The following is a 65,188-nucleotide window of genomic DNA, read 5'->3' as shown; positions in this document are numbered from 1 at the left end:
TTTTACTTTTGACCCTTTAATTATAATGTGTCTTGGTGTGAGTCTTTTCGTGTTCATTTTATTTGGAACTCTGGGATTCCTGGTTCTGGATATATGTTTCCTTCCCTAGGTTAGGGAAGTTTCTAGACATTATTTCTTCCAGTAAATTGTCTGTCTCTTTTTGTTCTCCTTCTAGAACCCCTATAATGTGAACATTGGTCCACATGATGTTGTCCCATAAGTCCCTTAAGGTACCTTCACTGTTTTTCATTCTTTTTTCCTTTTGCTACTTTGATTAGGTGAGTTCTGCTGCCTTGTTTTCAAGTTCACAGTCTTTCTTCTGCTTTGTCTAGTCTGCTGTTTAACCCCTCTACAATATTTTTCCATTCACTTCTTGTATTCTTCATCTCTGTGACTTCTATTTTGTTCCTTTTTATATTTTCTGTACCTTTTTTTTGAAGTTCTCACTGTGTTCATACATTCTTCTCCCAAGTTCAGTGAGCATCTTTATGACCATTATTTTGAACTCTTTATTAGGTAAATCACTTATCTCTGTCTCATTAAGGACTTTTTTTCTGAGGTTTTATCTTGTTCTTTCATTTGGAACATATTCCTCTGTTTCTTCATTTTCATCTCTCTGTGTTGGTTTCTGTGCACTGGATAAAACAGCCACCTTTCCCAGTCCTGATGAAGTGGACTTGTGAACTAGATGAACCTTATCATTCAACCCTGCCCTAACTCTTGGTTTTCCCTAAAGCCTTCATGATTGTCCAAGTAGCCTATTTTATTTTTATTTTTTTAAGATTTTATTTATTTATTTGACAGAGAGAGGGAACACAAGCAGGGGCAGTGGGAGAGGGAGAAGCAGGCTTCCCGCTGAGCAGGGAGCCCGATGTGGGGCTCGATCCCAGGACCCTGGGATCATGACCTGAGCCGAAGGCAGACGCTTAACAACTGAGCCACGCAGGCGCCACCCAAGTAGCCTATTTTATTTTAGTGACTCCTAGTAGCTGATGGTGTGCTAAGACCTGTCAGTGTCCCAAAGAGTAGGATATCAATCAGCACTTAGGTTCAGCTCAAGCAGTATCTTCTAACTTATGCAAATATATATAGTCCTGTGGGGCCACAAGTGTAAGTCCCACTGGCCACCAAAGCTAGATGCTTAAGAAGTGTCCCCTGGGTGGCAGTCACTTATATTTAAGTGCCAGGCAAGTATACAAGTTTCCTTCTGGGAGATACCAGTGACCTGGAGTGAGGCAGAGAGAAAGTGTGAACATGGCATCCACTGGCACCCATCCCTTAGTGTATCTCAGTAAGAACCTAGTTGTGTGCCAAACCAAAAGCCTGCCCCTCAGGCTGATGTTCCAGGACAAGCAAATAGGTCTCTTTCCCAGAAAGACTGGGGGTGTGTTTCAGTCCCCTCTCTGCACAGTGCCTTAGGGTTGGTAGCCAGCCAAGAATTGTCTGTTTGTTACAGTCCCATGGGATACAGGAACACAAGCCCTGTTGGCCACCAGAGAAAGACAATCTAAGGGGTGTCCTCTGGATGGCACCCATAAAAACCAGCATACCAGAGACATGCGCAAGCATGTTTCTGGGAAATACTGTGGAGCACAGCAGAGGGAGAATGAAGATAATGACTGCCCTCTGAGGTCTCCGGAGAGAATTATAGTGTGCCCTTACTTGGATGTTTAATTAGAATCCTGCCCTTCAGGCCACAGCTGTGGAGATAAGCTAATAGGCCTCTTTCATAGAAAGACTGAGTGCCTTGGTCTGTTGTCTCTTGTTGTGCTTTGAGGGTGGTAGCCACTTAAGAACTTATTTCTCCATTGGTTACAGTCCTCTGTACCCCTGAGCATAAGCCCCATTGGCTAGCTACCAGAGCCAGGTGACTAGAGTTGTTCCCCTGGGCCACAGCTGCAAGAATTGGTGTGCCAGAGGAGGGTATAAACTCTTTTCTGGGAGATACCAGTGAGCTGAAGTGAGGCAGAGGGAGAATGGAAAGATGGTGCCAGCCATCTTCCATCCCTCTAGATGCAAGGCCCCTAGGTGTGTGTTAAATTAAGATGCCTGTGCCTCAGGCCATCACTTTAAGAAAATAAGCTTCTTTCACACGAAGTCTGAGTGCCTCTCAATTGGCTGCTCCTGTGCTGGTCCCTGGGGTGAGTCCAAGCATGAGAGCTCTTTAAGAGTTGTTTTTCAGTTCACTCTAGCCTTGTGGGTCTCATGAATGAATCCTCTTGGTTTTCAAAGCTAGTTGTTTTGGAGACTCATGTCTCAGGTCTTAAAACTTTGGAGTAGCCAATGTGGGGCTCAAACTCTTTGCTCCTCAGAAAGAAGCTCCAGGTTGTGGTTTCCCTCCTGATTGTGGGTTGGCTGCACCAGGGGTAGGATTTATGTCAATTGTCTCAGCCTCTCCTACCAGCTTCAGTATGAGTTTTTTCTTATTTGTGTTATCTGTAGGAGTCACTCAGCAAGTTTTTAGGTTTTTGTTTTTGTTTTTTTTTAGAGGAAATTGTTCCATAGGTAGCTGTAGATTAGGTGTATCTGTGTGAACCCAGGATCTTCCTACATTGTCCTCTTAAATTAGCTCTGTTTTGTTGTTACTTTAATAGAAGCAGCCAACAATCTTTAAAGAAATTTAATAATATATGTATAAAAAATAGGAAGAATAATTTTAAAGATCTTTTATATTTTCTGACCTATTTACTCTTTATTTACTCATTTCTGCAGAACCAGGTTTCTAAGATACCTATATATAGATATGTATGTATCTATCTAATCATGCAGAAACTTCACACCTTTAAAGAGCTCTTCAGACCTATTCATGGAAGTCATGTACCATCAGTTCTGTTTTTTGTGTCTGAAGCAGTCACAGCCTACCCAAATTCAAGTGGAGGCGAAACAGATCTCCGTCTTTTCATGAGATTAGTGTTAAAGAACTTGCGGGAAGTGTTTTTAAACTGCCTCATTGTTACTGAAGTATCTATCTAATAAATTTCTTACAGAGCAGGACTGCTGGAGACCAGCATTTACTTCTTCATGTAACTTGTATTTGGGTTAACTAATCTATACCTTGCCTTCTGTTTTGTCAAAAGAAATGTTTACTTTGAAATCTTAAGCTTTCTGATGAATCATGAATCATAATTTCCTGTTTTGGTTTAATCAGTAAGTAAATCTCGAGTTGTTCTCCCAGATTTTTCCTTTTCTTTTCACAGTATCTTATCCTTTTAGAAAATATATTATGTTCTATTATTGCTGTATAATAACAAATATTTAGTGATATAAAACCATAACTTTTGATTTCTCTAATGACTTCGTGTGTTAGGAATTTGGAAGGCTCTTCTTACTTGGGGGTCTCTCATACAGTTTTGGACAGATGTCACATGGGGCCCCAGTCATCTGAAGGTTGCACTTGGCTGGATATCTACAATAACTCACTCACATGGCTGGTAGTTGATGCTGGCTGGCTGTTGCTCAGCCGAAGCTGTCAACTAGAGCACTTACATACAGCTTGTCCATCATAGTGGCCTCAAGATAGACTTTTTACATTGCAGCTGATTTTCTCCAGAATAAGTGTCTCAAGATTATCATGTAGAAACTTTTCACACCTTTAAAGAGCTCTTCAGACCTATTCTTGGAAATCATATAGCATCAGTTCTGTTTTTTTGTGTGTGAAGCAGCCACAAGCCTACCCAAACTCAAGTGGAGGTGACAGACCCCCATCTCTTCATGAGATAAGTGTTAAAGAACTTGTGTGCAGTATTTTTAAACTGCCTCATTGTTACTGAAGTATACCATACAGATAAGAAAATGCATAGACTCTTAATTGTTGAGTTCAATGAATTTTGACAATTGTACAGACTCATGCATCCACCACCTGAAATAAGGTATAGAGCATGTTTTCACTCTATAAGGTTGCCTTGTGCCCTTTTTAAGTCAGTCCTTACCCAGTTCCCTCTGTTCATAGTTAGCCACTATCTGAATTCTATTAGGTCTATTCTATTAGATTAGTTTTTCCTGGTGTGCGTGTTTTCTTTCACTCAACATAAAGTTCTGAGATTCTTCATATTATTGCATGTATCAGTTGTATGTTATTTTTTATTGCTGAGTCATATGAACATACCACCATATATTACCTTACCTATTGTTGGATATTTTGGGTTTTGTCCAATTTATGACTATTTTGAATTGGGATGATATCAACATTCTTGTATATATCCTCATATGGTATCAGGGTATCTTTGGGAGCAATATTATATCACTATTCAAACCCATAGTATTTCTAAAGCATTTCTGTACCCTAAGACCTTTGATGTAATTTACCTCTAGATGATAGAGATTTGCTACCAAGCTCTTTGGGATGAATTCTTCCCTTCTTGAATCCAATACAGGATTGATTTGAATATGTAAAGAAAAGACCTTGGGATTCATGAAGGGTTGATTTAAAAAACAAAAACTAACAATGTCAACTACAGATTTAAAATCTGTATCTATTATACATAGAACAATCTCCCAAGTATGCACTAGATTAATGGAGATACTTTGGGAACTTAGGTCAAAATAAACTGACAAATTATGAAACATATGTGATAATGATAATAAACAAGACATTTATTTTTCATACTCATTTGGGGGAAAGGAGAAAAGTCAGTTTTCCCTACCCAATGATGGTCTTTCTGAAAGTCTCCATTCATTCCATAGAATTGGATAGGTTGCTTGATCTGAGGGTTTTTTTACTTTTAATTCATAAAGAGAACTTCCTTTGAAGAGGGTGGTCAAAGGGTGAGTCTTTGTGAGCAGCTTCGCTGGTGCACAGCCAGACTCCCTCTCTGAGTGAAGCTTTTCCCACACTGGCCACACAGATAGGGTGTCTCTCCTGTGTGGATTTTGCCATGCAGGATACAATTGCCCCTGGTGTGGAAACTCTTCCTGCATTGTGTGCAGGCATAGGGTTTCAGGCCTGTGTGGACTCTGATGTGAACAATTAAGCTTCCTTTCTGACTGAAGGCTTTTCCACACTGATCACATCTATAGGGCTTTTCACCACTGTGAACTCTTCTATGAACAGCAAGGTTACTTTGATTCCTGAAGCTTCTCTGACAAATAGCACACTCATAGGGTTTCTGTCCAGTATGGAGTCTTTCATGAACAGCCAGACTACCTCGTTGACTAAAGCTTTTCCCACACTCCTTGCACTGATAGGGCTTCTCTCCTGTGTGTATTCGCTGATGTGTAACAAGATTGCCTTTGGCCCTGAAGGTTTTTCCACAATGGGTACACTCAAAGGGCTTTTGACCAGTGTGGATTCTCTCATGCAAGGTTAGACTACCCTTTTGCCTGAAGGATTTTCCACATTCCTGACACTCATAGACCCTCTGTCTCACTCCAGGTGAATCTTCCTGTAGTGTCTTAGAATCTGGGGATTTTTGTTCCAGCTTCTCTCTTCTGAAAGAATTCTGGAAATCCCAGCTTGAGGATCCTGTGGCCTCAGAGTGATCATATTTGTGGTGGGCTTCTGTCATCACATCTGGTAAAATGAGAGGGAAGTCATGTAAGATGCACCAATATGCTGAGTGAGAAGAATAGGGAAAAAAGAAACAACGCTTTGAATGCTTATTATGTGCCAGACATTATACTATGAAATTTGCATAGGTAATTTAATCCTGAAAACAATCCTATGAGATTGCTACAGATAAGGAAGTGAGAGCATAGGGAGGTTGTCACAGATCTTGTAGTTAGCTAAGTGTAGAGTTGGGATGCAAATGCAGGCATGCTCCACAGTATTATACTGCCTCTAAATTTAGTTTAGTTTAGCCTCCCAAAGAATCTGGTAAGGTAGACATGATTATCTCCATTTTATAGATATGAAAACAGGCTCAGAAAAACAAAGAAAACTATGTATAGGATCAAATAGAGCCCCATACCCAAGTTTTATCTGACTCTAAAACAGGTATGGATCCAGGTTGTGTAGGGCCTAAAACTTTAAAATTTTGGAGGCACTCCATTAAGAGAAAGTATAAAAGTAGGTACAGGGCCCTGAAGAGACCAATATATGAGAAATCCATCTCTGCACCAATCTGTTTTCCTGATAGTAGAGTAAGCTCCATGACATCAGAAAATATACATCAGAATCTTTGGTACATTACATCTATTATCTCTAGTCCCAGTAACCCTGCAAGGTAGAGTTTATTGTCCCATTTTACAGATGAAGAGCCTGGAGCTCAAGGAAGTTAAATAATTTGTCTGATACCACAGATCAAGCTAGGACAATTATAGAATCTGATCCAAGGAACCTTCCCCTTTAATATCCATGCTATTTCAGTCTACTAAGCTATGGTGAAACTGAAATCAATTTTGGTTTGGAAGTTACTCGCAAACACTTTCTGTGCAGATGCTGACAGTGTTTTCCATATTGCCCTGCATCCATATTGCCCTGCATCCTACTGCACTTTAATTATGGGTCCATTCATCACTATTAACAGTTTTCTTGGAGTCATCCTAGGAAGATTTTCTCTTGCCTTACCCTTATTCAGTGATTGTGCCGAGATGTAAAGCTGCTCATTCATTTTCTCAGAGACTACCTCAAAACTATCTCCATATCAAGATCATTCTCTTGCTCTGTTTCTACTGCTATTTCTAATTCTAGCTTGCAGGCTTCCCCTGTAACCCCCAGGAATGGTGAATTCCTCCAAAGGAATGTCTCCTCTGCTTCCTCAGCCTGCTGACCAGTGCTTGAGTACAGGGACACTAGGGCATCTCAGTGATCAACCGACTCACTCACTGAAAAATGCTACATTCTGCGCATATCTTCCATGACAGTCCAGCAGGGTAGCTGTTGGAAATCCAAACATGTCCACGCCTGCTGTATGACCTTAATCACCACTTCTTCATATGATTCTTCCATGGGCTATTCTTGAACACCTGAGGAGGAAAAAACAACAAAAAACAGAACAACAAAAACAAACAGGAAAAGGCAGAATTGATAAGTGAGAAGGATAAACTCAACAGAAACTCCAATTTGGGGTATGAGTAAATGGAAGAAATCTGGATTGTGTGATGTATATCTTAGTCACCTATAATGTAACTGCAAAGTTTTAGTAATGGTACCATGACCACACATAAGTGAGTCAAGGTGGAAACATGAGGTGGGAAAGCAGAGAACACATATATCTCTTCCTGCCAATCCCAAGATAATGGTCACTCCTGTTTATACCTTAGCCTTGGCATGTGATTGGGATCTCCCACTTCCTTCCCCCACCTAACTACTTGCTCTTTTATCCTTCAAGCCTCCAAAGGAATTCAGAATTTAAAAACCCAACATTTCAGCCTTCATGATTTGTTCTATGATGAAAATGGCTTCAGCTCTCCCCCTCCAGCTCTCCGTAGGTTATAAGGACAAGAGTTCTCATATGTTTACCTTTGAACAATATTTAGGAGGCTCCAGATCCAGACCCACCCCTCTCCTATTCTTCAAGATATGAGAATACCAATTCTAAGTGTAAATACTTGTCAATTCTTGGAAAACGAAGACCTTCTTCAGAAACCAAGCCCAAGGCACTCCAACTAGGATAAGTAACCTGCCCAAATTCTCAGAGCCAATAAGGAGTCCAGGGTGGGCAAAGGATCAAATTTAAGACTTTTGAGATCCAGAGTCTGTGCCCTTAAACTAGACAATTCTCTAATTTCTTTTCACTAAAGAGCTGGTGAGAATTTTTATAAAATGGGACAGAATGTAACAGTGCTTGACCAGACTTTACTACTCTTCAAGATCCTAGGAATCCTCTTGCTCCATATTATTTTTGCCACATTTTTTTGAGTATTTTCTTCTTACTTTAGGTCCCTAATTATTAAAATTCGTACACTTTATGCAGTGGTTCAGTGCATAATCTTTATTTCCCTCAAATATGTCTCATCAAAATGCTGGCCTCCTGATTTAATGAAATAGCAGGGTGATGCTACAATTGTTTTGTTAACATAAGCACCTGGTCTTAACAATTGTACCTTCTGCCACATTTGTTTTGACTGAAGAGGCATTTTAAACTTGTATCTGGAGGTGTCACCTCCAATTTGGAGTAGAAGCTACAAAGGAATCTTCTATGAGACTGCCAGGAGGCTACAGGTCATTTGTTAGTTCAAGGTGTTACTCCTCCACAACTGCATATCCATCAAGAGTCCCTGAAAGTGCATGAAACCTGCTGCCAAGTTTGGACTCGGTCCCTGGGGAATCCAGCAAATAGTTTGGTCAGAACAAGTGGGCAGAATTTATAGCTCTGCCTCTCCACATGCTATGAGATCTTCCAACAAGTAACAACTCAGCTGTGTCTCAGGAACTGCCTTGGTTAATAAAGGGAGATTGTTTTATTTTTCTCCCTAGGTCATAAATCTGAGGAAATAATTTCCTGAAGATTTTGAAGTGGCTTTAGTAATAGAAAATTGCTTTTCCTATCAGAGAGGCTATTTATCCTTTGGAAAAACTCAGAATTAGGTCTGGAGAGACTTGGATTCTTGCCTTGAATCTCCCCTACCCCCATACAACCTTGGACAAGTAACCGACAGCCCTGGCTCTATTTCCCTACTAACTAAATAGGTTAACAACACTGTCGTTTCAGGCAGCTCTTGGGAGAATAAAAGAACCAAATGTGAAGAATCTCTGATACGACCTAGAGACTGAAGGCCTTAAAGTTGAGAGTCCTCAGGAGAGCCCTAGTAGAGGGGGTAAACTTTGCTGTCTCTGGAACCCCTTGGGCGACAGTCTCAGGTTTAGGAGATGAGGGTAGGGGTGATTATTTTCTCCACACATCTGAATCCATTTTGTCCTTTCTTCCATTCTCCACCCTGACAAGTCTGTCCTTTCTCCCATTCACCCTCCCTAGAGAGATCGCATTTTCACCCCCGACCGTGTTGTGAAATCCTCACTGCAGGCCCCTGGGCACACCTGCCTGTGGCCTCCCCCTCCCGCGTCTCTAGGGTGCGGGGCCTTCCCCCATGCTCTGTCCTGCGGAGCGGCGGTCGGAGGGGCCCCTGCTCCCCCGGGCACACTCTCCCCTCCCGCCTCAGGCTCCCCCGGGCCCGCCCTGCGTGCTGGACCTCAGCACCCCGCTCTCCGGTCCAGCTGGACCCTTCTCTGTGGGCCGCTCGCCTCTCCCCTCGCGGGTGGCATCCCTCGGGGCTCAGGCCGGCCAGGCCTGCTCAGGGCCGCAGGGGCCACGGAGCGCCCGGGGGCGGCGGCCCGCTCACGCGGCCCCGCCTAGCCGGGCTCACTGACCCGGCCGGCGGCCTCACTCACCGCAGCGGCGCGCGCCCGCAGACAGACAAAGGCCGGCGCCGAGCCCACAGCAGTGCCGGCGCGAGCGGATCGAACTACAACTCCCAAGAGGCTGCGCGCTAGCCCGCCCGCCGGGTCCCCGGCCTTGGCCGTCCGGGCTTCTCGGAGCACTGTGGGAAACGTAGTTCCGCGGCGCGCGCCGCTGCTCGGGCTCTAAGGGTCCCGACCGGGCGGGGCCCTCTGTCGAATCCCCTTCGGCTTCTGGGCGGAGGCGCCCTTGCCCGCCGACGTAGTCCGGGGAGTGAGGGAGCCACGCTGCGGCTCAGATTAGCTAGGTCTGGAATAGCAGCAGTCTGGTAAAGCAATCCGCTGGGCCAGGAAATCGGGAATCCAGGGTTCTTGAGGGTTTCGTGGAAGGAAACAAAGTCTTGGAGGAGAAAAGCCTTGGGTGCTTAGGGGTTATGTGTTGAGCCGCTGCTTGAGCAAAGACTTAGTGTTCTGTAGTTAAGGCTCTGAAGCTAGGAGCAAATCTTTCAAGCAGAGACTGTGGGGAAGAATTTGACACAGCCAGAGAATTTCGAGGGGCTGGGAGGAGGATACTTTTGTCTGGTGTAGAGCTATTCCTTTCAGATCTCTTTACTAAGATACTTGTTTTGAATTTGCACGTCGGCTCCACCTCTGACTAGCTGGCTAGTTGCGGGGCTCTGGATAGGTTTCTTACCCTGGTGGTGAGCCCAGGGTATGGGCAGGTGACAGGACAGGTGAGTTTCTTGGGAGAGCCAGGGTTCTGGCCAGGCGACCCCCATTCTATTCCTTCAGAGTAAAGGCAGATATGTGAGTGAACCCAGAAAAAGTCGTTCTTCATGTACCCTATGAATTATGGAGAGAAAACAGTATTTTCTAGGGTAACAAATTAATTTTTTCTTCTTAACTGGAGATGTGATTGAAACATGGAGAAATTGTAAGCCCTGAAAATCACTCAGCACATGGGGCAAGAGCTCTTTTTTTATGGGGCATCACTGAGGAGCCACTCAAACACAGGTGGTCAAGGCCTTAGTCCTGTTGTGCGATATTGCGAGGGGGTAAGGTTGCTTTTGAGCATCTGTGAGATAAAGATTCTTTAAAAATGCCCTCAGCCTCCTTCAAAGGCACTTTTATAGGATGCTGGCCTCTCCCCGTGAGGGAATTTGGACAGGGAAGAATGGCTTTAAAGTTCCTGATGACTGAGGCTGCTGTTGCCTGGGGCTCCCTCCTCCTTAGAATCACCATTGCTGTCCTTTTTCCTAGGGCTCTTTTGCTCACTGTACTTCTCTTCAGGCTCCCTGCTCCAGAGCTCTCACTTGGAGATTGGTTTGGCCTCTTGAATAGAGGGCTTCATAAAGCAAACTTCCTCTTGCTCTGTCCTTGTCCTCTACCCAACAGCCACTTGTTAAGCAAAACAGAACAAAAAAATTAATTTCACAGAGTATACGAAGTGTAAGTAATAAGTTAGTTCTTAAATGTTAGTCATTACTATTACTAATAACACACCATTACTTAAGTTCAATTGAATCTGTATGTGCTGAGCCCGTTTTAAATGTCAGGTACTGTGCTGGGTTTGGGGACATAAATGTGAACAAGACACACTCCCTTCTCCTAGGAAGGGAGCTGAGAGTCTAGTTGAGAAACAAACACACCACCTTTCTTAAAACCTGGGCTGGCAGCTGCCTCACAGAGAGGTCCATGAGTGTGCAGTGGAAACTGATCTGATGCCCCCCTCTCCCCCCAAAGCCCCCTCAAGCACCACTGCGGAGCTCCCTGTGGTGCCTCCTTCTGTCATTCGTTCCAGAGTCAGGGAGAGAAAGGGGTAGGACACCAGGGGGACGGGGCACAATCACTATTCTCTCTCTCCTTGCTGAACAGCCAGATACTTTTACTTTCTCAAAGCCCAGGAAGCACACAGCAAAGGCCAATCCTCGTGACTGCTGTATGAGTGTCTCTGCTGTCTTCTCTCCCAAGGCTGTGTCAGTAGGGCTGTGTGTGTCACCTCCCAAACCCCAGGAGTCATTTCTCCTGCTGGTAAACAGCACAAGGTACCTAGAAGTCATTCTGGGCATATTGGTTCTGTTGAGGTCAGGATCAGCTGTGGACATTAGGACAAGTAGATGACAAAGCTTTGGTGGGAAAAGGTAGCTGTAAAAGGGGACTTGTAGTTACTTTTCTCACACAAATATGCATAAATTCTCTTAAGGAGTCTCAGGAAAGTGGGCATATTGAATCGACATGGGGGAGAAAGCAGGACAGCAGTTGATGAGACCTAAAGCTCCCTAGACAGACATTGAGCAGCCTTCACCCAGATCCTAAATGGGGCCCAGTCTTCAACCACCACCAGCAATTTAAGGCCCACACTCAACAGGAGGTGGGGGGAGGGCAGGGTGATGGTGTCAGTAGTGTAGATTTGAAAAATTGCCCAAGAACTATTCCTCCACTTTGCATGTATTTCAAAACATTAGGCAAGGACAGATAATTCAATAAATGGTGTTATGACAAAAGGCTAACCATTTGGGAAAGAAATAAATTTAAATGTTTACCTTACTGTAGCCAAGATAGCCTCTAGATAGATTAAATGTAAAATGTAAAACCCAGATCCACAAAAGGCCCAGAAGAATGTATGGCTTAATACTTTTATAATCTTGGCATAGGAATGGCTTTCCTAACCATGATAACAAAGGTAGAAACAATAAAGAATAAGATTGCTGGATTTGACTGCATTAAAATCCAACACTTCTGTGTGTCAACACCATTTATGAAGTTAACATATGACAAGCTGGGAAAATATTATAACTGTCATATTTAAAGATAACATACAAAAACATTTCAATAGAAATTTGGCAAAGGACAGCAACTCACAAAAGAAAAAAATAGAATTAAAGAAAATACTCAGATTTGCTATTAATCTTTTTAAAATGCCAGGAGAAACAGGAAATTTTTTTCCCTAACTACTGAACGGCAAAAATTGTGGAAGGGACTAGGGTAATGGACATTTTCATCCATGTGTAAACTGAGACAGTCATTCTGATTAGACTTTTGGTAATGTGTATCAAAAAGTCCTAAAAATGTGCATATTACATCTAGAATATTTTCCCCAGGAAAAAAAAAATCAAATAACTGTATCCTAAATGTGGAATGAAAGCCGCAGCATCTAAGTTTGTAAAGTGAATTATTGACTTGGTAAGGACTTCTGGTTTCTTTGAAGGGAGTTGCTGCCCCAGAAGTTTCCATGAGACGGCATGATGCTCAAGGAAAGCTCTAGTCCTTCACTTGCTGCCATAGTTCTGGACAGTCTTTGGGTCTAGAGTGGTAGAATCTGCCCTCCTGGAAGAGTTTATCAGAACAATTTTCATTATGTTTCAAGTCTGTTTATTTTAGTCCCTGTCAGAAATGCAAGCCCATTTAGTCATTTTCAACATTTATGTCTTCCATACCACTATTCTGTACATTCACTGAACTAACCAGCCTTCCCATCCCTCTAAAACCATCCCACTATGTCCATCATGGAGGCCAGTGCTTGGCAGAAATCTGGCTGTCTCTCAGGCCTTTTTGCCCAGTGGCCAGACTTGAGGAGCTGAATCTACCAGAAAGAAAGGGATCTGTGTGTTAGTGCAATTCTTTGGAAAGGTTGAATTCTCAGCTATAGCCATCCAAGTGTCTCTTGACTTGCTAGCTAATTCTCAGGGCTGGAAGTCATCCTGGCCTCTCCTTGGACAAACCATTCCTGTTCTCTGCAGCTGCTTCTGTCCCTTTGAGCAAATATGTCTTGTGTTTGATCTCATTATTCTTACCTGATACTAATAATTTGGCATTAATAATGTCTAGTGTGTGCATCTTAGCTTTTGTAACTTTTTAACTCTTGCAGCTATTCAACTCTAAATCATTCATCTCTGTGGAAACTATTTGTGCAGGGTTCAGACAGATTTTTATTCTTGCCATTTATTTCTACCATGTAACTGGTTACACCTTTCTTCATTCAGTTTTTTGGTGGAGTTGCTTACAAAGCAGAAGATGGGAGGGGAAGTTTGGGATGGGGATTGATGCCCCACACTTAGTATATATTTGCATCTATTTCCAGCACTAGGGGCCAGGACTTCCTTTCCTGCTGAGGCTCTAATGCCCAGAGCTGATTATTCTGTTTGGTGCACTTAGTGGGGCTGCCTTTTGGGATCCCTTTAGGATATATTTATGGTGCTGCTTGGCCCAGAAAGAGGAGGTGCCCTTTGTTGTGTGGGTGAGTGTAGTCCTGTCATAATGACCCTTCTGAGGAGATGTTAAGGGGGAGCATGATGTCAGCCCATTTTGTAGGAAGGCCTCCTGGGCAGCCAGATGATGAAGGCATGAATGGGGCTGCAGGTGAGAGCTAGAAGTTGTTCCTGCTCAGCTTATCTGTTGCATGTCACTTCCTGCTATACCCAAGTCCCAGCTACAGCCCTGGGAGCCAGGGTTCTTCACTGGGGGCCCATGGATATGCACCACATGGGTCTCTGAACTTGCAAAATGGTATAAGTGAACTTTTGGAACAGATAGGACTTACTTTTCATCAAAGAGTTGGTTGAACTCCAAAAAGATTAAAATGATTATTTTAGAGAATCCTTGAGTAAACAGAGATAGATCATTTTAAACTTTTTTCTTTTAACTTTTTATTTTTTAAGTAGGCTACACACCCAGTATGGAGCCCAATGCCGGGCCTGAACTCACGACCCTGAGATCAAGACCTGAGCTGAGATCAAGTGTCGGACTTAACCGACTGAGCCACCCAGGCACCCTGAACTTCTAATTTGAAATAATTTTAGACTTACAGAAATGTTGCAAGAACAGTACAGGGGTTTTCACATTCATCTTTCACCCAGCTTTCCCTAATAGTAACAACTGAGAGAATTATAACAACAATGAAAACCAGGAAATTAACATTGGTACAATACCCAAGGGTAATACTTAATAGTAAATGACTGACCTTACTGAAATTTCACCAGTTTTACCCCTAGTGTTCATTTTCTGTTCCTGGGTCTGTCCAGGGTCCCATGTTGCATTTAGTTGTGTCTCATTAATTTCCTTCTATTTGTGACACTTCCCCATTTTAAAGAAGAAAATAAAATCTGTTGGTAGTGATGACTACCATCATCACTACTACCACTATTAAAATGCAAGATAAATGTAAGGACGTACAAATGATCTGCTTCCCTCTCTTCTTTTTTTCCTTCTTACTCATTTTTCTTTCCAAGCAAAACTTAAACATTAGCTTTATTTTTATTTGCTAACTGAAGTAACTTATTTATTTTAAAATAAGTAAAAAATGCAACTGATGGTTTTAATTAATTAACTAATTAATTAATAGTACAAGTTGGGGGAGGGTCAGAGGGAGAGGGAGAGAGAATTTCATGCTTGATAGGAGGGTCTTCATCAGCATGGAGGCTTTAGATTACACTGGGTAGTCTAAAAATGTGATTTACAGTGTGGGCTGCCACACTAGATAGTCTTAGGATAGAGCCTGGACACTCCAGGTAGTAATAGTATGACACAGGGTGGGAGCTTTGGGTCACATGGAGATTGAGATCAGCTAGGGCAGTTAATCATGTCTATGTGATGGACCCCAAATAAACACTCTTATATCTCTTGAGTTCTTCTTAAGTTTTAGTGGACAATGTTCCCATATGTGGAAGGTTCCTTACCTCAAGAATCTGAGTTCTTTGCCTGCGGACTTTCTTTGGCCATAGGAATTTGCCTGGCTCTTTGAGTGTGGTAGGCCTCAAGTGATGGGGATTTAGTGCTTTTAGGAATCACCTTTAACCAATGAGGAATAGGAGTTCATGGAGAAATATCCCAGCTTGCTCCCTTCTCAGTTGGGCAGTTCTGAGTATGTTCTATATTTTCTCAGAGGGCCCCAGCAGGCTTGTACCCCATTTGCCCACAGTGATACCCCACTCTTTCATGCACCCTTGATTGATTTTCCTTCCTTTCCTGGCTCATATTCCCACTACCTAACTGTGTTTCTCAAATTACTTGCCCCTAAGTCTTTGTCTCGGGTCTACTTTCTGTGGAATCCAGTGGGAGACACCATATGAACTAAGTAACACAACAGAACCATCAGTCTTATTGGGAGGTAAAAAGCTCTTGGTGGGCCTCAAAACTACTTGAAGTTTGGGAGGCCTGGGGGGCTCAGTCGGTTAAGCCTCTGACTCTTCATTTTGATTCAGGTCTTGATCTCAGGGTTGTGAGATCAAACCCCGTGTCCAGTGCTGCGCTGGGCTTGAAGTCTGCTTAAGATTCTGTCTCTCCCTCTCCCTCTGCCTCCACCCCCTGAACGTGTGTGCTCTCTCTCTCTCTCTAAAAAACCAAAACCAAAACCAAACAAAAAAACCCCACCAAAACCCAAACAAATAAAAAAATTACTTGAAGGAATTGGAGATTAAAGACAGTCACCAAACCCCAACAGGTAAGGGTATATTATTAACAAATCTTGTGGACCAAGAGAAATGGATGCAACAACAACAACACACACACATATTGGGAGAGAAGATAGTATTTTATTTTATTTTAAAATATTAAAAAAAATTCAATTTAAAACATTAAAAAAAATTTTCAATTTAAAAAACTTAAATTTTAAATGCCCCAGTCAACAGTGTTATATTAGTTTCAGGTGTACAGTATAGTGATTCCACACTTCCATACAACGCCTGGAGCTCATCATGACAAGTGCACTCCTTAATCCCCATCACCTATTTCACTCACCTCCTGACCCACCTCCAAGATAGTATTATTTTAAACCAGCATTTAAGATCACAGACTAAATAATGAAAGAATAGGAAGGAATGAGAAAGTGGATTGAGAGAAGCCAAAAATCGTTCAAGTCGTCTGCTTACCTAAAGGGCAAATAGAGTTTTGTGTGTTTATTGCTATTTTAAGATATTTTAAACGAGGCCGATACAGTTTGTTGTTACAGGATAACAACCGTGGGATCAAAACTGGGCTGTTTTCCTGCTTCACCTTAGTAAAGGATGGAAGCAAATGGGAATACGTTCACTCATCTAAAGAAAGACAAGAAATAGACAAGTCTAAAAATTGGGCTTGGATTGGGAATGTTCACAGTATGCAGCCTCTGATGGCAAAGAGGCTCCCGCCTCACCTCCCACATTCCATCAAACTCTGTCCTCCCCGTTTTACTCCTATTTATTGGATCTGCCACCTCCACTCTTGCTTCTCCACCACTCCACAATGTGTGACCCGGATTTTTTTCCCCCTGGATTTCCAGGATAGATTCCTAAATGTTGATTTGCCTAAAAATTACAATTCATTGTGTATGTTAGGTCCCCAATAAATCCTAAGCCATGGTGACTACACAAAAGCTATCAAGAATGGGCTTTGGAATAGCCCTGAGTCTGATGCTCTCAGAAACAGATGTGTCTCAGTAGACATTTATGTATGTTACATATAATTTGATCCTCACAACAATCCTATGTAGCAGGCAGTGGCATTCCCTCTACCTTAGAGAGGTGTCCATTACGTATCCAGGGTCTCACAACCAGTAAGTGGCCACTTTGGGATTCTGCCCAGTTCTTCTTCCAAGCACTTTGCTTCTTCCAACTCACTGGGTTGTCTTGACAGGATGTGTACTGCACAGCAGTCAGGGCACCTGAAACAAAATACCCCAGAAAGGCTTTAATCAGATATGAACACAGCACTGACATTAATATTAATATTAAAAAAGCATTGTTTAGTCAACAGAAATTGGCTATATATATGTAGCATTTAACAAAAATTCTGATTATATTAAAGACAATGTTTTAAAAAGTTTATGAACTTTGTTACTTTTTGACATAAAGATATAACATTTAGAGTTAAGGAGTATTTGACAAAATATGCTATTTAGAAACTTGATTTTACCATTATCAATTAATATTAAGTCAAGCTGGCACAATGTAGGTATATATTACAAAACAATAAAAGAGAATTAATCGATAGAATCTGAGTCTTAGAAACTTTCCAGTGTCTGAAATTTTTACAAAGTGTTATAATTCATTACAACATAAAGACATCTAATACATTACAAAATTTAAGAAAAATCTTACAGGCTATAAAGACTGCCCCAAATATAGCAAAACTAGTAACAATAAATGTTTCAATAGGAATTACAAAATTGTGCCATTTAAAATGTGCTCAATTCTCTCTCAAACAATAATCAGCTACAGTGGGAAATTAAAGAATATAGCGACATGCTGTTTTTTAAATAACAATACTACATATAAAACTGTGTAATTTTTATCAAAACAATATTCAAGAGAAAATTCAGTGTTTTTATCATCACTAAAGAAAAAAGCAAAAGAAAGCATTCAATATCGTTTCTTCGAAAGGGATTCAAAGAAGTATAAGACAGAAATAATATTAATAAAAGGATAAAACAAATTAGAAAATAAAAACTGAAAATTATGAACCTTAAAAAGACAGCTCACTAAAAAATCTGATCAAGAAAAACGATCAGTATGTACAAACGATACTATAATTTAGAAAGAATAGGGGCGCACCTGGGTGGCTCAGTCAGTTAAGCATCTGATTCTTGATCTCAGCTCAGGTCCTGATCTCAGGGTTGTGAGTTTGAGCCCTGCATTGGAGACTACTTAAAAAAAAAAAAAAAAAAGAAGAGTAGTAGATACAATTCATTATTAAATTATTAAAAAGATATAATTTATTTTGTAAAGTTTACAAAGATACAATTTATGGTAAAAGTATAATTTATCTTATAAAATTATAAGCAAATATTAATTGTAACTTAAGGACTTTTGGGAAATTTGGTATTTTGGTGTTTTTGATCTCTCTCATGACCACAAGAGGGCAGAGTAGTTTTTAATTTCTTTTTCCCTCTCTTTCCTGGGAAGTCCTGGAAGAGTTCTGGGCTGTTTATTTTGTTGACAGACCCCAGGGAGCAAGACTGCTTGAGGCTTAAATGCTAGTGTTTGGAAGGGATCAAGAAGATTCTGGTTTGCTCACCTTCCATTGGAGGGAACATCAAAATGAGAATCCTAGGGTCCTGTGGGGAAAGTAAAAAACATGGAATTTATAGCATGAATTGGTAAGTTGGTATAGTTTCCAGGAGAAAAAGCAGTAGATGGCTGAACAGGAAATAGATGCTAGGTCAGACTGTTGTTAAAGTCCAGTTGAGGAGTGCCAGAGAAGGTGGGACTTTGCCTCTCTTCTGCGTGTTGAAAGGGCTTCAGAAACCCAGAGGGGCATAATTAACTGGCTCTGATCATGTCTATGCCTCAAGAGGACAAACAATCCTTCTAGAGTAGCAGTGCTAAATTAGAAAAGAGGTTCATCAAAGTTCCTTTCCAGCTTCAGGGTTTTTATCATTAAATAACTTCCAAGGACCATCTTTGGCCCAATGGTGGGAAGTGTACAAATATAAAAATCACACACCTGGCATAGATCCGTTATTCTGCAACTTTGGGCAGACCATTTTAAGTACCTCAAATAATGACAACAACTTTGCCTGTGTCACGGAGCTGTGAAGGTTACTTCTGGTAGTTACGTTTCACTTTGTGAAAAACATAAAGCTCGTTGTGAACCTAAGGGTTTCATGTTACCCAGTGGTCCTAGAATGAGAACAAGATCTTGACCAAGTGCGTCTGTGAACCCCCTTCATTATTGAGTTGTGTTATACATGTAGTTTGTAGCCAATGAATATTTAGTTAGTGAATAAATATTTGTTCAATAATCCCAAAGATGCTTCCCATCTTTATTCTAACCCCCAGCATAGACAAAGCATACAGATTGGAAAAGAAGTAGTGAAACTGTCATTAGTCACTGACATCGTTGTATATGTAGAAAATCCTATGGAATCTAAAAATAAAGCTACTAGAATAATACTTGAATTTGGTAAGGTTACAGGACACAAAGCCAATAAACAGTTAATTGTATTCATACATAACGGCAACAAATAACTAGAAAATGAATTAAAAGTATTTTTTACAATAGCATCAAAACATCAAATACCTAGGAAGAAATCTAACAAAACACATACAAAATCTCTATACTACAAGTTACAAAATATTGCTAAGAAAAATTAAGGCAGACCTAAACAGTCAGGGGAGCCATGCTAAAGAGCTTGCCCATAGGCCTGAAGCCAGGGAGGTGGGGCGGCCAGCCCCTGCCATCCAGCCCCAGGTTCGTACCTCTGACCACGAGACTCCCTGCCCCTTCTCTGTCCCCTTTTAGCTCTCTCGGCCACTCCTCAGGCTCCACTTTCAGGTCTGCTGTCCTCTTCTCAGCCAGCAATCCTCTCCCCAGCAGACAGCATCCTGTTCTGTTTCAGAGGAAGTGAGACCCGGCAGGCCCGAGCCCCCTGTACTGCTGCTGCCAGAGCGGGCATCACGTGGGCCACCTGCCGCCACCTTGGAAGCGGATGGAGTGCTCTTTTTGCCCAAGGGCAAGGACACTAACCTGCGTGTCTTCTTGGGGAACTTATTCCAAATATTCTTTTTAAAAGTAAAGATGTTTTTAGGATTATAAGAACAATACAACTTGTAATGTAAGAATGTGGAAAAATACAGAGGAGCAATTTGTTACTAATTCTATCAAACAGAAAATCACCTTGAATATTTCTGTTTTTTTTTGGATGCATTTTAAAGGCACAATGTGGTCATACTAGTAGATAAAAATTGTCCCCTCAGTTAAATGGCTATTATTAATTATAACCATTCCCACATTGTTGGACATTTAGGAGGTTTCAAATGTGGTATTTAATGTTGGGTAGCTTTCTGAAGGTTTGTTTTTTCTGATTATGACACTTTTACACTACTCTCTCTCTGTGTGGCTTCACTGCTGCCCCTCCGCCTCAGGAGGCACTCCTGCCCAATTAGAGATTTTGGGTCCTCTTTGTAAGCTGGGCCCAGTGACTGCCTGGGCTCAGAAGCCTTTCATGTGGGGGTTCCCTTCCCTGCCATGGAAGGTGCTTCTTCAGATGTGCCAGCCGATGGCAGAGGGGACAGCTAACGGGGGACTGCAATGGCAGCAAACCGCATGTCCTGGCATGGAGACACGTGTCACCTCCGTGAGCCTTCCCATGGCCCAGGCTTGGCACCCACAGTCAGCGGGCTGGTCTGGGTTCTGTAGTCCGCAGGCCCGGCTGGGGATCCCAGGGCAGTTCGCTGGACTCAAGTCAGAGTCTGGATGCAGCGAAACCTAAGAATTCAGGACGGTGCTACTAAGAAGGCCGCCTAGGAAGTGTTTTGTGAAGATAGACGAATTATGGGGAAAGCGCAGATGCCTGGACGTCTCTGAGCGCTCACGGGGCGCCCCGACAGCCCTTGGTGTGGCGCGTTGGTGCCGGAACTTTCCAGCAGGGGGCAGTGCAGGCACGCTTAGGAACTTTTCCCGACTGCGCTGAACTTCACATTGCAAAATCGTGGAAAAGTTTGGAGCAGCTTGATCTCTGTTTTATGGTCTGAAGTTTATTGACTTTCGCTCCACACGAATCATTCCTGCCCGAAGGAATCCTTTAAAAGCAGTAGCATAGATTACAATCATGTGGATTTGATGGAACTTGCTTTCTCTCCTTTGCTTTGGACATCTGTCAGGCTGGTGTGACAACCCCACAACAGGCGGGGACAGGCCTTCAGGGAGGGCAGGGGAGGTGGATTCTGCCTGGTGCAGCCTCTCAGTGGGGACTTACTCAGGGTGCTGGTTAAGCCGACTTGCAGAGGGCTGGAAATGCCTTTGTTGTGGTCCAAAGCTCTCAGTCAGACTCGGGTATAAAAGAAATGTCACTGACATTATTTCCTGTGATTCCAGCCTAGTTTCTTTCTCTTTTATGCCTGATACAGATGAATCAACTGCTTCCTGCTTAACTCTGCTGACTTAGTGATTGCTCAACCATTTTTAGATTTAAAACACACTGGTTCCCACTCACTGTATCCTTGGACTGATTGTACCTAGGGAGCACATGGCTTGGCACAACCACCCACCTGGTACCACGGGGTGGCCAGCCTCTTCTAAGGCCTTGGGGCCTCCTGGGCCTCTTCTCTCTGGGGTTTCTGCTGATCCTTGCCTATTTCCAATTTATGTTTTATGTCCTCTTGGGCCACCCACGGAAGGGCTAGGCAGGGGTCTGGGAAAGATGTCTATGGTCCCTTGGCTCCCTGGGACAGAGAGGTCAGCTGAGATAGTAGCAGAATATCCCCTGCGCCTCAGTGGAGGCTGTCCAAGTGGGTTCTTTGATGCAATTTCCCACATTCCAGTTTCAAGACTCTGAGTAGATCCACCTGGGTTATCTAACTTCCAAGTCCCACTTGGTCCCCTGTGAACTTAGGGATGGCCTCTCATGCCTTTCAGGTGGGTCAGGTAGGGCTATTTTGGGTCCTCTGGTGCCTAGATGTACCCAGACCCACTACTCCCCTGAGGTTGGAGGACACAGGCCTCTCTAAGAGGATCGCTGCTGCTGTCCTCTGGTTTCAGTTCTTGATCAGACTCTCAGACTTCAAGTACAGTCTGCTGTGTGTCTATCACCCACCTGCCCCACGGAGGGAAGGGGAGGGAGTGTGTCTTTCTCATGAGCCTCATGCTTCCTTTCCCATCAGTTTCTTCCACTACCCAGCTTGGAGGGTGCATACACACTCACGTGTGCACACACACACACACACAGATACAGACACAAAGACACAGAGACACACATAGACACATACAGACACACACACGTACACACACTGAGAACTCTGACACACACAGACACACAGACAGTAGGTTATATATAAAGAACATATGTCCTTTGCTTCTCATGTTACATATATGGGTGCACTTAGATGAAGATGGTTGTGGTGGGAGATAACAAACCTCTGTATCTTTCTGCTTCATTGCCTTTCAAATCTTTGGTTTCATACCTGGATGGTACCTTTAAAGTAAGAAGCTAAGTTTGTATCATCTTTATTTTTTGATTCCACAGGTGACTCTCTTTCCCCAAAGCATTGGGTGAATCTGTGTCCATCTATCTGGGGAAGGAAAGGTCCTTGGGCCACAAGAGCACTTCTGTCCAAGCATTATCATCATCTGTACCTTCACTCCATCCTCTGTGCCTCAGGAGGGATTGTCAGGTCAAGGCCCCAAGGCTCAACCTTGAGTGGAGGGGGTTTCTCTTAAAGAGAATGGGCCCTTATTGTTAATCAACCTGGGAAGTGGTGGCTTCTAGGGCAGGACATGGGACTTGGGGTCTCTGAGCAGATCCAGGTATCCCCAGTGTCTGAATTTTGAACACATTGAGAAATTTCCCAGAAGAGTGGCAAGTGGAGGTCAAAGCATGGCCTTACTATTCTGGGGGGTGGTCACCTCTGGCCATACAGAGGGTCTTGAGTGAGGTAGACAGTGTCTGTTAGGGGCCAGATATGGGATTACTTCTAAGTTATTCTCTGTTATACTTTCCGTGGCTTATTCCAAGTTCTTCAAATTCCCCAAAACTTACAAGCTGGGCTCAGATTATGGTGGGGTCTTGGGAGTGGGGAGGATTTTGTGCCTGTGGTGAGCAGCACAGGACACAGTGCCCACTCCCTGTGGACAGAGTCATGGAGGCCAAGGGCAGCTGTGCCCTGTGGACGTGACTCATGGTAGCTGCTGGTGGTGAAGGGTGGTGAGAGATGGGAGCAATGAGAGATGAAGGGAGGAGGAGAGGCTGGGTCTGGCTCTTGAGTCTCTTGAGGTAATTGTAGAAGGCACTGGCTGGTGAACCCACAGGGGCTCCTGCCTTCCTAATTCAGGTCAGAGTGCAATTGGACATGGTCTATGTTCTGTGTGCCATGCGTGTTATGCTGAGTGCCCTTCTGGGCCTTAAGGAGGCAGTCTCTACAACATGCCAGGCCCAGAGAAACCCCGTGTTTCCAGACAGTAGCTTCAACATGGAAGGTTAGTCATGGTGTGTGGATGAGGAAATGGTAACTGGTTTTAAAGCTGGTCAAGGGCCTTGTCAGTTCATGGTAGACATGGGGTTTGGTAAACTGTAATACTCAACCCTTCCCATGCAGCATTCCCTTCCCGGGGTTCTGGAGAGTACTGGAGGGGCTCCCTGGCCCCCTTGCCCTGCCCCCCTGCCTTGCACCCACAAAGGACCCATTGTCCCCACACAGGCATCCTCGGTGCTGAGCTGCCCCCGTGCAGCTGTCACAACATGGGGATCCCCTGGCTCCTCCTTGGACAGTTTTGTTACCAGATCTGGGTCTGATGTTTGCACTTTATGCTCGCTCCCCACCCCAGGCCTAACATGGGGCTCTCTGCATCCCAGGCCCCCTCACGTTCCATCTGACGTACTCCTTGGGTTTCCTGAGCCTTCGCTGTGCCCACACCTGTTTTGCTGTGGGAACTTTTGACCTGGCTTCTCTCCTTGCCTGAGAGTGCTGGAAATGTCAGGAGTCTCGGGGGCAGGGTGAAACAGATCACCCCCTGTTTCTTTCTTCCCTGCTCCCCTAGAGTAAATAGCAAAGGTTTTGGTTTTAAATTAGAGATGATGGACCTTATAGTCTTTGCAAATATGCCTTGGTCTCAGTCTCTGACCCTTTTCCTTTTTCATTTGAACACCTGGGGATTTGTTGCTAGGTCCTGAAAGCCTGGAGTCATGTTATCTCCTATCTTGCAGTGTTTCCTGGTTTTTCGATTACACTTGATGTAAGTAGAACCAGACCTTTTCCATTCACTCCCTGTTCTCACTCCAGCCTTTTGGTCACAAGATTGTACATTCTAATTATAATGCCGTGCAAAGGGTGGTCATACCACTGTCACATGACCTCTGTGAGATAGCATCATTAGTAGTGTTATTCTTATTGAAAGTACCAAGAAACCGAGGCAGGAGGAGGCCAGGTGCTCACTCAAGGTCACCGAGGCAGTAGAAAAGCTCAGCCTTACTCAGGTTCTCCGGGCCCTCAGCTCAGAGTCCTTTCAAAATTAAGAGAACCTCAGTGCTGTGTGCACCGCTGCCCCTTAGGAAGGTGCTCAAATCATCAGATGCTGATGGTCTGTTCTCTTCTCAGTCTCTCCAGAGTCCGAGGCAAGTTTGTGGGACTCCCATTTACCTGAGAAAGGCTTCTGCTTGCAGAATGCCTTCAGCGTAGGGCACAGTTCCTGTCTAATTCTGCAGAGATTGGATAAGAACAGCAATGAGATCTCTTGCTTCCCTTCTCCCTTCTGCCTCCCTTCTGACAGGTTCTAGAAAGTTGTGGAAGAGAGATCTTTTTGTCACTTCCATGATATCTTCTGGAACTCCTGTGAGTTAGTTGCTTCCCCTTCTGTATTTCCTGAACTCAGGGCCACTGCTTAAATTGAGCAAAAGATTGTTGGAAAACTCTAAGGGAGGTGCTACTCAAATTCATAGTTGGTGTGGATCTGTTTATTATTATAACAGTTTTCCAGTAGATGGCAGGAAAGTATTGTGAAGAGCGGCTGCCTTGTTCTAATTTGTGTGGCATCTCTGAGTTAGCGGTGGGCCCACACGTGGCACAGCTGACTGTTAGAGCCGCCGTGACTAAGCTGGGGCCACAGCAGGAAGATGACCACAGTGAGCGTGACCTCGAAGCTCTGTACCCAGCCTGGCTGCAGCCGAGGGGACAATGCAGGCAGTTGGCGTGCTGGACAGTGAGACCTTGCCCTTGACACTGCCATGGCGGCCCATGAGGGCCCTTCCAAGACACGTGGTTTAGCCCAGGGGTCCTCAAACTATGGCTGGCAGGCCAAATCCAGCCACTGCCTGTTTATATTTGGCCAGCGAGGTAAGAATGGTTTTTACATTTTTAAATGGTTGGAAAAAATCAAAAGAAAAAATAGTTTGTGACATGTGACATGTGGCTACAAAGCTTAAAATATTTACTATCTGACCTTTTACAAAAAAATGTTGTCAACTCCTGGATTAGTCCTTTGGGACTTCCATTGGCTCCCAACTATCATGGTATTTTTGGGTATGCATACATAAGCAGAAGGTGAGCTAGGGCCAAGACGGAGTAGCCCAGGGGGCTGCTGATGAGCCATGGGTCCTTGAGAACCCTGGGAGATGGTAGTTGCGGCTCTCCTATTCCAGGTCATATCCAGAGGGTGCAGTGCCTTGGGGGAGAGCCAACTCCCCTCAGCCCCAGGCCTGGCTTCAGCCACTGCAACCCTAATTGCTAAGATGTATTTTTGCTTTAGTATCCCCTATCTGTCCATGCACCAACTATGACTCCTGGACCCAACAGAATGCTTCCAGCTTTTCAAACTCCTTTGGTAACAGTTTCCAACAATGTGTAGGGGAAATCCTTTATGAGCTTTAGGATAATAGGATAAGGTACTTAGACAAAAGGCTGCTCTACTTGAAAACCTGAACATGCAGCCCCTTGTCCGAAGTCCTGGGTTCTCTCCAACAGACCAGTTCAACAGGAGGAATGTCTACAACCTAATGGTTGACTCCTGGCCATATTTTGTTCAAAAAGCTTATGCTTATGATATCTGATCAAATATCCATCATCTGTCAGGAAGTCTGGCTGTCTCTAGGGATGTTCCAGTTTCCATTTTACAAAATGAAGAGTTATGGGATGGATGGTGGTGATGGCTATATAGCAATGTGAATATATTTAATACCATTGAACCATACACTTAAAAATGGTTAAGATGATAAATTTTATGTTACGCCATTTTTGCCACACAAAAAAGAGAAAAATGAAAAAAAAAAAGATGTCTAGAATTTAATTACTTACCTCTCCTCTGGTATCCTGCTTGTAACTAAGGATTATCATGGGAGCTTCTTAACAGAAGCTGCTTTAGTCTTACTCTGTTATAGTCTACTGTCAACAGAACCATTGGAATGATCCTTTAAAATATCAGAGAGCTCACGGTCCTCTTCTGTTTAAAATTCTGCAGTGCCTCTCAACTCACTGAGAGCAGAGGCTAAAATCCTTCCAGTTGTCCACAAGTCCCTTCACAGTCTGGCCCCCATATCTCTCTGACCTATCTTCTGAAATGACCTATCATTTCAGTCTGTTCCCCATGGCTTCCTTGCTGTTCCTTTGGGGCACTAGGCATGCATCCACTGAGAACATTCACACTGCCAAGTACCTCTGTCTGCAATATTCCTCTCCCTGATATCCTCCTTCTAGTCTTTGCTCAGACGTCGTTTTCCTCATGAGGTCTAGCTTGACTGTCTTGAATATTGCAACCTGTCTTCTCACTCTCTTTGTGCTGTTCTTACACTACAGTACTTAGTTATCCGCTCTGACAAACTATATGGTTTGCTTACTTATTATCTACTGCTTATTCTTCTAGGATGTAAACTCCATGAAGTCAGGCATGTTTTGTTCATTGATGTAGCCCAAGAGCTGAGAATAATATCTGGCACATAACAGGTGTTCAACATGTAATTTTTGAATCAATAAATAAATCTTGGAGAGGCAAGCCTTCCCAAGTACTGAAGACTGTTAGAACTATAGGTACCTTCTCCACTAACAAATTATCTCAAAAAAGTTTTGAGTGTTGTTTTAACAGGGCTTCTGGCCAGGATCCATAGGTAGCTTCTTTAAGTGAGGTAGATACTCCTACTATCATTGTTAAGCAGAGGAGGAAACCAAGGCAGTCCTAGGACTTGACTCAAGGGTTGTTGTGTCCAGAGTCCATGCTTCTAATGCTACATTATACCATCTTTTCTGTGGCACACCAGAACTTGAACTTGTCTTCTCTCCAGACAAGGTCACTTTCTGCTTCTGCCTGATTTGGCTTTTTCCTTAGTTGCCCCATTCCTGTACCTCTACTTTTCTGAGAGGGAGCAAAGATAATTGTCCTTTTACAAGCGGGAAAACTGAGGCCCAGCCACTTTCATTAACTTGACCCTATCGCAGTGTTCATAGGTAGCAGAACTGACCCTGGAACCTAGGAGTTCAGACTCCCATACTGTGCTGCCTTTTGTTTTGCTCCTCATTCCTGTTGATATGGAGTGAATGCTAATTAGATCAACAATAGTAGCAATTGGGGTGGGGGTGTTGGGTGGGTGTGGAATGGTCACCAGAAGGTGACTGGGATAGAGAAAGGATTCAGAATCATGGGGAGTTGGAAGGAGCAGTGTTTTAGCCTTGAGGGAATTCAGGGTAAGGGTAGGGGCATATGGAAACTGCTGATATTTGAATGTCTATGTGGAGGTGTTAAGAGGTGGCATGAGGTCCTAGAGAGAGCATGGGATCTGGAAAGATGCCATTCCAGGTGGGGGACAAGATCTGTGAACTTGAGTTTTCCTATCAGTGCAATGAATGTCCACTAAGATCCACTTTGCAGAATTGTGTTAGAGAAGCACGTATGAAAGGCACCCATCATGGCTCCTCATGCCCATGAATGCCATCCACCATGAATATGATCGTGAGCAAGACTGGAAAGCCACTTTGGCAACTTGATGGGGATGGTTTCAAGGACTAGGTTAGAGGAAATGTACCACCATTCCATTCTTAGCTGTTTTATTTTGTTAAAACCAATTTAGTTTAGCATGACAACCATGATACAATATTTTGGACAATTCCATTTAATTTGGTACATGAATAGAAGTAATATTGTCTTCTATTTGACAGAAGATGTGGCTAGGATGATTGGAAGTGAAACATTTATCATGCATCCATTATCATGCATGGTTATTTTTATTATAATGTACTTACACTGTGTGCATATTCTATGGCTTAATACAATCAATAAATATTCTATCACTTATTCCTCTTCAGAAACATGTGGAAAGATGAACAAAGAACAGCTCCAACATTACAGCATGACAGGGTCAGGGAGTTTCAGAAATGGAAAGGACATTAGAAATGGGTTTATAGTGAAATTCAACATCTAGAGGAAGGATTTTGAGGTCTCCCCGGGGCCCCTTCTGGCGGTCGGCAGCCGTCTCCCCTCTTACTAACGTGTCACATTTGGCACACACCCCTGGAGAACCAGCAGACTTTTCAGTCTTTTTCAGTTAAATTCCATGATGCTGTCCCTCTTGCCAACTTGATGTTAATTTGCCCTCCCGTTGCTGCACCTTCAGTGGTTTCCCATTTCCTTTAGGATAGACTCCAAAGAAGTTCACAGTCTGGCACCAATAGACCGAAGGCTGTTACTTCCCTTCACATGTCCTCCACCCCAGCCTTGCCTCAGTGTGAGCTCAGGTTTCTGAGATGGGAGCCACAGTGTTCCGGGGCTCCAGGGCCCAGGGGGCCAGATGTACCAGTGGAGGGACTACCTTGTCTCTGGTGCTCTGGGGTTCTACTCTTACCGTTGTCACACTTCAGTGCAGGGAAGGTTGTGACCACAGGGAGGGAGAGTCAGTGCTACTAAATGACCGTGAGCCTCTGGAATGCAGCCAAGATTAGAGAAGCTTTCCTGTAGCAGGCGTTCAGTAACCAGCAAGTCCCATGACTGGATCATCCTTTGTAGTGGGGGGCACCTTGTGTGGGATGGTCTATCTGATCTTCACATGAGAACCCCTCTTGTAGCTGAAACACGGCTCTCAAGTCCTACCATGTCACCTGCCTGCCAGTCTAAGCCTGCCTGCCTCCACTGTCCCTCATATGACAACACCTTCTCCCTTCCTTGAGGTTCAGGTTGGACAATGTGCTTCTAGTAGGATTCTTTTTGCCACCTTTCTTAGTGTTCTTATTTTTGTCACAAGGAGGCTATTGATTGACATCAGAGGAAAAAAACACAAAACAATTCATTTCAGAGTCAAATAGGACTAGACCAGCATTGTCCAGCAGGAATTTAATGTGAGCTACATATATAATTAAAAAATTTCTAGTGGCAGGTAAAATTAATTTAAAAGTATTTTATTTAACCCAATATATCCAAAATATTATTTCAGCACATGGTATTAAAAAATGATCAGAACTCTCTTTTTTCTCTGTTCCAAATCTGGGGTGTCTTTTATACTCAGAACACATCTCAGTGAAAACTTACTCCCTTTCAGGTGCCTGGCAGCTACTTGTAGCTAGTGGTCACCGTACCGACACAGCAGGTCTGCAGAGCCCGCAGGCTAAAGGGTGTGAGCTCTAGAGTCGCATGGAGCTGAGTTTGCATCCTGGCTTTGCCACTGATAGGCTGTCTAGATTTAGGAAAATCCCCTTATGTGAGCCTCAGTTTTCTCACCTATAAAATGGTGATATTCGTTATGACCACAGAGAGCTGTTGAGAAGATAAAATGAGATAATACATGTTCTGGTACACAGTAAACATTGAGTGAGTGTTAATTGCTGTTATTATTCTAGCTAGATTTTAAATTTGAGCATTTATGCTCAAGACCAGTGATGCTATATTTTCTTGCATCAACTTCAGTCATGAATATCTGTGGGTGATGAAGACAAGTTAGCTTGTTTTGAGGACTGTAGTTGGTGGACATTCTTAAAGCATATACCCATGAAGTTGGTTTTAAAAATTTGTTTCTTTTGAACATCTTATTATGAAAATATTCAAACAGAAAAGTGGAAAAAATTCTACAGTGGACATCTATATACACACCATCTACAGTCTACAATGAATATTTTGCTCTATTTCCTTTATTAAATACATATCCATGTTTCTGTCCTATCCTTTCATAAATCCATCTTATTTAATTTTTTTGAATTTTGTAGTTATTGGGGCCAATGTTTATATTGCAAAAGTTAAAAAAGCCCATTAAGGGGAGCCTGGGTGGCTCAGTCGGTTAAGTGACTGCCTTCAGCTCAGGTCATGATCTCAGTGTCCTGAGATCGAACCCTGTGTCAGGCTCCCTGCTCAGTGGGTAGCCTGCTTCTCCCTCTCCCTCTACCCCTCTCCCGATTGTGCTCTCTCTTTCTCTGTCTTGAATAAATAAAATCTTAAAAAAAAAAAAAGCCCATTAAGATGTGTTAATCATGTATGTTTTTGCACATCTTTCAGAAAGTTGCCAGAATAGTGACAACAAATATGTAAGAATTTAGATGATTTGAGTAATACAATTAATATAATTGATGTACTATATAATATTTAATAAGCAAGATACATGTTCTTTCCCAACACCCATGGAAATTTTATGACTATTACTATAAAAATAAGAAAACATACGTGCTGTACCTTCTGAAAGCAATAACTACAAAAAAAGTCCCTCTAAACTGATCCACTCTGCAAATGAAAACAAAATCAAAGAAACTAAATCAGTATTTTAAACAACTCTTGACTATAGAGAATATCAATTAGAAATACAGACTATTTATGAATACCACCAACAGCATGACATATTGTGTCCAAATGCAACTCAGAGGAGTGTTTCTGCTTTTAAATGTGTTTTAGGGGGGCACCAGGGTGGCTCAGTCATTGAGCGTCTGCCTTTGGCTCAAGTCATGATCCCAGGGTCCTGGGATCGAACCCTGCATCAGGCTCCCTGCTCAGCGGGAAGCCTGCTTCTCCCTCTCCCACTCCCCCTGCTTGTGTTCCCTCTCGCTATCTCTCTCTCTCTGTCAAATAAATAAATAAAATCTTTAAAAAAAATGTGTTTTAGGAAGGAGTCATTAAATAGCAAAAATCACAAATTAATGAAGATTGACAAGTGAAAAAATTGAAAGTATCATAATAGATCAACCCCCATAATAGATCAACCTTTTGAGAAAGGTTGAGTCAAGAGAAATAAAGGACAATATTAGGACTGAAGAGTGAGAAGCTCAGTGTGGTTCATGAAAAGTAAGACATTTAAAAAAGAAATCCTATTAAAATGTATTTAAATTATCTAAATGGAAAGAACAAATTCTGGGAAATTAAATTTCTACATTTGATTCAAGAAGGGTGCAAAAGATTCCAATAACTATGGAAGAAATTGAAGAGGCAGTCCAAAAAGTACTATGAAAAATAGTCACTATCCTACCAGGAACTGATACTTTATTTTACTTAAATACTGTTCCAGAACACAGGAAAAGAAGAAATAGTTCTCATCTTTTTCTAAACTATGGACATGACCATGACCCCACACTGGAAAAAAGAGCAGCTTGAGAAAGAAAATGTATAGGTTAATCTGGCTCATAAACAGAGATGCAAAATATCAGTTAAAATGTTAACAAATCAATGTTCTTAAAAAGTAGTGCATCCTGACCAAGAATGGTTTGTCCAAGCCAGGCAAGGATAGTTCAACGAAAGGAAATGTGTTGGGGCGCCTGGGTGGCTCAGATGGTTAAACGTCTGCCTTCGGCTCGGGTCATGATCTCGGGGTCCTGGGATCGAGCCCCACGTCGGGCTCCCTGCTGAGTGGGGAGCCTGCTTCTCCCTCTGCCTCTGCCTGCTGCCCCCTCCCCGCCCGCTTGTATTCTCTCTCTCTCTGTCAAATAAAAAAAAAATCTTAAAAAAAAAAAAGAAAGGAAATGTGTTAACATTATTCACCATGTTACTAAGGTGGAAACAAAGTAATTTTGTGATCCCCTGAATGCATGTCCAAAAACACATTTGAGAAGCTGTAAAACTTCCCAAGGGCCACCACTGAGTGAAGTGCTTGAAAAGGTAAACAGATGCCACTACACAGATGTGACAATGGACCTTCATTGTTCCCAAGAGAGAACATGCTTATAGGGTTAAATTAATGTTTGTAAGTCCTGATTCTCTGAGTGACTCTGCCTAAGGCCATTAAGAATTATCTCCCTCTTTCTTCAGTTCTTTGTTTATATCTTACGGATATTTGTATTGTTTCAGTGAATTTTAAACAAAAAGGAACAGGGCCCACAGCTATTATCACTCCAAGCTAGAAGGAGCTGCAGGTTTTGGAGATTCCAGGAGGTACATGCTTCTGTGCTCATGGCATAGAGCCTCCAGGTGAAGTCAGGAGAGCTCTCATTCCGAATGGAAGAATGTGAGCAGGGCCCCAAACCGTACAGCACACATGGTCATACTTTGACCTTTCTCATTATGTGGGGGTAACTGGAGGATTCATACAAATGGTGTTTTAATCATAGCATAAGTTATTAATTTAAACCAGACAAATGCCCTGGGGGATTCTTCATTCTGTGTAGGGGTTTTTATAAACTTCCATGATTTTTCACCTAATTCTCCCTTGTTTACTTTTGTTGAGACATTGCAGTATTTTAGAATTTAGACTTTTTCACCTTTGGAAATAAACCAGACTTGGAAAAAAAATCTTTTGTCAGAATTTTGGATGAATTTAGAAAGCTGTATAATTTAGCTGTGTAATCAAGACTGCTAATTTGAGGAAGTACAATAGATGGAGCATGGCCTGGGCCTGGGTCAGCATCGGGCCTCCTGACCTGGTCTCAGACTCAGGCGCAGTGAGGCTGTGGCTTTCTGGGCCACATCTCCATTTTGAGCCCAATGGAACCATCAACATGGATTTTCATGCTACCCGCGGCACAGAAACACTCGGCTGAAAGGGACCACACGAGAAGGCCTTGGATATTTAATTAGATCAGCAAATGGTTTCTGACAGAATAGCTCACTGACCACCCTTCAGGCAGAACTGGCCTGCTCGCACATGGCAAATTTGTCTCAAAGGATCAAAGGATGTGTGCAGTGGGCACAGTTAATTAACTATCCAGTGTTTGCAACCTGAAGAATTCACTCAGGGACACAGCAGACCCAGTGGTTCACTACTCAACATTTATTACTGCCCACATTATCTCTTGAATTTTCCCCCTTTTCTGCCTTTTGCCATTTGGGGTGAAGCAGAGCACTCATCCCAGTTCTTGCTGTGGATAGGTGCACCAGCTCTTACCCTGGACCCACATCCCTGGGGACAGGGGTACAGAAACTTATTTTGAAATAGTGGGACTCCTCTAGGCAAGAATGAAGAAGCGTATTGTCTGATTTTTACAGGCAACCAGATTGCAGTCACGAGAAGATGGAGCTAGCACTGTGGGAGAAAGACAGAAGCTTAGAGCTTCGTGACACTGGAGAGTCCCTGGGTCAAACAGTTCTAAAGCTGTATTAGCCTGGATCTCAAGTTGCATCTTTTAATTATTTTTAAGCCAGGCTGAATTGGGTTTTCTCTTATATGCACGTTTAAAGCTCTTGAGTAATAAGGAGTGAGAATTATTCTCTAATTTTCTGAGTGTAAGACTTCTTTTTCCTTTCCTGGATGCCCCCACACTTACAGCCTTGAAGTTATAAATCTCTCAAACTAACCATTTCTTCCTTTGCATTTCTTCTTTTTAATAGTGTTTTTTAAGTCCTGGATGATGTAGTAGAAATAATAATAGCTAATACTTATTGTGCATTTCCTATTTGTTGGGCACTCTCAGAAGCATTTTATGTGTACAGCATTTCCTACTGTAAGCTGGTGTGAATTTAGGAGGAATACATTTGCCTTTTACCTATAACATTTTTCCTGAAGGGAATAAATATTTCAATGATTCCTAGTGTGGGTAGATTTAAATTCTACGTATGTATTTAATAACACCTACTCTAACCTTCTATTCAGTTGCCTCCATAGTACTCTGAGGCCAAGATTGTCATTTCCCATTTTATTATTATTATTTTTTTTTTTTTAAGAGAGGAAGAAAGGGAGGGAAAGGGCAGAGGGAGAGGGAGAGAGAAAATCTTAAGCAAGCTCCATGCCCAGCACAGAGCCCAATGCAGGTCTCAGTCTCACAACCCTGAGATCATGACCTGAGCCGAAGTCAAGAGTTGGACGCTGGACTGACTGAGCCCCCAGGTGCCCCTCATTTCCCCATTTTAAAGAAGAAGACTACGGTATAGAGAGGTGCCCGAGGTCACACTGTGAGTGACAGGGCTGGACCCAGGTACAGTCAGTTTGATCCCAGGGACTATGCACGTCACTGCCTCTCTGTAGATTTTATCGGACATGACTGGGCTGTTGGTCTTTCTCCAGGAGCTGTCACGGGCAGGCTGAGCAGAGAAGTGAGTTTTATAGTAAAGATCTGAATTAACATTTCATTTTCTCTTTGTAATTGAAAACATGATTAATTGTTACAAGTCCCCCTAGGGCACTTTTCTGAAATAAACAGCAAAAAGTAATATGTATGCTTCTGAACCGAGGACTGATAGTTTATAGTTTCATTTTTATGTACTTGAACTGTTAAAAATGTGTATTAAAATAGATAAGTTAAAGCCTCCCTAGGACACTGGTTTATTCTATTTTGTCCTTATAATTCTGTAGGAGTTATTATATGTGTTGACCTATGTTACTTGGACCTGAAACCACAGTGAGGATTGATGTTCTTTTTGATTGTGCTTCCCAACATCATCATGTGACCTTCTTTGAGCCTTTGCATATCTTTTCTCCCACTAGAATTCTACGTTGTGTGTGTTGGGTAAACATTAAAAAAAAACAAAAAAAACTACTGAAGATTCTTAATTACATCTTTAGTAACAGACTGAAAACAAAAAGCGCGACTTGGTTTCTTTAAGAGATGGTTTCTTCCTCATTCTTTATTTGCCAGCAGCAAACAAGCAAATAAACAAAAAAAAAATGAAGACCTAGAAAGCCAAAGAGAAGGCAGAACCTGAAATATCTCATGGATGCAACGGTAATGTGAGTGCTTTGGGGACACTCAGAAAGGGAGGAGGAGAAAGCAGGGGTGGCCCTCGGGAAACTCCAGTACATTCTTGGTGGCTGGCATGAGATTTTCATCTTCTCATCTGGCTGTAGTTGGGGCATGGAGTGATGTCCAAGAGTCTGGGCCACCAGTCTGACTGAGGCAGGAGACAGGCGCATGCCTTTCTAAGTGTCTGTGGGGCCTCCTGCCATGCTCTCTACCCACCAACTTCTCCCCGTCACTGTGTGCTCCCTTGGCCCCACCATGCTCCACGCCGCTGAATTCTGCAGTGGCCCCTGAACCTTGAAGACAGTCCTTCTCAGTGTTACACATCTCTTCACTCTCTCCTCTGAATCGGCTCAGGCCACAATCTGTTCTTAACACTTAACAAATACTCTTTCACAGAAATGAATTTATTCTACTTTTGCATACACTTATATTTTGATGTATGGAAATAGCTGTCTACGTTTTTGATTTGGATTTATCATAAGCTATACTTCAGACTACTCCTGATCCAAAGAGGTAATCCAAACGAAGTGTGGTGAATAGAAATGGAGGTAAAATGAATCAAGAATTTCCCAAAAAGGGGCGCCTGGGTGGCTCAGTCGTTAGGCGTCTGCCTTCGGCTCAGGTCATGATCTCAGGGTCCTGGGATCGAGTCCCACGTCGGGCTCCCTGCTCAGCGGGAAGCCTGCTTCTCCCTCTCCCACTCCCCCTGCTTGTGTTCCCTCTCGCTCTCTCTCTCTCTCTCTCTCTCTGTCAAATAAATAAATAAAATCTTAAAAAAAAAAAGAAGTGGCTGTTACAGTGCACAGGAGCTATTTATAAAAAAAAAAAAAAAAGAATTTCCCAAAAAGCCACTCTCTTGCACAGTTTGGTATTAATATCATGCCTCTGATTTGCATTCATCTCTCCTTTGACTTACAGGTATTCTGAGATTTCATTTTAGGGATCTCTCTTACAGTTGGGCTTATTTATTTATTTTTTTTGCCAAAGTATTCAAGACTGTGCTTCAAAATGATTTTTCCTGGTATGTCAAAATGTGATCTTTTTAGTTGCTGTTTTTGTTTAAATCCATGGTAACATAGTTGAATTACTGTTGGGAGTAGCCATTTCGTAGAACATTTGAAAATATTGAGCCAAATCTGTTTGACATAGCACTTTACAACAGTAGGATTAAATCCTCTTTGACAAATGTTTTAATTGCTGAAAAATGAAGCTTGGGGAGGGGTCTGGAGGAGTTTTGGCGGGTGTCCCTGTGCCTGCTGTCAGGCACTCACATGGCCACGAGGAGTTCTGCTAAGCAGGAGGTTCCTGGCAATCAGAGCTGCTGACTTAGTGTGAGACTCCTGCAGGTTCCTGAATCTTTCTGTGCCTCTCTTCCCTCATGCTCTGTTCCCTCCTGTAAGGCAGGGCTCACTGCAGCTCTGCTCTCGAGTCAGGTCAGAACAAACTGAGTGAGCCCTTGGTGAGGGGGCAAAGAGCATGGGACAGGATTTCCCCACCTCCCTTCCCCAGCACACCTATCCCCTCCACAACCGGTAAGTCTCTTATTCAGAATTGCTTCAGTGCCCATGCATTCAGCCCAGAATAAGTTAATTGTCCCTTGATTCAAAGTTGTTTTATTTTATTTTTAAAATTAACATTCCAGTAAGAGCGACACTTTTGGGGAGTGTACAGTTTTTTAACACAAGTGTACGCTCATCACCATCAGGATCCGTTAACCATTCCACACTCCAAAAACTCCCTGGTGCTGTTCCTTTATAGTCACCCCATCAGCCCCTGGCACTTACTAAACTGTTCTCCGTAATTATCATTTGGTCATTTTGAGAATGTTACATAAATGCAATGACAGATTATGTAAACTCTGAGATTGGCTACTTTCACAGCATGATACTGTTGAGTTTCATCCAAATTATTGCATGTACCAATAATGTGTGATTTTTATTGCTGAGTAGTATTCCATCATGTGGGTGTACCACAGTTTGTTTATCCATTCAACCACTGAAGGACACTTGGATGATTTTCATTGCTGGTGACTGTGAATAGAGCCGCTGTAAACATTCTTGTATAGGTCAAGTTGTTTTTTAAAAAGTTCCTTTTTAAGAGCTTTCATTTAAAGAGGCTCCTTCTTTGAGTATTCTTGCTTCCTGTGGAGATTTTAAAACACAGTTGCAAATTCTTTGACACTCTTCCCATTGAGAGGTGGTGTCTTGAATCTGAGTGGGCCTCTATGAATAATATATAACCGAAGTGATGCTATTGTTGACTCTGAGACCAGGTCATAAAAGGCCATGCAGTTTCTGCCTCACCAAAACACCTGGTCTTGGAATCCTGAGGCACCATTGGAGAAGCCCACTTACTCTGAGATCACCATGCTGAGGAGGGCGTGCGTGGGAGCTCTGGCTGACAGTCCCAGCTGAGCCATCCCCCCAGCTTCTCCAAGTTATCAGAAGTGTGAGTGAAACCAGCTCGATCCCTCCAAAAGAGTCCACCTACCAGCTGAATACCACCAAGTGACCTCTGCAATGCCACGTGGAACAGCAAAATCACCCAGCCAAACTGCCAAATTTCCTGAGCCAAGAAATTGGGAGATATAATAAAGTGGTTGTTGTTTTTATCCACTAAGTTTGGGTTTGTTTGGTTCACAGCTGTGGAAAACTGGAACACTCTCCAATGCATATTTAAGCTTCACAGGAACAAGGATTATATCCGTCGACAAACCTAAAACGTTGGATGCAGCAGTGCTCAATAAGCTTCATTTCTATTTTTTTTAAAAACTATGATATCCGTACCATGCAGAGCAAGGCACTTTGTAAATACTGTGTTCGGTAATACAGAGCAAGGAAGTGGAATTACCTTGATGATAAGAAAATTATCCAACAACTATCAAATGCTATTAAGTATGTTACTCACGGACTCACCACCTGCAGAATCTGGAAACGGGGTTACAAGACCATCTGTTTTACCCCTGCGTCAGGCAGGTGGGCAGTGAGGCCCGAGTAGGGAAGCGGCAGCAGGAACAAGGACTCAGAGCCTGATGCCTGGTTTCTGACTCCAAGAGCATTAGTCAAGGCCCCTGTTTCCAAGTGTGGATGGGCGGGAAAGAACCACTGGGTGGCTCTCTGAGCACTGCATAAGGAGGGGTCAAGCCAGGCAATCAAAGACCCCGACTCAAATAGTTAACGCAGAAAACAGAAGCGTCTTTACACAATTCTGGTCTCAGAAAGCGTTTAGGAGCTATTGCTTTGATTAAACACAAGCGTTGGCAATTATGAAAAAGAAGCAGTAGGAGAACAAGAAAGTGTTCTGATAAATTAAAAAAAGTCCACAATGGCCTAGATTAAATCAAAACTCACTAGAGGTAATGAATGACAAATGGACTCTAAAATCTAAGGCAGAGAAAGAGAAGAACTTGAGGGATCCTCACAGATGAGATCAAAACCAAAAAGTGATGGTAATTATAGGAAGGAGAGAAAGTGAAGAGAAACCTGATTTGTCACGCGTTTATTGACAGATGTCTATTGAGGCCCTCCTCCTGGTCTTAACAGTGGGCATCGAGAAGTGAATAAAGCAGAGAAAAAAAAAATCCTAGCTTGCTTGGAGCTTATGTTCAGTGATGGATGGAATGGGGTGGAAGAAAGAAAATAAGCAAATAAGTGAAACTGTATCAAATGAGAGAAAGTCATCAGTGCTCTGGAATCCAGAGAGCAGGGAGGAGGAAAGGGAGGAGGGAGGCTGCTGACAGTTTTAAATAAAGTAGTTAGGAGAAGCCTAGATCTGAAGGGGTAAGGAAGCAAGCCAGGAGGAGACCTGGGGGGAGCACATTCCAAGCCCAGGGGACCACCTGTGAAGACCCCGAGACAGGAGCCCCAGACCAAGGTGGGGGGGCAGCATAAGCCTGACAGAGGAGTCCTTGGGGGTGCTGATGGTGAGGGACTTCAGGCCATGGTAATTATTTGGGCCATTTTAAGGACTTTGAGAGGGAAAGGCATTGAGGGATTTTCAACAAAGGAGTGACATGATTTCACTTAAGCTTTAAAAAGATTATTCTGGCTGTCCTGTTGTGACCAGATTGGAGGTGTGGGTGGGTGCAAGGGCAGAAGCAGGGGGAGGAGGGAGGAGTCTCATGTAATGATGAGGGCAGAGATGGTGATGGATGGTGGTGGTTTGGACTGGCCTGATAGTGGTGGAGATGATGATAAGTGGCTACATTTTGGATTTACTTTAAAGGCAGGTCCAACCAAATTTGCTGATAGGTCAATAAGGAATCAAGGAGAGACAGATAAATGAAATTTGGGACTAAGAAATTGAAAGAAGTTGACATTTACTGAGGAAAAGAAGATCCAGGGGGAGCTGGTTTTTTTGGGGATATGTGTGGAAATCAGGAGTTTGCTTTTTGCTCTTCCAGTTTAAGTTTCATATTTGAGAGGAGCTGTCTGGTAGAGTATTGGAAATGCAAGAAGGGAGTTGAGGTGAGAAGTTGTTGGCATTTAAACTGTGAGAGGGAGGAAATCCCCAACAGGGAGTGTAGACAGAGACCAAGGACTGACACTGGGCTCACCTCTGCCAATGTGCAGCTGTGTTGGAAAGCATATATAACTGTGAGAGGTAGGGCCTGGTGGAGTAGGGAGAAACCCAGAGGGCCTGCAGAAAGCATTGAGAGGGTGGGGATATCAAATGTATCAAATACTGCTAAATCCAGTAAGATGAGGATGGAAAAGTGACCATCATTGACCTTGTCAGAGTGGTTTTGGTCAAGTGATGGGGTACAAGGCAAATGTGATTGAGTGTTGGGAGAGGAACTAGAGTTTGGGGAATGGGGCAGAAGCTGGAGGAAGTTGTGGGGTCATGACAAGGTTTCTTTTATTTTCAATTTTTTATTACTTTCAATTGAGGTAAAATATACATGACATAGAATTTACCATTTTAACCATTTTTATGTGTACAGTTCAGTGGTATTAACTATAGTCACACTGATGTGCACCCATCACCAGCATCCATCTCCAGAACCCTTTTCATCTTCCCAAACTGAAACTCTGTTCCCATTAAACAATAACTCCCCATTCCCACCTCCCCTCAGCCCCTGGCAATCACCATTCTACTTTCTGTTTGTGTGCATTTGACTTGCATTGCATTCTATTTGTAATGTTTATCCCACTTGTATATTATATAGTATTTGTCCTTTTGTGACTGGCTTATTTCACCTAGCATAATGTCTTCAAGGTCCATCCATATATATATATATTTTTAAAGATTTTATTTATTTATTTGACAGAGAGAGACACAGCGAGAGAGGGAACACAAGCAGGGGGAGTGGGAGAGGGAGAAGCAGGCTCCCCGCTGAGCAGGGAGCCCGATGCGGGGCTCGATCCCAGGACCCTGGGACCATGACCTGAGCCGAAGGCAGACGCTTAATGACTGAGCCACCCAGGCGCCCCAGGTCCATCCATGTTGTAATATATATTAGATTTCCTTCCTTTTTTAAAAAAATACCTTATCTGTTTGGGGGGGGGGGCACGAGGCGGGGGAGGGGCAGAGGGAGAAGCAGACTCCCTGCTGAGCCGGGAGCCCGTTGTGGGGCTCAATCCCAGGATCCTGGGATCATGACCTGAGCTAAAGGCAGATGCTTAACTGACTGAGCCACCCGGGCGCCCCTAGATTTCCTTCCTTTATAAGGCTGAATAATATTCCATTGTACACACCCACCCCATTTTTTTACCCATTCATTTGCTGATGGACATTTGGGCTGTTCCCACATTTTGGCTATTGTGAATAGTGCTGCCATGAACATGGGGGTACAAGTATCTACTTGAAACCCTGCTTTCAATTCTTATGGGTATATGCACAGAAGTGGAATTGCTGGGTCATGTGGTAATTCTATATTTAATACTTTGAGGGTCTTCCATATTATTTTTTGCAGCGTCAGTTGCATCATTTTTTGAAAGTGGCGTATTTTTGACAATTTTCTTTTATTTATTTATTTGACAGAGAGAGAGAGAGCATGCACAAACAGGGGGAGTGGCAGACAGAGGGAGAGGGAGAAGCAGGCTCCCCCTGAGCAAGGAGACCAATGCAGAGACCATCCCGGAACTCTGGGATCATGACCTGAGCTGAAGGCAGACGCTGAACCAACTGAGCCACCTAGGTGCCCCTTGACACATTTTCTAAGGTAATATTTTGGACCAAATGGTTATTAAGACTCTGGTGAAGAGGCACAAGACTATGGGAAGATGGTTAAACAGTGGCATATTCTTTTTCATCCTGGCTTCCTGTCCGTTCCAGGCCCAGGCCTCTGATGTCAGCTTGGCATCCATCTGGAAGCTGGGAAGAGGCCCAGAGCCAGCACTCTGGGGCCTGGATGCCCTTTCCTATAGTGTCCACTCACTTTTTTTTTTTTTTTTTCCCAGAAGAAATATCATTTCCATGGCCATGTCTCTCACTCTCTGAATAGCTCTCATACTAGGTTGAATGTTTCTTGCTTTGCATTGGGGGCAAGGGGGTCTTCAGAAGATGCCAAAGAGATGGCTATAGACTGGCCACTCAACGCGAAGGGAGGGGCATGAGCTGCTAGAATTTTGGAGGAATTAAGCCCCTCAAGGTCCTGGGCCCTATTTTAAAGATAAGGGGTAGGGGAATACTGCTGCAAGGAGAAGAATGTGGAAGAAGACAGCTCCAAGGAGACTGAGGCCTGAAGGCCATGCTTACTAACTCTGGGGGAGAACAGCACCGACAGTCCTGAGTTCCCCAGACCCCGGCCACTCGTGGCACAGCGTGGGCCCTGAGAGCTGCCTGTGTGTAGACACTTCGCATTTTCCTCGATGCATTTTAGATGACCCTAGAGCTTTGCTTTTCTTTGTCTACCGAGGCAAATTGGCAATTTGTCTATTTAATATTTATCTACTGTGTGTTGAAAGAGAGGTGGGGGTATAAGATTAGAAAACCTTTAAACAAAGCTTTAAGGAGTGCTATCTCAACATTGTTCAAAAGTGAACTGAATTAGACTCCTGGTAATGTAAAAGTCTTGCCAATTCCCATTACAACACACATTGCAACATGCTTCTCTTCTCGTAAGTGTCTTTTCAGGGTCACTGCAGTCCTGTCTGATCCTTCTCCCCCATGACCTTCTGCCAGTGCCCAGCTGTGAATCAGTAGAGCCGTCTGCTTTCCCCTTCTTGCTTACCTGCAGCTGAGGGCTGGTCAAGGACATGGGAGGGTTATATTCTCCATTCAACGACCAGTGTATAGTCTTTATGCTCCACTGCACACGGGACTCTGGCTGCAGCCGCTTTCCTACAGAATGGCCATTCCACCCGTCACCTCACTCCTCATCTCCCCCATCTCAGTGGCTGCTCACACCTCCTGCTTTATGTTTGATGCGGGTTCCTTGAGCTTCCTGTCTCCAAGCCCACAGATCTGCCTCACCACTGTTCTCCCCATTCTTAGGTCTCTAAGCAAAGGTGCCCCCCATCCAGGAATAATTCCTTCACCTCGGATATCTCACCTCCTTTCTCTTAGACACTTCATTTCTTCCTGTATTTAACCCCTTGCTTTCCTGAGTCCTCAATTTTTTCTTCTTTGACTCCTTTTTCACAGATTATGAGCATGTGCAAGTGTAAAATACCAACAGCAGCAAAAAGGAGAGGAAACAAAAATGCTCTTGCTCTGAAGCCTGTGTGAAAGCAGTTGCATCTTCTTCGTGAAGTTCTGGCAAGAGAACCTGGCATACTTTGCTCCCTTTCCAATCTCTCCTGCAGTCATTCAATCCAGCTCCTACTTCCCAAACCCCGTAAGAACAGGCGGGCATTCATGCCTCAATTATCAAAGTGGTTGGGAGATTTTCAATCCATCTCCCACCTGTTCTTCTTCCAGAATCTGAAGGTGTGGCTTTGCCATTCTTCTCTGATAGTCCTGGTGCTTCTTGGCATAGTGGAAAGAACTCATGCTTTGCATTAATTTGAATCACAGCTCTGCCATGTGATACTTGTGTGATTATGGACTAGTCACTTAACATCTCTGAGACTTACTTTGCTCATCTACAAAATGGGGAAGGTAGCAACGATGGACAGTCTGTGGGAAGACCGATGCGGCATTAGAGAGAAAGCTCTTGGCACACAGAAAGCAGCCCACTGCTAATGACTGTAATATTTACTAGTCCTCTCTCTCTCCCTTTCTAGATCAGAGGATGTTTGTTCTTCAGTAGTCTCTTCAAACTACGTCTTCTTCTCTGCACCTGACTATACGTATTTTAATCTACAAACTCTGTAGGAAAATGTGCTCCACAGAGCTCTGCTCTCTACTAATTTATCAGATGCTCCTTCTGAGTAACTTAGACATCCTGTGTTTTTTCCTTCTGTGGACAGAAGGAAAGTGGGGGAAAGTCTATTCCTTGACCCCCACAGGAGCAAAGCCTAGTAGAGACCTGCATTGGATTGTCCTACAGGCATGGTCAAGACTGAACTAATTTCCTTTCCTGAAATCTGCTTCTTCCTATTCCCAGTTCCAATCAGACACCACCTTGGCTCCGGCTCCTTAGCCCTGGTTCAATGCCTCAGCTCCTTCACCCCCGTTATGGAAGGTCTTTGGAATTCACTCTCCTTTAATAGGTCTTGTATTATTCTCCTTTCTCTATTTATATTGTTACTTCCTTAGTTTAATTCTTTAAGATCTTGGCTTTTGCACGAGGCATTTCCTCTTTCTGAACTGCCTTTCTCTTTTTCTCTGCCCAGCAAATTCCCACCTGTTCCCCCATCCCCGCTCAGGGCCCTTCCTGGGCTCGCTGGTCACCCCTGTGCTCGGGGTCTCCCTTTTCTCTACCTCACACGTCACTTACGACAGTCAGTCTTCAAGCAGCGTGAGCCAAGCCATTCAGGTCTCCAACGGCCTCTGTTCCCAGCACGAGTGTAGCATCTGCAAGAGTTCATGGAATGAATGAATGTTTAGGAAAATATGTGCTGAGTAGTGCATCTACCTCAAACACTAGTCAATAAAATAAAAATTCAATTTGCTAAGATAAAGGCAATCTCTATGGACTTTGACCTGTGACATTAACATACATGATAACATTGTCTGTCAAGGCTGACATGAAAGCTCTATTTTGATAAACTTTGTGGACCTCCAGTGATAAATTTGCCTGAACAGTTAGAATAAATGACACTCATGTACTGAAGTCCAATTCTTTTTGCTGGGAGAGAATCCCATGCAGCCAAAGGCCATTTCTGGCAGGATCGTGCACAGTGAATGGCCAAGTTGTGATCTGGACACTATACTGTGATAGGGAAGTGGGTCCCTGGCCACTTAGAGCACATGATAAGAATGGCAGGGCCCTTCATCAAATCTTATCAAAGGCAGGTTTTAATCTTGGGCCTCTCCTGGGTTTCCTCCTGCTGTGTACATTCCCAGGTCAGCCCTCCCCTACCACTGGATCCCTTCTCCCAACCCTATTCTTCTTTGGCCTCCATGCTCCTGAGACCTCCTCTTCTTTCTCAAGCATCCTTTCAACCTGTGGGATTCTTTCTGCCAGCAGAATGGTTAATGCGAGCGATGATTTTGGAACAGTCAGCCCTCTGATGATAAGCAGAGGGTCTGGGAGGAGGGGGGGCAGCATGCATGGCTGACTCTGACCTGGGACCGATACTCCTGGGTCCCCAAGACTTGCCCTTCACCTCTGCTCCTCTCATTAGCTCTCCTCAGCGCCCCTCAGCCACTCCGGGTTTTACCTATGGCTCCTCCTTCGTGATTTTAAACAGTAAAAAAGCACGGACAGGAGGATTATTGTAAAGAAGGTGTAATAAATACCCTGACTATGGTCCCATTGAACTCCTTCATTCCTCAAAGGAAAAAATTTGATCACAATATAAGGATATGGTTACCGCTAAATGCCAATGGAGTTCCAGGGAAATCAGCATGGCAGTAAGTGTGTGTATGAAGAACTCCCAGTGACTAAAATCCAAGCAGGAAGCAAGGAGATTAGCAAAGGGTTTGCTGTAAGTAAAGGCATGGTCCTGCCAAAGCAGAACCACCCAGTCTGCTATTTGAAAAAAGAGTTAAAACCAGAGTAGGTTTTGGTTTCTCCCAACCCACATGCATATACTAGAATAGCTCACACATGCATTCTGGATATCCACAGCATCCTGTCTTCCTCACTTTGGGTTTTAATTTTTTTTCCCCTGGGTTTAATGGTTCTTTAGCTGAAAATAGAAGGGTGATAAAGGAGAATTATAGTCCCTTATTTTTTTTTTTTCCTGCTGGTAGAACTTTCCCACCAGGATAAGTGGACTACTCTTTATCTCTCTAGAACTAATTTCTTGAGGGTTCCTAGACGTTTTCTCTCTTCTATTTCTGTAAATGGCATTGTCTTGGGAGACTTTTTGACTCATTGCAGTCACTCTGCCAGTCTGAGAGAAAGTCTGATCCTGTCTGTAGGCCCCACTTTTGCAGCTCAGTGGCTTCAACCACACCGTCAGATGTCTCCAGTTTAACTCAGCTCAGACCCACTTTCCACATGCCACTGGAATGCCCTCTGTACGACATACCTGGGGGTACCATTCTCTAGTTCTTGTCCTTCACTGACTTTCTTTTGCCTATGAAATAGCATTCAGACTTCTGAGCACGGAGTTCAAGGACCTCCACCATCTGTTACAAACTACCTACACTTCAGTCCCTGCCTCTGAGAATGTTCTTGTTTTCCCACCTTCCCATCTGAAGTCCTTCCATCTTCAAGCCCCACTTCCTCTATAAAACACACTGACCTCCTCAGACTGGCCTGTTCTAGAATTATTTATGGGTGTGCTTTAGCCCTTCCAGCAGTGGGAGGCCTCAACAGCAGGTTCTGCTGCATCTTATTAATTTTTAATTTCCCCATGGCAGCTAGCACAGGGCCATGTGTGTGTGAGTATGAGTGAGTGTGTGAGAATGTGTGAGTGAGTGAGTGTGTGTGCACGCACAGACATTGATTCTCTAGGCTCAGTCTTTAAAGTTTTGAAGAAAATTAGTTCTGACTCACCAGGTTATTCCAAATAAATTGAAAGGATCTCAACATGCTTTTCTACAATCCAGGAAATATTTCCAAAGGAAAAATAATATCATTCACACTTAAACTCTTGCCATTTACAATAGAGGGGAGGTTTCCGATAAAGTTTAATGATAATTGACTTGAGGAAAGGAATCTATTATGTTGATAAAATTACATTAAGCTGAGAAAATTTTGGTTTGATTTATTTTGAATTTAAACATCTAGAAATAAAGATGTGCAAAAAATTCCATGCTAATTCTGCATTATGGGGTGGATATCTTCCATGACTTCATTGATCTATTATTATTTAGTTAAAAAGCACATGTTTTAGAATGTGACTCTTATCATGTGTCATGTTCTAAAATAGAAAGGGAGAAATGTTCCCACACAGAGAGGTCCCCCACAGGCCAAGTGGGAGGCTCTCCTTGCCTGCCTGTGTGGTGTCTGCGTTCTCCCAGATGGGCACCCTCACCCTTCTCTGCAAGCCCTGTGGCCGCAGGGGGACCTGGCTGCTGGAGGCCCTCGCTGGTGTGATCAGCCAACCTCTGAAGGGACCAACTGTCACTCTTCAGGAGAAGCACTTTGTATTCTATTTCAGGGCTCCCAGGAGCCAGCCCGCCTTCTAGAAACTGCCCTTTTGCCTTCATTGTGTTGGTCTCCTCTGTCAAAAGAATTTCTCCAGTGCCTGCAAACCCCCAATTTCACCTCCAGCGCACATAGCTGCTGCCATCTGAGAGGTTTTAATGTCCATGTGAAATGTGATAATAAGATTTGAGTTTAATAGAGTCAGTCTTCTAGACGTGACTTTATCTATGTTAATCAGCACTCGACTCCAGCTAGCTGCCTTCAGGACTCCAGCAAAGCCAAGCGCCTCTCCTCCCCAGCTCCTGGCCCACTTCTCTGCTTCACTCTCTGTTTGTGGTGACTTACCCTCCCCCTGAAGCGGGGAAGGGAGAGCATGGCCACAGACGACCAGGCTCACGTCATCCACGTTGGCAAATCTGGAGGAAAGAGCGTCTCTCTCTCGAGTCCCAACACAAAGCTTCAGAGCAAGACTTAGATTGGCCAGGCTGGGGCCCCGTACTCAGTGGGTCACTGACCCCTGTGCCCTGAGGAGGGGAGTTCAGTCGCATACCCCTGTGGCTCTTCCTCAAGGAACATAGGTGTTCTTATCAAACAGGAAGAGAGTAGGGCTGTGGGGCAGAGAAAGAAAACAAATGCACCCCTTACCCAGCTACATGTTACAAAATGTGTTTCTCAAAGTCATGATATTCAGTTTTTTTAAATAAACGTTTTGTAAAATTATTGACTTTAAAATGTGGGATACTGGGATACTGGAGGTTACCAAACAATGTTTCTCCACCTGGACAGGGTTGGGCCTCCCCAGGCTCACTGTGCACATCTTAATGATGTTGCTGTTCAGGGAAGGGGTCAGCGTGTGCCCCTCCACGGAGACGCCGAGATAGTGTTCAGCACTAAGCATTCTTCAGAGCTGGGTGAGTAAGAGGAGGTGGAAACCCACAAGGGCTCATTTTCTGTGACGCTCAACAAACTCTCTGGGCATTATAATTTTGCTACTTTGAGCCAGAGGATTATGCAAAAGACTGCCCAGAAAGATCTCTGTGAGATTTTGTTGAGACTCTAGCCCTCCCCCACTCACCCCATGCCACTCACAGAGTTCTGCAAGGCCTCAGCACCAGAGGTCAGCCCTGAAGTCAGTGGAGAAGCCCTGGTGCATTTACTTCCAAGTGTGGTGCGTATGTTGTTTTTGTAGTTGTGTTTGTGTGTGCAAAAATGGAGGTTTTGTGTCTGGATTGATTGTATGCAGGTCTCCGCATGTGTGTTTTTTTGGGGTCTGCATTTGTGTGTCTTTGTATCTGTGGTCTTGTGTGTACATGTAAGAGTGGATATAAGAGCTGAATTAGTGTTTATGTTTAGACTATCTGAAGAGCTGGAGAAATGACAGTCCTTTACTTACATTTACTAGTTTTGTCCTTAATGTGCTTAATTTATGGATCTGTCAGCTGCCGTCCTTCCTGCTCCCCCCAGCATGCAGGAGGCAATTTGGTCCAGCTGTCTTGCTGGAATGCATTCTGGTCTTCTTGAGCATGCTTTATTATTTTTATTATTAGAGCTTTTGGAAGGTCTTGTGAGAGAGGTGCTGAGGTTCATCGCAGATTATTTTTAATAACAGAATTCTAGAGGGAAACGGAGAACTGTGTTTTATTGGCAAGCTGTCTTCTCCATCTTTAAAGTAAACAAGACTCCACTCTGCATTATTTAATGTGTCATCTTTTTCTCCGCCTTTTAATCATCTTCCAGATGGACTTACGATGTCTGAACCGATGGGCATAGAGCCCCCTCTGTGAGCACGTGTGCATGGGGTCCCTGTGGGAGAGGGTGCATCCAGCCCAGAACCTCTAGATTCTGAATCTGCCATGACTCAAGGCCTCTGTGGTCTCCATTTAGAACAGCCAGTACCACGGAGTCCCGCCTCTGGCCTGAGTAGGTTATGTGTAAAGCGTGGGAAGAATCAGAATCTGGGTCGTGGAGGGCACCCCATTATCTAGAGCAGCTTCTGCCTCGCTCTGGTGGTGGCATCCTGCTCCAGACTACTCGTTGGAGTGCCCACTGAGGGGCACCTGCTTGGTGGCAGGGATTGTGCTAGGCCTCTGTGAGTGTGTGTGCGTGCGTGTGCGTGCATTAATGAATCCAAGCTGAGACCCCCTACCACCCCTTGAAAATGTTGATATGTTGATGTAATTGGCCCAAATCTTAACTCTTCAGACTGCCGTAGAGACCTGGCTGCATCTGTGAGTGAGCCTTGGTGCCCTCTGGAGCCACAGCCCTGCATCTGTGACACCTTTTCTGCTCTGCAAAGGTCATGGGCAGGGAAGCCCATTTGCCACTGGTTTCTGCAGGTCCTCGTGCAGCAAGCGCCTGGCGATTTCTGTGCCCTTGTACTAGGGTGTGGAGCCACCTGCCGGATGCTGGCCCCTCAGGCTTGCCTGCTCCCCCTTCTGCATCTCCTTCTCACTCCCATCCCTGCCCAACCTGCCTACCAAACCTCAGACCCCCGCCCTCCAACCCCAGACACTCAGCTTTTGCCCTTCATGGGCTTAATATGAAGTTTTTCTTAATAAGTAGAGAGGAATTTTGAGCTACACATTGCTCAGCCAAACTGCATATATAAAGCTCTCAGCCCGGGAGGAGTTTGTTTTCAAGGTATTTTTGTAGGATGCGTGACTCTGAAGAGAAAGAGCTTATGGTCAATCCTTCCAGGAAACTGTTCTCTGAATAATTCCAGGAATCCAGGAGCTGCCAGTGAGGAGTTCAGTGTACCTGTTTCTCCAAAGCCTCTCTTTCCATCCTTCCCCTTCCTCATCTTTCCTTTTCTCTCCTTATCGTAAAAACCTTAAAGCATGTTCCCTGTGCCCTGACAAACCCATGAGACCGGATCACACAGTAAGAGGGAGAGATTGTAAGCCACTCACACTCTAGCCACCCTCAAAATTCTCAAGTGTCCAGGTGCTAGGAAGAGTGCAAAGTGCCCAAGGACTGTGGCTGCCCTTGAGGGGGTGGTGGGTCTCTGCGGGAGGGATGGTGTGTGCACAAATGACCGTAAGGGAAAGTATGGAATGTGCCAGGAAACAAGAGGCTGGAGGAGATCCCTCCTAGCTGAGGCTCAGGCACGGCTCTCTGGAGAAAATGGAATTTAAGCTGTCCTTGAAGGCTGGGTGGGATTTGGGGAAAGAGAAGCATGGCCGATGGTGGTACAGCAGACAGTGATGCAGACCATGTGCTGATGGGAAAAGTAATACACCGCTTTTATAGTAACTGGGGGGGTGGCAAGGAGAGAATCCTGAGCAGCTACTGGAAAGCTGCTGGGCGTTTGCAAAGCCTACGGTTATGCCCAGGTGTGTGCTCAGTTCAGCGATTTACTTAATGTTAAATATTTCTAGTAATAATAATATCAGGGACATTATCTAATCCTATTCATAATTTTTTTCTATATTCATACTTTAAGCTTCCTTCCCCTCATTTTTCTCCCTAACAAAAATACTTTTGATAGATGGGACAAATCCATGGTTTTAAAAAAGTAAGATGAGTGGCTTTTCTTTCTTTCTTTTATTATGGGTCTGGACTTCTGTCTCGGAGCTTCTGCGGCATCTTATATTGTAGGAAGTCCCGGCGTTTATCTGGTGTGTGTCTGTGGCATGTGGCTGGGCAGCTCAGAGGAGGGGGATGTGAAGCATAGAAGGTGTGTGTTTGCACGTGATCCAACCTCCACCTCCCCACCACATCTTCACATTTCACCCATTTCTTGAGCTGGGGATGGACAGAGCTCCCAGAAGTCTCTCTGGCTGCTTCAGGCCTGATATTTAACCTCCCTTAAATGTGTGGAATGTGCTATAAAAGAACTACTTGCAGTTGCATATACTTTCAGGAAAGAATAATTCTTTCTCTGTCCTGACCGTGACAGCAGGTGGGGCGGGGGCAGGTTTGGGAACCCTCTGAACCTTGACAGTCACTGTCACCTATGGGCCAGGGTCCTGGAGAGCTGGCTGCTCTCCGTGAGTGGTATTTTTGCTTGCACCTTTCCAGGAGTAGAATGTGGGGTAGGGACAGTTTTTCTTCCAAAGACTCCTCCAGGGCAGAGGAGGTTGGACAGAGCAGGAGTGACTGGGCATGTGTGGTGGGACCTGGGAGGCTGGATGCAGTTCTGAGTGGGAGGCTGTTCCAGAGTGCTCTGATGGCACCCTTGCTTTAGGCCCTTCTGCTTTCCTTGCTTGTTTTCCCTACTGATCTGGGCAAGGGAAATGGAGAGCCTTATTCTCACCCTCCTCTGGCCCTGCTGCCTTCAGCCCTGCTGAGCAGAGGAAGGTGGGGTCTTCAGAATCCTGCCTCTCTCCTGCCATGCCTGCCCCCAGACACTGCCCTGTGCTTTCATTGGCTTGCACTTGCTCAGTACACACACACACACACGTGTGTGTGTGTGTGTGTGTGTGTGTGTGTGTGCTGACCTGGGGCATGGACATCTGGAAGCCATATTTGGTGAAAACATGGGGCCCAGAGAAGAGGAGTCTTAGGGTTCACATGATCCCAGTCTGAAAGTCTCGCAGTAGAAGGAAGAGGAGGCTTGGTAAGAACTAGGACCAGTGTCTGGAACAGGCCTGATGGAAGCAAGGGTTGCGGTCCTACTGAGAATGGGAGGCTCGGGGTCCCTGTATGCTAAGGAGCTCCCTCCGGGATGGAGCGTCAGATGTGGAGATGTTGCAGATAGGTCTGGGGGCTTGGCTGCAGAGGCTGGGTCTCACATCCTGTGGCCCCGAGGCCCACACAGCAAGTAAGTGGCACTCCCAAGCTCAACCTTCACCAACACTCCCCTGCAGGAAGATGCAAGACCACAGAATCCCTGATGGCCCAATATCAGCTCCACACAGAGCCCTGGGCCCCTGACTCCCTCAGCTGGCCCTTCCTGTCCACACTGGACTCGTCTCCTGCCTTCTGTCAGCATGGTGTCTGTACTTTTAGTCACTTTTGACCACTCTTCCTCTCTTGTGACCCATTATATCCCAACCCCTGACCTAAATCCTAGCCTGGTTCAGGTCGACTTCTGGTTCCAAAGTTCAAATTAAATTTACTGAGAAACCTTCCTCACTGAGAACCTACTGTGTGCCAGCTTCTGGGCTCGGTGTCGCGGGGATGTCAAAGAGAAGGAGGCTAGCTGTGACCTGAGGCTCGCTGTGACCCACTAATCTCTCTTCCAACTTGTCCTTAAAATACACATGAAAGTACAGAAAATGACCAAAAAACAACACAAAAAAGCCACAGGAACACTGTCAACAATTGTTAGCCTTGGGAGGGATTTCTATTATCTTCAGCAACAATGAGACAGATTCAGAAGTACAATGGATGACATTTTCATTGTTAGTGGCTCAGTTGGCCAGAGGTAAGTGAGAAGAGGCCTTGGTGGCCCCCTCCCCCAAGATCTAAAGAAACCACGAACCCAACAGAGTATTGAATAGCACCCTCCCCCCATCCCTGCCTCCCTGCCGATTGCAATCTGGGGGAGATGAGAGGGCAGGCATGAGCATGTCACAACAAATCCTGAAAGATATGGTCCCCAAAGGATCAATGCTGCAGGCCAGGCTAAGGCCAGGCTGTTATGTCTTCTGTGCATTGTATCTGCTGGAAGAAAACCAGGCCCCTCCCCATCTTTATGAGGGCATAAATTGCCCCTCAGTGTGTCAGAGAACCTGACCATCATCAACCCACCAAATGAGTGCCAGCCACCAAACCAGTGACATCGGGACAGGGGCATGAACCAACTTTGCTTTCTGGCTTTAGCTCTGCAGGGGGCATTATCCAGGGGATCAGGGGATCAGGAGATGGGCAAAAATGGTAAAATTGTGATGTATATCTTCTGTCAAGAAGATCTTTACGGAGGATGAATATACAAAAGAATTGTATCACCAGAGAACCAATGAGAAAGTTCTCAACTGGAATACACAGATGACATTTGAAAACACAACTATTTGAAAACTTCTTTTTAGAAGGAAATAAAAAATAATTTGAAGATCAATATTTCGTGATCTTAGTGAGCTTCAAGAATATGTGAGATTATTAAAAGAGATCAGGAGGATGAAAAAGCAACAGGCTGAGATATGAGCTCAGATGAGGAAAAGGATTCAAAGAAACATACATGTGACAGCAGATCTAAAATCTCTCAGTGGCAGTAAAGGGAGGAACTGAACCAGCAGAAAAATGCTGTGATATTGAGGACAGACTTAAATTGCTCTCCTAGAATTCACTGGAAAAGGGCAAAGGGATGAAACTAATAGTATGAAATATAATAGTTACAGACCGAATAAAAGGAGAATCAGTCTTTGAATAATATGGCTATTGTGAGGAAGAAATCAAAACAAGTAGAAAGAAGCAATATCCAAAGATACAATGTTTGAAAACATCTCGACCTGGGAAAATCTACTTGGTTCGCAGGCTTACTTAAATAATGTAATTTAAGGCAAATATGCTACAAAAAAACAAAACCCAACCAAACATAGATACATCCTAGTAATTTAACCAGTGATTTAAAAGTGGGTATAAAAGTGTTCAATCTGAGAGTACACATTACTCAGAAAAGGAATAAAAAACACCCATCAGGATAATGTAAGATTATTCATTCACAGCAGTAAATTTTGGAAGACAACAGGGCAATGTCTAAGTTTTCAGAGAAATTATGTTTATAACCCCCAATTTGACTTTTATATGTTAAGACAAAAACATTTTTATATGCAAGGGCTCTGAAAGTATGCTAAACCTTTTACTATTAGAACCGAGAAAAGAATCAAACATAAGAACTCTGAGGTGGAGAGGTCAATTGATAAATGTCTACATGTTGTCAATTTGAATGGCAGAGCCAGAGATCAGAAGGAAGGCTAAAGATACATAATGAACAAAAGTTGTCACTTGATAACAATGGCGTGGCTCTTGAATTCCTGATGGATACCTGTGGACTGAGAAGTCTCTGAGCTGGCCCGGTTTAGAAGCCAGGATGAAGACAAACAGAATTCCTGCTTTTATGAGGTATGCTTTTTAAATAATGCACTAGAAAACAAAGACATTGATAAGACTATTTTCAGATAGTAATGAAGTCACAAAGAAAATAGACAAGGTAAATTGATGGGGAGGAGTGGAGCCACTGGAAGGCTCCTTGGACATGGGGGCCAGTGGTGGAGACCTCAAGGAGGTGATATTTGAGCAGCAGTGTGAGGGTCAAAGGTACCATTCCTGTCATGATCCTCAGGAGGGACATTTAGGTAGCTGCGACAGCGAGTGCAAAGGTCCTGAGCGGGAAATGAGGCTGGCACTTCCTAGAAGGAGAGAGGAGGAAGCCAGTGTGGCTGGAAAGTGGTAGATGTGGGCAGAGGTGGGGAGGTGAGGGTAGATCACAGAGCCCTGGGTGCCATGGTGAGGTGTGTGGATTGTATTCTTAGGGCCACGGGACCCCATTGAAGGGTCTGCACAGAAAAGTGACTCTCTGACACCATGTGCAGGGTAGGCGGCAAGGGCCTGCACAGATTTGGGGAGCCCCTGGGGGATTAGTTAGTCAGGGGATGGGGACGTGTGGCTGGATGTGGGTTATGCTCTGAAGCGACAGACCTTGCTGATGGCTTGAAGGAGAACCAGGAATCCAGAAGGTTTTAGCCTTTCGGCCTGAGCAACTGTGGGACCCTTTCCTGAGATGGGGGAGAGGGGAGAGAAACATATTTGTGAGGGGTAAGGAATATTGAGGTTCTCTTTTGGACATGCTAATTTGAAGATGCCAGCTGGGCAGTTGGATGTGAGTCTGGGGGAGAGGTCTGAGATGGTAATGTCACTCTGGATATCACTGGCTTGTGGATGATACTTTAAGCTGTGGGATTTGAGGAGGGCCTGGGCCTGAGCCCTATATGAATCCAGTATTTTGAGAAGGAAGAGGAATAGAGCCCAGCAAAGGAGGCTGAGAATGGACAGGCAGTTTGTGAGGAGCAAAATCAAGAGATGGCCATGTCACAGAATATTTTCAGCTAGAAATGTATTTGGCTTCTAGTAATTGAGACCAAACATAATAATGTCTGAAATCAGATAGAAGGGTATTTCCCCTCTGCCATGTAAAAAGTGAGATGTGTGTCCAGGGACAATATGGTGGCCCCACAGATATCAAGGACACAGGTATCTTCTAAGTTTTGTCTCCCTTGCCTGCAACTTCTTCAAGGTCAACTCAGAGATTGGAATGGCTGCTAGAGCTCCAGCCATCACATCTGTATCCTCACACCTAGAGAGAGGAGAGACAGGAGAGCCAGAAAGACTCATGCTACGTGTCGGTCTCCCTCCTACCTTGCTTTCCTGAAGTTTTGCTCACAACTCCCACTTATATTTCCTTGGCCACCTCGGTCTCAGGGAGGCTACATCACGTAGTTCTTCTGACTCTTGATATCCTCATCCACAAAAATAGGGAGTTCTTCACTCGTTTGTGTTTCATTATTCATGTATGCACTCATTTATTCGTTAACTATATCAAGCATCAGGAAGATAATGCAGTGGGGCCTGGTGGTGGGAGCAGTGCCCTTACTCCTGACCCCTGGTGAGCACCAACCTATGACAGGCTGGGTGCAAAGCGCTCTGGTGTTTAGTATTTCGTTTGATGCGCACCACCCCCCTGCGGACTGCTCTGGCTCCCATTTGCTTCATGAACACAGCAGGCCTGCAGGGGGTGAGTCTGGTGGTGTGCACCTTGGTGCCGTCAGCAGCTTCGGGGCCAGTGCGCTGGGCCTGCCTCCTCCCACAGACCCTGTCACGGGCAGGCCCTGCAGACTTGCTGACGACCGGACAGCTCCGAACAGGGTGCAGGAAGCGTCAGAACAATGCATCGCTGTAGCCCAGAGGCCTGGGCACGCCCACAGAGATTTCCCCTGCGTGTTCTGGAATGTTTAGTACAGTTGACCTTGCCAGTGAGTTATGAAATACCTTAAAAATAGTTTTTACCTAGAGATAAAATATGGCCCTGATTCTTGTCTGTACAATGACCATTGTGCTTGTTGATGACTTCAGCTACGGTTGTTCGAAATCAGTATTATATTCATCCAGAATACTTCATAGTTTCCCCAGCAAGCACCAGGTTTCTGAGGAGAATTTCCTCTGGTGGTACAAGGAAACCAGTCATGTCTTACCCTTAAGAGGTGATGGATAAAATCATCCTGGTTATGAAGAAATTATTTGTCCAGGGAATAAAGTCTGCTGACTCTATTGTGTAGATATCCACGTTTTTCTGAGTGCGGCCTCACTCAGCTCTAGCACTTGCTCTCACTTGCTCTGGGAAGCCCCCTGAAATGGTCAATAAGAGGGTTGCCCCCATCAAGTCAGGCCTAGTCTGGTGCTGGCCTGGACCTTGATCTTCCGAACTCTATTCCTCAACAGAGGGAAGGCACCTGTTTCAATGTTGATGTTACCAGCAGATGGAAAGGCGGCAGCCTCCAGGGCTGCCTTCATTCCAGTTCCTTCTCATCGGTCAGATGGGCACTCTGAGGGCCATCACCCCTTGCTCCTGACACATAATCAGCCCACAGACCGGAAAGAGAAACTGCTTGTGGTGCAGGAGCCCATGCAAGGCCAATACTCAAAGGCAAAGCTAAGTCAGGGACCACTTAGTTTTCAGGGACTCATGAGAAGGCAGGGCGAGGGAGCCAGACAAGACGGGACTCCAGATTCTAATCCTGCCAGTCACTGGCATGAGACTTTGGGCAGGACACCTAAGGTTTCCTAACCTCTCCAAGTGTCACTTTTTTTTTAAATTTAATTTTTTTAGAGCAATTTTAGGTTCACAGGAAAATTGAGAGGAAAGTACAGAGGTTTCCTATATGTCCACTACCTTTCACATGCACATCCTCCTCCATTGTCAACATCCCCACCAGAGTGCTACAGATATTATAAGTGATGAACCTGCACTGACACATCATAACCACCCAAAGTCCACAGTGTACATTAGGGTTCACGTCTGATGGTGTACATTCTGTGGGTTTGGACAAATGTATAATAACAGGTATACACCATTATACTATCATATGGAATAGCCTTACTGCTCTAAAAATCCTCTGTGCCTATTCATCCCTCCCTTTTCCCTAAGCCTGGCAACCACTGATCTTTTACTATCTCTGTAGTTTTGCCCTTTCCAGAATGTTATACAGCTGGAATCCAAAGATTGGCTTCTTTCACTTAGTAATATGCGTTGAAGATTCCTTCATATTTTTTCATGGCTTGATAGCTCATTTCTTTTTAGTGCTGAATAAATATTCCATCATCCGGATGTACCACCCTTTATTTGTTCATTCACCCAGTGAAGGGCATCTTGGTTGCTTCCAGGTTTTGGTGATTATGAATAAAGCTGCTATTAAACATCCATGTGCAGATTTTCTTCATCAGCAACAACCTGGGGACGTGGGAAGCATTAAACCAGATAAGATACCGATGGCATCTGGCACACTGCTCGGTACCTCGCATTCTCCTAGTTGTTGTTCCTGACGCTACTGGGATTGTTCCCTCTCCCATGCCAGTGACAAGCAGACTGATGAAGACATGGGACACAACCTTCAAGGTTTCATTTACTGGGAAGGGAAGAGAATTTGAAGTATTAATGACCTTCCAAAGAAAAAGAACATAACAACCATGTTACTCAGGGAAAGAGAATGCCTCTCAGGAACTGTACAAGTTGTACTTCCAAAGATTACAAGAGTGTGAAAGGAAGGAGAACAGGCTGCATATGAATTTCCTTCATGGATCTAAGAGAGGGCAAGGAGGGTATCCTCCACTGGGGCAGCCGTGTACTACTGACTCTCAGAATCTGAAGCCCAAGTTCTACAATCAGAGAAAAAGTGACAGTTAAAAGAAACAGCACAGCATGGAAAAGGGATGTGAAGAGCCCTGAGGCTTCATGCTGGGGGCATCTTTAAAGTGGCCTGAACAGCCAACAGCCTTCTCCCAGTGCAGATGCCCCCCGCACATCCACAAGGGATGTAGCTGTAGAGAAGGCCTGGGCTTTCTAGTTAGGCAGATGTGAGTTCCAGTCCTGCTCTGCTGTGTGGCTTTGGGGAAGTTATTCAACCTCTCTGATGCTCAGTTGAGGGATGGCACTATAATACCTATTGCGTAGTGTTGTGTTGGGGGTTAAAACAAGTAATATTTATGAAGCATACAGTCATGTTAGATACTGGTTATTTGTATAGCAGAACATCTGGAAAGGCAGGATTGGCCTGGGCAATGCTCATTGTGGGAGCCACTGTCCAGGGTAACATTCCCACTGCTGTAAATGTGTCCTTAATCTAAGCTGAACTAAATCTTCTGGTCTCTTGTACACATAGAACATGAAATTAGAACGTGTCTACCTCCTGTTGTGTGAAATATTTTGAAATGTTTGCGGTGGTAATAGGTTCTTTGTCTACCATTCCTTCTCTTGGTTAAAGTGTCCTCAGTGCCTGCAAGCATCCCTTGTATGAGAGGAGATGGTTATATTACTTATAGAGATCAAGGACTGGAATTTTTTTTAAAAGATTTTATTTATTTATTTGAGAGAGAGAGGGAGCATTCGAGCACAAGTGGGGGGAGGGGCAAAGGGAGAGGGAGAAGCAGGCTCCCCGTTGAGTAGCGAGCCCCATGCGGGACTCGATCCCAGGACCCTGGGATCATGACCTGAGCGGAAGGCAGATGCTTAAGTGACTGAGCTGCCCAGGCGCCCCAAAGGACTGGAATTTGACAAATGAAAGCACAGTTACTTATCTGAAGCAACAATATGATAATGGAAATAATTATATCTTATCATTATAGAGAATTTTCAGCAACATTTTGCCAACACATGTTATCTCATTTGATTCTCATTAGAGCCTTGTGAATTAACCACAGGAGTTACTGCCATTCTATTTGAAAAAATTAAGAAGGTGATGTTCAGAGCAGTGATTTTACTTGCCTGGGAAGTAGAAGAATATAGGACTAGTCCCAGGTCTTTCTTCTAGCTCCCAGTCCCGTGGTCAGACTATCCATTCACATGTTGTAGGGCACGTGGGTTATCACCCTGCACAGGGAGAGATCAATAGTGCATGACCAGCAGGTACCAGTTCTGTATGCGACACCATGACAGGCACACTTGTAGGCTCTAGAACTCTGTATCTGGAGAGACACAGCAAATATGGCAGGATGTTCTTCAGGCCATTTTCAAAGCTAGCAATGCACACGTACAAGTTCCCATGGAAGCTTGAGAGGGTCAGATTTACACAGAAAGCCTGACTGGTCCATTTGGGGAAATGGTTGTTATCACAGAGGGTCAAGTCCGACAGACTCAGAGCTGAATCTCAAACAGGGCTGACAGAACTGAGACCTATGGTGATAGGATGGAGAAGTCATGGGAGGAATGGGGCATGTGGGAAGATTTGGGATGAAGACTGTAAGTAGACTTCCAGTGAGTGGTGAGTGGACAGGGTGACACAAAGGCCATATAGCCACGCATCCTATTCTAAAGTATGTTGGCAAGGGACTGCTATTAAGCAACCCAAGGGTAAGCAAACAAATAAATAGCATCGCGAAAGGCCACACAGCAATGTCTGAGCTGCTGCCAACTGCAATCCGCTGGCTAAACACGTGGAGGGAAACGTGCAAATCTCCTCTTCAACCTACCAAAGATCTAAAGTGCCAGCAGATCCAAAGTCAATAAACCGATGCCATCAGGGTGGGAGCAGGAGGGGGAAATGGAGCAAACAAGCAAAAGTGCAAGCATGATTTAGTAATTCTGGAAAGAACAATGCTGAACATGACAGAGAAGTTATTTCAGTGGGCAGTGAAAAGAAAACAAAAATCTTAAAATCAGAGAGGGAGGCTAACGGGGGGGGGCACGGAATGAAGAAAGAAATGAAAGTGGAATGATTTAAGGAGTTCTGGGAAGAAAGTGCAGAGCTGAATTAAGGTGCTGATGGGATGGGTTTTGGAAAGAAAACAGAATCTTTAGAGAAGTTGAGAATGTCTGAAATGGTTCCTGATTCATCAGTTTTGAATTAAAATTTTATATGTAAAATTAAGTTATATTTAGCCATTGCTGACAGGATGTGCAACATCTCTGTTGATATTGTTTGCTGCTACATGGGTTTACAAGGAGGCTAGAATTCAAAGCAAGTTGCCATCTATCTCCCCACCTCCCAGGGGGGAAGCCTGGAAGTGATTAGGAAGGACTTTTCTTTGGTTGCTCCAAGTTGCAGCTAAGACAAAGAAGAAAAGACCTAGGAAATAGGAAAATAAGTGTGTGCTTTCTATGGCCTGGAATCTGGGTGCTTTAACTGGGTCTTCAGAGGCAGAGCTCAATGGGCAGAATGTGGCCTGGGCAAAGAGGGGTCAGCTGACCAAGGAGGCACAAAAAGTGAAGGAGAAGCCCTGAGGTCTGAGGGATGAATCTCAGCCAAGGGGTTGAAAAGTGACAAAGTGGCTGTTACCTGGCATGGAAGGTTACTAGCTCTAAGGCACCTACACTGGGACCAGCTTGTACAGCGATGTCAATGTCACACCAGGCTTTTGAGCATTACTCCAAGAGGCAGGAAACATTAGAGGCATTGTAGCCAAGAGGAGTCTGGGTTAGGGTTAGCATGATCACTGTATGACTGTATGATCAGGGTTCTCCAGAGAAACAGAACCAAGATGGTACATATATATGAGATTTATTATAGGCATTGGCTCATGTGGCTAAGGAGACTAAGAAGTCCCACAGTCTATCTGTCTGCCATCTGCAAGCTGGAGAACCAGGAAAGCCGGTGGTGTGATTCAGCCGGTGAATTTGGGGGAAGAGGCTGATGATGTAAGTCCCCATCTGAGTCTAAAAGCCAGACAACCAGCAGCACTGATGTCCAAGGGCAGGAGAAGATAGATGTCTCAGCTCAAGCAGAGAGAGCAAATTCTTCCTTCCTCTGCCTTTTTGTTTCATTCAGTCTCTCAAAGGATGGATGGGATGATGTCCGCCCACAGTGTGTGTGGGGGGCAATCTGTTTACTCAGTTCACCAATTCAAATGATAATCTCTTCTGGAAACACCCTCACAGACACACCAAGAAATAATATTTTACCAGCTATCTGGGAATCCTTTTGTCCAATCAAGCTGACACATAAAATTAACCATTACCACTACTCCAGCAGTTCTCACTCCTCTTTCCTCCTGCTTTAAAAATCTATGTGGAGTCATAGTTCCGTAGTATCCCTGAGAGCCTAAGTCACCAGATAGCTCATTCTTACCTATGCGCATGCGGAGGGTGGGTGATGTCTGGAGGTACCACTGAAGAGGCAAGGGAAGGTGGTGGTGGGTCTCCACTGAAGTTGGGGTAGGAGGGCAGAGGAGTGCAAGGATCCAAAGGGGCATTAGCTGTTGCAAAGCTGCACAAACTTTTATAAGTGACTAGGGTTATACTGAGGTAATTGAGCACCACACTCAAGGGCAGTGTAGGCCTTCACTTCAGGCATTTGGTCTGGTGACTGAGCGACTGAGCTAGGGGTGGGGATTTTTAAAAAAAATTTTATTTGGAAATAATTTTAGACTTACAGAAAAATTGCAAAAATAGTACAGAGATCTCCTGTATACCCAGATTTCACCAGTATTGACATCTTAAAGAACCATAGCACAGTGATCAAAACTAAGAGATTAACAATGGTACAGTATTAGTAAGTAAGTGACAGACTTTATTTGTATTTCACCAGTTTTTCCACTGATGTCTTATTTCTGTCCCAGGATCCTATCCAGGACACCACATGTAGTCATCATGTTTCCTTAGTCTCCTTCAATCTGGAAGTGTTTCTGTTTTTCCTTTCTCTTTCATGACCTTGACACTTTTGAAGGATACTGGCCTGTTATTTGGTAGAATGTCTCTCAATTTGCATTTGTCTGAAGTTTTCTCATGATTAATTAACTTCATATCAAACGTAATGATATAGGCAGTTGAAAGCAATAGAATAAAAAAGGGTACACCATACAAACATTAATCAAAAGAAAGCAGGAATGGCTATATTAATATCAGATAGAGTAGATTTCAGGGCAAAGAAAATTACCAGTGACAGAGAGGGACATGGTATAATGATGATGGGTCAATAAACCAAGAAGGCAAGGTAATCTTAAAAGAGCTACAAAATATGTGAAGGAAAAATTGATAGATAAATAGACAAATCCACAATTATTGTTGGAGGCTTTAACGCCCCCCCCCCCTTAATTACTAGGACAACTAGCAGAATACAATAGCAGAATACACATTATTTTCGAGGCTTACAAAATATATACCAAGATAGACCATATTCTAAGCTAGAAAACAAGCCTCAACAAATTTTAAAGAATTGAAGTCACCAGAAGACATTCTCTGACATAATGGAATCAAACTAGACATCAATACAGAAAAGTGACAGGAAAATTTCTGAACACTTGGAAACTCAACAGCATACTTGCAAAAATCTTTTGGGTCAAAGAGAAAGTCCTAAGAGAATTTAAAACATACATTGAGTTGAGTGAAAGTGAGACTATGACATATCAAAATTTGTGGGGGCACAGCGTTACTGAGAGGGAAATTTACATCACTAAATGAATGCATTAGAAAAAGAAAAAGTTGCAAATCAATAATCTAAGCTCCCACCTCAAGCTTTGAAAATGTTAGAAAGCAAGCAGAAGAAAGGAATAAATAAAGATAGGAACAGAATTAATTGACATTGAAAACAGAAAAACAATAAACAAAATCAGTGAAATAAAAGGCCGTTTCTTTGAAGAGATCAATAAAATTGATAAAACTCTAAAAAGACTGACAGGGAAAAAGAAAGGATACACAAATTACTAATATTAGAAGTGAGTTCTGGCATATCACCACAGGCCTGCAGACACCGACATGGGAATACTGCAAACAATTCCATACACATGAATTTGACAACTTCGATGAAATGGACCAATTCCTCAAAAAACACAAATTCCACAACTCACCAAAACAAAACAGTTCATGTGATTATCCCTATAACTTTAAGGAGATTGGGTATCTGGGTGGCTCAGGTGGTTAAGCGTCTGCCTTCAGCTCAGGTCAAGATCCCAGGGTCCTGGGATCAAGTCCATCATCGGGCTCCCTGCTCAGCAGGGAATCTGCTTCTCCCTCTACTCCTCCCCCCTGCTCGTATCTCTCTCTCTCTCTCTCATACTCTCTCAAATAAATAAAATCTTTTAAAAAATGTTAAGAAAACTTTAAGAAGAGTGAATGTGTGATAAAAAAAACTCTTAAGAAAAAATATCTAAGCCCAGATGGTTTTACTAGATGTTTCTACCAAACGTTTTAAAGATGAATTAGTACCAATTCTACATAGTGTCTTCTGGAAAATATAAGAGAAGGGCACCCGTTACAATTTATTTGTTTGAGGCTAGTAATACTCTGATACAAAAAACCAGACAGTAAAAAAAAAAAAAAAAAGAAAAAAGAAAAAGAAAATGATATACACTAATATCGCTTATGAATATAGACACAAATTTAACAAAATGCTAGCAAATGAAATCAGTAATTTATAAAAAGGTACCACATTGTGACCAAGTAGGATTTATCCCAGGGATACAACACTGGTTCAATATTAAAAAATCAATCAATGTAGTCAGTGTAATTCACCATAGTAATAGACTAAAGAAGAAAAATCACATGGTCAGATCAATTGGGGCATAAGAAGCAGTTGCCAAAATCCATTAGTAGTAACAACTCTCCAAAAAATAGGAATAGAAGGGGACTTCTCAACTTGATAAAGAGCATTTATTAAAAAAAAATCTATAGTTAACATTATCCTTCATGGTACTTTCATTTTGTGACAGGGAAAAAGACAAGGATGTCTGTTCTCATTACTCTCTTTCTCTCTTTTTTAAAAAGATTTATTTATTTGAGAGTGAGAGGGAGAGAAGCAGAGGGAGAGAGAGATAGAATCTCAAGTAGATTCCCCACTGAACTAGGAGCCTGACTCTGGGCTCAATCTCAGCACCCTGAGATCATGACCTGAGCTGAAACTTAACCGACTGAGCTGCCCAGGTGCCCCTGTTCTCATTGCTCTTATTCAACAAATGCTAGAAGTTTTAGCCAGGGCAATAACGCAAGAAAGGTATAAAAGGCTCACGGATCTAAAAGGAAAAAAATGAAACTGTCTCTATTTGCCAGGTGACATGCTTATCTACATAGAAAATCTTAAAGAATGTGCAAAAAAGCTCCTAGAAACCAATAAATGAGTTCGGCAATGTTGCAGGAGAACTCCATAAAGGAGGTGTTTGGGGGTGTGGGCTCTGTATTGGTTGGTTTGCACGTGAAAGACTCACTCACAGATGAGTTGTTTACTATCTCTAGGAATTGGCTAAACTGGGGAGAGACAGTCCCTCCAGGGTCAGCAAGGACTTAAATGTCAAAGTGTCAGTGTACTGAAAAGAAAATATATGGTTAATGCACTTAGGCCCAATGGCTTACATTGGTTCTGATGTCTGGAATGAGCTTCCCTCACTCCTTGTTTGGCTGGCTTCTCTTCATCCTGCAGATGTCAGCTTAAATGTCATCTCTTCAGAGACAGCCTCCAGCGCCATCGAGTTCAGATGCCCTGCCCACACCATGCTCCGGTGCAATGCCTCTGTTTATGTCATTCGCAGCGTTCATAATTTTAGTTCCTTGTCTGTTATACGTTTGTGCCCTCCATGAATGCGGGACCACACCTGCTTCATTCATTGTTGTATCCCTAGGGCTTGGCAGAGGAATCTTCCCAGAAAGGGCACTCAATAAATATCTCTTGAATGAAAAAAAATAAATGAATGAAGATCACAGAACTTAAGTGGTTTTCCAAGGCGGTAAGGCTGGAAAAACACAGTTTTAAAATTTCAATTAATTATTATTAATTTTTTGGCCATAAGGGAGGGGTGTGGGGGGATGGGCAAAATAAGTGAAGGGGGTGGGAGATACAGGCTTCCAGTTATGGAATGAATAAGTCATGAGAATAAAAGGTACAGCACAGAGAATATAGTCAATGGTATTGTTATATGGTGACACATGGTAGCTACACTGGTGGCAAGCATGATATAATGAATAGACTTGTTGAATCACTGTGTTTACACCTGAAACTAATGTAGCATTATGTATCAACTATACTTCAATCAGGAAATTTTTTTTTTTTATTTATTCAGACATACCACTGTCCCTCCCAAAGCTACAAAGCAATCACTGAACCAGCTTTGCCTGCATCTAGGCCCCATTAGAAGCTTCAGCAATGCTAGTTGGTATGATGTACAGAGTCCCCCTGAGTCTGAGGGGGGTGTGCAGCTCTGGCAGGGAGTTTGGGAAAGGACTCCTCACCGGGGTCCTGCAGTGATCAGAACTGATCACCAGAATTATATGAGGATTTGTTTGAAATTTTAGATTATTAAGCCCATCTGAAGAGCTCTAGAAAGACTTAATTCTGTAGGCCTGTTAGGCTTGCCAGATTTGGCAAATAAAAGTACAAGATGCTCAGCTAGATTACATTTCAAATAAACAATTTTTTAAAAATATATATCTCAAATATGGGATTTGAGACATACAATCAAACTTATTCATTGCCTATCTGAAATTCAAATTTAACTGGGCATCCTGCATTTTATCTGGTAGCCTTACCTGGGTACATCCCAGGAGACTGTATTGTTTAAATAGGCACTTCAGTTGGTTCTTCTCATTACGTAAGTTACTTACTAGATTCCATTTTGGCTTCAGTTATTGGTAGGTTTCTACATTATTATTTAATTTATGAATCTAGAGACCTTGTCACTGATGTTATCTCTCACTGGCATATGAGACTAGAGAAAGCATTATTTTCCAGGACTTATAACTTATAGAGGAAATTCATAACAGACGGAGATGCTATCAGATTGCCT

The 65,188-nt window shown here is 43.7% G+C and overlaps 1 protein-coding gene across 5 annotated transcripts; it reads right to left on the bottom strand.

Moving 5' to 3' along the window:
* Nucleotides 1-4,571: 4,571 nt before the first annotated feature.
* Nucleotides 4,572-9,356, bottom strand: ZNF32 (zinc finger protein 32). Of its 5 annotated transcripts, none has more exons than XM_032432586.1 (3): nt 9,269-9,356; nt 6,764-6,903; nt 4,572-5,551 (listed from the first exon to the last, which is right to left on the bottom strand). In XM_032432586.1, exons 2-3 carry the CDS (start codon nt 6,831-6,833, stop codon nt 4,758-4,760), a joined length of 864 nt encoding a protein of 287 aa, XP_032288477.1. In that variant the 5' UTR covers nt 6,834-6,903; nt 9,269-9,356; the 3' UTR covers nt 4,572-4,757. The 5 variants fall into 5 exon arrangements, with proteins under 5 accessions (XP_032288477.1, XP_032288480.1, XP_032288482.1 ...); XM_032432589.1 differs by having other exon boundaries at nt 4,572-5,509; XM_032432591.1 differs by lacking the exon at nt 9,269-9,356 and having other exon boundaries at nt 4,572-5,509; nt 6,760-6,903.
* Nucleotides 9,357-65,188: the final 55,832 nt, after the last annotated feature.

This window comes from Phoca vitulina, unplaced genomic scaffold, assembly GCF_004348235.1.
Source record: "Phoca vitulina isolate PV1807 unplaced genomic scaffold, GSC_HSeal_1.0 scaffold48, whole genome shotgun sequence".
Lineage (NCBI taxonomy): Eukaryota > Metazoa > Chordata > Mammalia > Carnivora > Phocidae > Phoca > Phoca vitulina.
Note: the sequence above shows the minus strand (reverse complement) of the source record. Positions and strands in the feature narration are given on the sequence as shown.

What these genes read in the sequence shown, in the direction of transcription:
- ZNF32 (XM_032432586.1), bottom strand. Translation starts at nt 6,833, where the DNA reads ATGTTTGGATTTCCAACAGCTACCCTGCTGGACTGTCATGGAAGATAT. An exon ending in GCAGAATGTAGCATTTTTCA is followed by an intron (nt 5,552 to 6,763) that starts GTGAGTGAGTCG and finishes CTTCTCACTCAG; the next exon opens with CATATTGGTGCATCTTACAT.